The sequence below is a fragment of the Apium graveolens genome, chromosome 5, assembly GCF_009905375.1.
Source record: "Apium graveolens cultivar Ventura chromosome 5, ASM990537v1, whole genome shotgun sequence".
NCBI classification, from domain to species: Eukaryota; Viridiplantae; Streptophyta; class Magnoliopsida; order Apiales; family Apiaceae; genus Apium; species Apium graveolens.
In genome coordinates, this window is record NC_133651.1 from 129,975,650 (window position 1) to 130,047,738 (window position 72,089).

The following is a 72,089-nucleotide window of genomic DNA, read 5'->3' on the forward strand; positions in this document are numbered from 1 at the left end:
ATAACCTTGTGATTTCCTTGGTGAGTAGTGAGTCATGATTATTGATCTAGTGGTGATAGTATGTCTGTTAAGCAATTGCACACACACACGCTTCTGGTTTGTGAATTGATTTATGAGATTTAATTGAACTTGTGTGAATAACTGTATTTGTGGAGATGTTGCTTGTTGGTTGGTTAAGTTATTCTATGGGGATTGTTGCATTCATATAGTTTGCATTCATGCATTTTTATTTCTTGTTCTTTGAGTCTATTTATGCTTGAGGACAAGCATCGGTTCAAGTTTGGGGGTGTGTTAAGTGGCATTTATGTCCACTTAGAATGCTCTATAAAGGCTTGAATTAATGTTTTGTACTTGAGTTATTTGTGTATTTGATGTGTTTTTGCATTTCAGGCTGTTAGGTCACACAACACTGTAGAAGGGGGTTGAATATAGTGTTTATACAATCAAATCGATTTAACACAAGTATGTAACAAAGATCAAGTATATTGAATAAACTCTGTTACAATAAGAACTGTTCTTCTCTCTCAGTGATGAACACATATCACTAAGAGCTGCTAGGTTACAATGTATAATGTTCTCGATAATGATAACACATATGTGTAAACCCAAAGTCTGTGTTTATATAGTACAAAGTTACAAGATAACTTCTAATTGATATGGAATATAATTCTGTCTCCTAAAATATATCAATCAGATATCTTCTACAAGTCTTCCAGTCTTCTAACTCTTTTCATGCATATCTTCTTTTGTTTAAGTCTCGATCTTCTACTGTAAATCAGCTTCCTTCCTTATATGAAAGTCTTCCCGCACTTAAGTTCTGATATGACCTTAAGTTTTGATATTAAGTTCTGACTTCCAGTAAGTCTTGATATGTCCTGTTTGTTAAGATCTGAAAACTAAACATGAATCATATTAGACATGACATCTCAAATATATCTAACAATCTCCCCCAACTTGTAAATTATGCAAAATATACAAGTTAATAGATTTGATGATGTCAAAAACATTTAAGTACAATTGCAAATAAGAGTTTAACTAGATAACTAACTATAACTTACAGTCCTTGTAGTTTTTACCAATCTCACTGAGTCAATCTGAATTATAATGATTCTTGACAAAGCTTGATATCAGCTTTTCTTCTTTAATCCTCAGGACTTGAGATATTGTAGTCTTGACTTACTTCATCTTTTCATTTTGACTTCCAATCTGATAGATTGCAATCCTTAAAGCAGAGATATGGTTTCTTTCTAAACCACCATTCAGTCTTATTACCCTAGGTTGAGAAAAATCTTCATTGTAGCATAAACATTTCTCATTCAGTAACACTTCAAGCTTAGCAGAATCCTTCTTTATTGGAGTTTCACTTCCATCATCTTTAACAATACTAGGAATGAATTCTGTAATTCTTGAACCAGAAATTCTTGCTTTATCTCTGATGGTCTTCAATATGAAGTTTGACCATCTCCTGGTAATATCAGACTTTACCTCTAAAAGGTAATGAAAGAATTGAAGTTCTTTCAGTGATTTGTTTAGCACATCTGATTTTGACATCTGATATGTCCTTCCATCTTCAAGAAATAGAATCAGATTTTCCTTGACATTGTGCTTGTCATGAGCATCCAGTACCACTTGAACAGAGATAACCTTATTAAGGTGTTTCTGTGTAATATCTTCAAGAGGTTTGTCAGTTAATAGAAATGGATATATAGTAGCAACTTCAACTCCTGTCTTAATCTTTGCTTCATCAGAACCTAGTCCAGCCCTGTCTCTTGGTTCTCTAGCATTTAACCCAATAGTCATGAAAGTAGACAAAAATTGGCTTTTTTTTGGATCTGATGGTTTGACATTTTTCCATAGAAGTTTCTTTTTATCAGCTACTTCCATTTTGTCTAAATCAACTTGAGCACTGTCAGAGGTTGACTTGATGACTTTATCAAAACTTGCTGTTTCTTTTGTAGATTGCACTTCTTCACTCTGAACAACTTGAGCCTTGTCAGAGGTTGTCTTGAATTCTTCAGAAATCTTCTTTCTTTTCAGAGTTTGAACATCTTTATCTTCAGCAAGAATATCATCAGTAACTTGAACCATTTTGCACATTGGCTTTATCAGAATTTGAGGAATTTTCATCTCCATTGGCTTGATTGGTTCATCAACTTTTCCTTTCCCTTTGTCTTTGGGATCAATCTCAGATTGTGATCTTGTCTTGGGCTTTGATGCCTCAGTTTGTGACTTATCCTTGATCACAATGCCTTTTACCTTAGACCTTGGAGGTTTCTTTGTAATAGAAGCTTTTGGCTTTAGATTTTTCTTTTCAGCTTTAAATCTAGCTTCTTCCTCCTTGAGATTTTCTAAATCCATTCCTGGATTATGCTTCAAAAATAATCTTCTAGCAATTTCCTCATCAAGTGTCTGAATCTTGGGATCCTTGTAGTAGACTGTTGTGTGCTTCCCCTTGAGCTTCAGAGTTTGCATGAACTTTTGAGAATCTTGACTTCCACCTTGTATCAAAACATCAGGCTTTGTCAGACTTTGCTCATCAGAACTTGATATCAGATTTTGAGTTTAGTACTTGCTATCAGATTTTGAGTTTGAGCAGCTTCAGAACTTGTCTTCTTTTGAGTAGAAGATTTGCTTGCATCAGTAATTAGTTTCCTTGAAAAAACCTTGCTACTCTGCTCTTTTCTTTGAACTTGACCTCTACCCTTGCTAGGGTTTCCCTGGTCATCAGCTTCATCATCTTTCTTTTTTAGTATTTGATCATTAGAGCATTTGGACTTAACTATCTTCTCCCCCTTTTTGGCATCATCTGATAGTAGGAGTGAGAGAAGAAGTTTAACTGAAGATTGGATTTCATCCAATTGAGCCTGTTGAGAAGCTTGATTAGCCAGGACCTCAGAGATTTGGGCCTGTTGCTTCTCTTGAGTTTCCTCAATTGCTTCTACCTTTTCAGAAATAGGTCTGATAAACCTCTTTTTGTCAAGCTTGGTCTCCATATACAGCTTTTTAGCCTTTTCTAGAAGTTTGTCAACCTTTTCTTGAGTAGCATAGTGTATACCTTGAAGAGTTTTGGTAGACAGAGCTGTGACTTTGTGTTGTGTCTTGAAATCAGCATTAGTAAGCAACTCATCAGCTTTACCAAAATGGTTTGTCAGTACTTTGGAGCTTGGAATGAAATCAGTGTCATTCCACTTCTTGGTCCACTCCACACCTCTGCGAGTATCTTCCCAAGGAATAGGAGCATCTTGCTCAACAAATTTCTCAATTAGTGCCTCCTTTCCTAGAATGGGAGCAGGAGTATCAACGGAAACACTGTCTTCTGAACTTGAGGAAGACTCATTATCTTCTGAAAGTACTAGAGTGTGTGAAGCAACTGGAGATTCTGGAACAATCTCATCTAAATTCTGAGCTTCAGAATTTATCTCCAGAATTGGTGTTGTTGGTGTAGATGGTATCTCAGCATCAGCATTTAAGATTGGAGAATGAGTTGGAGATGTCTGAGCTGCTGTAGGAGCTTCCAAATACAGAATAGTAGGAGATGCAGCATGTTGATGTCAATTTCAGGACTTAAGCCTGAATCTTTAACTGTAATATCTTCATGAAGAGGAGAGACTGGAGGTGTAACCACTGTATCATTAGCAGTGTCTTTGGCTTTAGCTGGAGGTGGCAGAGATTCAATCACAATTGGCTCTTTTGAGATCAGAGATTCCTGATCTCCTTCCTCAACTTCTTCAGCATCTTCTGATGGAGGCTTAGCGTTATACCTCTTTGCCCTCATTTTCTTCAATCTCCTTACCAATGAAGGAGTTTCTTTAGCAGCATCAGAACTTACAGTTCTCTTTCTTTTCAAGGAATCAGAGTCTTGAGCTGCAGTTTCTTTCTGAGAAGTAACATTCTCAGCTTCAACTGTCATAGGTTCTGATGCATAAGCCTATGCTTCCTTTTCACTATTAGATTCATCCCTGAGAATCATTTTCCTTATCTTTTGTGGAGGCAGAGGAACAGACTTTGTCTACTTAGGCCTGGAAGGTGAAGGTCTGATGGTATGTGTTGATGGTTGAGGTTGTGATGATTGTGTTGGTTTGAAGTATGTTTTGATAGTAGGTTGTGGTTGTGGTTGAGAAGTGGTTGGTCGTGCAGTGGTTGGAGGTTCTGATGGAGGTTGGGATGGTTGAACATCAGGATATAGAGCAGTGTATGTGGATGGGTCAGAGTTTACCAAAAACTGTTTGACAGATTGTGGAATTTGGAGGGATCTGAAAACAGTTTTCTTATTATCAGCAAATAATAAGTCAGTAAAAGCTCTCTTAGCAAGCTTAAATGGTTCAATTAACTTGCTAATTGGGGTGCATCAGAACAATAAGAACTATAAATAAGCTGACGGAATCTAGCAAAATATATAGTGTATCTTCTGTCATCCTATCCCCAATAAAGCCTAAAACAACATTTGCATAATCAAAATAAGTTTCATTTATGAGAGCATACCCGATTTGTTGACTAGGAATTGGGATTGCATCAAAATTGGAGCACTTGTTTGCAAAAGTCCTGGTGATGCAGTCGAAGAAGAAACTCCATTCCCTCCTTATGTGAAGTCTCTTCAACTGTCCCAGCTTCGCCAGAGTCTTCTCATAGCCCAGATTGGCCATTAGCCGTTGAAGAACTGGCTCTTCAACTGTTGAATATGTGCAGTTTTCTAGCAGATGGGGTGCTTGTCGAACTGTGGCCAAAGTCACCACATGGGCATCCTCCCCTATAGTAAAGACAATACTTGGGGACCCATTGGCACCACCATCATCATACACGCCTGACCTCCAGAACTCCAGCACTTGAGTTCCTGAGAATGTGTCTGGATGGGTCAGTGCATAACCTATCTCAGAGTTAGCGAGAAAATCCTGAACGAAATGAAGATCTGATGGGGCTTCACTCTTGCTAAGAATAGCCAAGTAATTGTTGGGGACAAAATTCGCTCCATTGAAAATAATATCTTTTGGTGCCATTTCTGTAAGAAATAAGTGAGAAAATATATTGTGCACAAGGTGTTTGATAAAAGTCCTGTATGAAAAAGCTTCAGAGAATATTAGAGAGAGAGAGAGAATAAGAGAGATTAAGAATAGAAAAGTAGGTAAAAGATTAGAAAATCTCTTAACTCCCATATATATACTCTCTCCACTGAACAGTCCTTTTTAGAAGTAAAACTGACACTTGTACACCTGTCAGCCAGTAAATAGTTAAAGCAGAGTTAGTGGGTACGAGAAATAAGTAATAATTACTGTGCACATGCAGTTTTTCAAGACAAACACGTTTACCACTAACCCAAATGATTATGACTGTTTTTATCTCACCTAATTATATTCTGATTAATTATGACCGTTTCGGTAATTACCACAAATAAGTCAAGTAAATAATAATGCCACGTAAGCATCAGAGTTTCCATCAGAATTTTGTATTAGAACTTGACTATTATCAGATTTTAATAGTCATTAGAACATGGCTTCTATACTCAAAAAGTGAATGTCTTTTTCTGTGATTCTTCATATAAATACTGACTTGTTTCTTCAAAGTTTAATCATCAGAACTTCCATCAGAACTTGTCCTCAGAATTTATGCAAATGACACTTAACTATTTGTCAAAAACAACTTAATCACCACAATAATTTTCATCATTCATATGGAGTGAGAGTGTGTGCATTAGCAAAATATCAGATAAAGATTAAAGTCTGATAAACTTCAGTACATCTTAGAAATAAGGCATAACTAAGAAAAATGCTTAAAATCTGTCATTAATAATGAAGTCTACTATAGGATAAATTTGTGCATGAGTCCACCTCAACTGTTTGTGCTCATTTTATACATCTTTTAGAATTCTTTTTCACAGTGGCTTCTCAGTGTAAATGAGTCACAACTGCTATTAGAATTTATGCTATTATTAGAGTATTTCTCCAGTAATCAGGGAATGTGAAAAGTCACCAAGAAAAATTTATTTGCTTTTCTAATTCATATAACTTAATACCAGCAATGCACTTGGGTCTTCCCTTCCACATATTTACTCTAGATCTCAAAGGAGTACATGACTTTAATTTTCTTTTCTTTTGATAAGTGAGGCTTATCAGCATTTAGTTTATCCTTAAGATTTACTGACATCAGAATTTGACAGATAAGAAGCAAGAATCTAGTTTGTGACTTATAAGATACACACAGTAAATTTGACTAAGCTCAAAATCATAATTTGCTTGTGTTAATGAATTTCCACATAAACAACTAATTCAAACATGGGATTTCTATTATGTTAAAGACTACTAGGTCAACATCTAGCACATGAATCCTCATTGGATTGAATAGTCACTGAACATTCAAATCACTATCAGAGTATATAGATCCACATCAGATAACAATCAGCATTTAATGTATTTCAATTTAAGTACAGATTACATGAAGATAAGATAATCTGTAAACACTGATCATAAAGTCTGATGCATGAGAACAAAAACTAAGCAGATTTAGAGAAAGAACCTGAAACCATTCCAAGTTCATTTACCAGTCTTGTAAAAGTAGCTTCACATACTGGTTTTGTGAAGTTATCTGCTAGTTGTTGATCTGTTGGAACAAAATGCAATTCCACTTTACCTTCCATCACATGTTCCCTTATGAAATAGTACCTAATGCAAATGTGCTTTATCATTGAGTGTTGAACTGGATTACCTGTCATAGCAATAGAACTTTGATTATCACAGTAAATAGGTATCTTAGAAAATTCTAACCCATAATCCAGCAACTGATTCTTCATCCAAAGAATCTGTGCACAACAACTTCCTGCAACAATATATTCTGCTTCTGTAGTTGATGTGGAAATTGATTTCTGTTTCTTACTAAACCAAGAAACCAATCTGTCTCCAAGAAATTGGAAGCTTCCACTAGTGCTTTTCCTGTCTATTTTGCATCCTGCAAAATCTGCATCTGAGTAACCTATTATCTTAAAATCTGATTCTCTAGGATACCACAATCCTAGATCAGCTGTACCCTTGAGGTACTTGAAAATTCTTTTCACAGCTATTAGATGAGGTTCTCTTGGATCAGCCTGAAATCTTGCACAAAGACAGGTAGCATACATGATATCAGGTCTACTAGCAGTTAAATAGAGTAATGAGCCAATCATACCTCTGTAGTTAGTAATATCTACGGATGAACCAGTATCTTAATCTAACTTGTTTGCAGTGGCCATGAGAGTGGATGTAGTTGAACAGTCTTGCATTCCAAATTTCTTGAGTAAATTTCTGGTGTACTTGGATTGACAGATAAAAGTACCTTCTTCATTTTTCTTGATTGAAGTCCCAGAAAATAACTAAGTTCTCCCATCATACTCATTTGATATCTTGACTGCATTAGCTTTGCAAACCTTTCATAGAGTTTGGCATTTGTAGAACCAAATATGATATCATCAACATATATCTGTACCAAAAGTAAGTCCTTTCCATGGTTGAGGTAGAACAATGTTTTATCAATTGTACCTCTGTGAAATCCACTTTCCAGAAGGAATTGAGCTAAAGTCTCATACCATGCTCTTGGAGCTTGCTTAAGGCCATAAAGTGCTTTGTCAAGCCTGTAGACATGATTTGGAAATTTTAAATCTACAAAGCCTGGAGGTTGTTCAACATATACATCTTCTTCCAATTCTCCATTGAGAAAAGCACTTTTCACATTCATTTGAAAGACTTTAAACTTTTTGTGAGTAGCATAAGCCAAACAGATTCTTATGTCTTCCAATTTAGCAACTGGTGCAAATGTTTCATCATAATCAATACCCTCCGGTTTAGAGTAACCCTTAGCAACCAGCCTTGCTTTGTTCCTTGTAATTATACCATCACTGTCAGTTTTATTTCTGAACACCCATTTTGTGCCAATAATGGATCTGTTCTTTGGTCTTGGCACTAGGGTCCAGACTTTATTTCTTTCAAATTCATTTAACTCTTCCTGCATTGCTTGCACCCAATCAGCATCTTAAAGAGCTTCTTCCACTTTCTTTGGTTCAGTCTGAGATAGAAAGGAATGATAGAGACATTCATTTGAGGTTTTAATCTTAAGAACAAAACACTTACATCCAAATACATGAAAGTATTTCAGATTTGGCTTCTTTTTCTTCAGCATCTCATATGGTATTTTTCCTTGCTTGTTTATGAGTGTTGCATTCTGTGTAAAATAAGCAGTCTATACAGCTTCATCCCAAAAGTAGGTTGGTAACTTTGCTTCGTCAAGCATAGTTCGTGCAGCTTCAATGAGAGTCCCGTTCTTTCTTTCTACAACTCCATTTTGCTGTGGAGTTCCAGGTGCAGAAAATTCCTGTTTGATTCCATGCTCTTTGCAAAACTCTTCCATGATTGAATTATTGAACTCAGTGCCATTATCACTTCTTATAATCTTAACAGAATCTTTGACCAATTTATCCAGCTGTCTGACATGATCAGTTAGAGTAGATGCAGTTTCATTCTTCTTGTGCAAGAAATACACCCAAGTGTACCTTGTGAACTCATCCACTATAACCATAACATATTTCTTCTTTGCAATAGACATGAAATTAATTGGACCAAATAGATCAACATGCAGTAGGTGATAAGGCTCAAGAATTGAAGATTCAGTTTTGCTCTTGAAAGAAGATTTTCTTTGTTTTGCCTTTTGACAAGAATCACAAATGCCATCAGAAGCAAATACTGATTTTGGCAGTCCTCTCACAAGATCTTTCTTTACAAGCTCATTTATGTTGATGAAATTTAAATGAGAGAGTCTTTTGTGCCAATTCCAGCTTTCTTCAATTGATGCTCTACTCAATAGACAGATTGCAGAACCATCATAACTTGATAAAATTTTGGCTTCATAAATGTTACCATGCCTGTAACCTTTCAGAACCACTTTGCATGTAGAATTGCTTGCAACTTCACAGTGTTCTTCAAGGAAATCCACATGATAACCTTTGTCACAGATTTGACTCACACTTAGCAGATTGTGTTTAAGTCCCGAGACAAGAGCTACTGTTTCAGTGATGACATTCCCAAGATTGATATTGCCACATCCCAGAGTTTTTCCCATGTTGCCATCTCTATAAGAAACTCCTAGGCTAGCTTTCTCCACAAAGTCTGATAGCAGGGCTTTATTTCTAGTCATATGTCCCGAACATCCACTGTCCAGGACTAGGATGTTTTTCCTGTTGCCCTGCAATCACAAAGACCACTAATGGTTAGTTTTAAGGACCCAGACTTGCTTGGATCCTTTGGCCTTTTTAAGTTTGTTAGCATTTGTAGCGGATTTAATTTCAGAGTTTATGCTAACTTGCTGTTTATCAGAGTTTATATCAGACTTTGCATCAGACTTTACACTAGAAGGAATTAAAGTAACTTTCTTCAAAGAAGGTTTTATTTGAAAATAATCATAGTACAAACTATGATATTCCTTACAAGTATAAATGAAATTCCATAAACTACCACAATAAAAACAAAGATTTTGTGGCTTAAACCTAACAGACTGACTCTTAACTCCTGAACTAGGAGGTAAAGAGTTTATATCTTTATTCTTCCTGCAAAAAGAAGCAAGATGGTTAGAGTTTCCGCAGTTATAACATTTCTTTCTAGGAGCATTAGGAACAGGCATATAATTATTGCTTTTGTTCACACCTTCCTTTCCATTCCTATTTTTCCTAGCTTCCTTTACCTTGTTGACACTTCTAATCTCTTTCAGCTTATGCTAAAGCTGCTTCTTTATCATTAAGCCTATATTGACTACAGCTGGTTTATCCTGTTTTAATTTGTAAGAAGTTGACTTATCTTTGACTTCTGTCACAGACTCTTTTATCTTTTTAGAATCATACTTTACAGTTTTTGCTACAAACTTAACAGGATTTACCTTTGGCTTAGCAGTCTGTTTAACAACAATTGGCTCAATATGTTCAGTTCCTTTTTCACTTTTATCATCTCCATAACCTAAGCCCTCTTTCCAGTTTCCACTACTTAATAAATTCTGAGTTGATCTACCAGAGTTAGTCCAAGTTCTGATAATCTCTCTTTCCTTTTCTAAGTCAGCTTTTAGAGATTCATTCAATTTTAACACTTCATCTCTAACATATAAGGCATCATCTTTTTCTTTCTTAGTTTGATGAAGGAAAACTAACTTTTTTCTAAATAATCATTTCTCTTTTTATAAGCAAGATTTTCAGATGTTAATCTTTCACATGTTAAAGTCTGATCTCTATAACTAGTAAACATGGTTTTAAGATATAATCTTAACTCAGTAATATCATAAGTATGAAAGGCATAAGTTGTTTGAGGTACCTTCAATTCAGCAGTTTCAGGACTGCTGTCAGCATTTGCCATCAAGGTATAATTCACCTCATGTTCAGAATCTGAAGTGTCTGTCCAGCTTTTCTTCTTTGTGACAAGTGCCTTGCCTTTGTCACTTTTTCCTTTCTTGCAGTCAGGAGATATGTGGCCTTTTTCACCACAGTTGTAGCATTTGACATTTGAGTTGTCTCCTCTGTCAGACTTTCCTTTACCTTCACACTTTCTGAACCCTTTCTTATCAGAACTTCCACTTTTCTTAGAAAACTTCTTGCCTTTTCTGAATTTCCTGTAGGCTATCTTTGTGATACCCTTTACCATAAGAGCACACAATTTCATCATCTCTTCATCAACATCCATCTCAGGTAAACTTTCAGTTTCTGAATCATCATCATCAGAATATGATTACTCTGAATCAGACTTCATGAGGAGAGCCTTTATTTTGCCCCTTTTTAAGGCAGCCATTTTAGGAGATTCCTCCTCAGCCTTAAGAGCAACTGTCCTTGACTTTCTTCCATACCTCTTGCTCCTTTGATCCATCTCAAGTTCATAAGTCTTGAGCATACCATAAATTTCATCAAGAGTAGTTTCAGTAAGGTTATAGTTGTCTCTTATGGTAGTAGACTTCAAATCCCAATTTTCAGGAAGAGCTAAAAGGAATTTTAGATTTGAATCTTGAAGATCATATTCCTTGTCCACCAGTGACAGATCATTCAAGAGTTTGACAAACCTGTCATATAAGTCAGTTAATGACTCATCAACTTTTGAGTCAAAGTGCTCATACTCTTGAGTGAGTATAGTCCTCCTGTTCTTCTTGATTACATCAGTTTCCTGGCATCTTGTCTCCAAAGCATCCCATATCTCCTTTACAGTTTTGCAATTAATTACCCTGTTTGACATGACATTATCAATGGCACTATGCAGCAAATGCCTTACCTTTGCATCCGTGGAAATAGATGAGATGTCTTCAGTTGTGTACTCACCTTTCTCCTTTGGTATGGTCTTTGCTGGTTGATCAGCAACTACATCAGAGAGCTTGGTAGGCTTATGTGGTCCTTCATTAATTCTGTCAAGGTATTCTGGATCGGTAGCTTCCAGAAATATATTCATCTTCACTTTCCATATGGGATACTTAAAAGGTTTCAGTATGAGAACCCTAATAGTCTCATATCGACTGTATGTTTGAGTCTTTTGAGTTTCTTCAGCTTTGGTGGGCTTGGTTGGAGTTTGTGCTTCTTCAGACATGATTGTTTGGATCTTTACTGTATGTGTGTTAACAGATATGCTCCGATACCAATTGTTAGGTCACACAACACTGTAGAAGGGGGTTGAATACAGTGTTTATACAATCAAATTGATTTAACACAAGTATGTAACAAAGATCAAGTATATTGAATAAACTCTGTTACAATAAGAACTGTTGTTCTCTCCCAGTGATGAACAAATATCACTAAGAGCTGCTAGGTTACAATGTATAATCTTCTCGATAATGATAACACATATAGTGTAAACCCAAAGTCTGTGTTTATATAGTACACAGTTACAAGATAACTTCTAATTGATATGGAATATAATTCTGTCTCCTAAAATATATCAATCAGATATCTTCTACAAGTCTTCCAGTCTTCTAACTCTTTCCATGCATATCTTCTTTTGTTTAAGTCTCGATCTTCTACTGTAAATCAGCTTCCTTCCTTATATGAAAGTCTTCCCGCACTTAAGTTCTGATATGACCTTAAGTTCTGATATTAAGTTCTGACTTCCAGTAAGTCCTGATTCCAGTAAGTCCTGATAAGTCCTGTTTGTTAAGATCTGAAAACTAAACATGAATCATATTAGACATGACATCTTAAATATATCTAACACAGGCGTATATAAAAGAATCAGGAGATTTAGCATTGTTTTGGTGCTAAATTGGTGTTAGGATGGTGTTCAAGAAGATTGCTTGAGGATTGTCAACTCAAACCAGCCAAGAAAACAAGAAAATAAAGATTTTCTCGAAAGTCAGCGCGCCCGCGTTGTGGAAGCGCGATCCCACGCCGAATATGCAGAATTGCAGCACGCCCACGCTAATGAAGCGCGCGGCCGCGCCAGGTCGGGATGAAAGAATCCTGATTCTCTTATAATTCTGATTTATGGGCTTCTAATATGCATGGGATGCTATATAATGATAACTTAAGGTCATTTTTCAAAAAGGAGACATAACAGAGCTTAAGGAGAGATCAATGAGAAGACCTATAGCATAATTCACCGAAGGCAAAGAAAACCTAGTTTATTCTTGTGATTCTTTGTTCTAAGTTGTAATCTTGGATGCTCATTTCTTGTTTATTGAACCTATACTCTTGTTACGTACTTGGTTTATTATTTATTCAGTATAAAGACTACATTTATTATACCATGCTTTCATCGGAACCCACGTTAATGATGAGTCCGATTATGGGCTAACGTTATCGTGGGGTTCTAACGGATTTACTTATAGATTTCTTTAATTAATCTTGTTTCGATACCTTAGTGTGTGGTGATTGTATGACAACCTAGTATTAGTTGTGCTTATTCATCTTATGAGCGTCGTGAACTTATAAGATAGCGTGTTAATCTCTAATGAAGCGAAAGTGAATTTAGGAGTTTAGAACTTGCCATGCTAGCATAGGTTCATGTTGTTATGCATGATTCATAGGTAATTTTAAGCATCTTACTTGCCCTATATAATCAGGATAGATAACTTATGCATTAAACCGTTATGTTGTCAAATTCTGTAGACATATAGGGTCTCAATATAATTGGTGTCTATTCAGCTTCTATCTCTTTTGTGGATGTCTGGTAGTAGGATATTTGTACAACGAAAGTTGGCATTTACTAGTTTCGTGTTATCTGATTAGTATCATCACCATTGCATGCTAAGGTTGAGAACAAAAAGGCTATTGAATGAAGTAGTAATGAAGTTAGAATCCCATGTTTAGGTCATATAGTAATCAATCCCTTTTAATCTCTTAGTTAATATTCTTTAGTATAATCTCTTAGTTAATCGTAGTTATAAACAATCTTAATTTGTTAATCATCTTAGCATTGAATAATAACCATACCATTGTTGCATAAGTGAATTGATTGAAATTAACCTAAACCATTCTCTGTGGGAATGAACTAGAAATAATTCTATATTACTTGCGATCGCGTATACTTGCGTGAATATTAGCGCGTGTTTTCATCCTAACACAGCCCCGCCATAAAGATTCTTGCACAACTCTGGATATAACAATGTTGCATTCCTTACAGTACCCATATATGTATTAGCCTGCACACATAATATTATCAACTAAATTAAATGGTCTTAAATTAAATGGTTAATTTTAGTTGATCTAGTATTACGATAAAAAAATGAGAGTGTTGTGTCCCATCTGCATCAGTGAAGTTGAATTTGTTGGTTGCAGGATCATAATGATTCACTGTCTTTGATTTGAATAGACACCAATCACTATATCTGAACTTCAGGTAATCATATTAATTTTGCATTTTCCTAGGGGTAACTTCAAAATTATGTTTATTCTTAAGTATTTCTCCCACTTTGATCCAACACTGCGGTTGTAAACTAATACCTTGTTTACCGTAAATTGTAACTTCATGAATACATGCTTCAGGAAAAGTTTTGTTCAGAAATTCATCTTTCCAGCATGTTCTATTCTTTTTTTTTGAGTTTGAGTTTGAGTTTCAATATCAGTAAATTGAGTTTGAGTATCAACGACTTCATCCATACCTAAATAAACATAGGGATAATAAGTATTATAGACGGAGGAAGAATGACTAAACCATTGTGCCTCGTAATAGTCAGACATGTAATATGTACTCTGAAAATGAGAAAGTCACACTTTGACAGGCTAGTGCAATGAAAATATATCCTATAATATACTCAAGATAAATAAAAAAAGCTTCTCTGAAGTCTAAACTTTAAATTTATGTCTATAAAAATTAAAAATCTACTAATGAGTTTCAGTAAAAAAATTATTATATAACCATCACTTAGTAACAATTATAAAATAGATAATCCATGTATATATAAATTAATATTTTGGTGCAAGTCTTGGTGTTGGATAATATTATCTACAAATTGTAGTTACCCTACGCACCTCTCAAGTGCTAATCTAATATGATATATTGTTACTAATTGTCTCATCATGTCTGTCAAAGTTAAGTACAAATTTTTTTTATTTAAACAGAAAAATAGCAGAGAGACTTGGTGCAGCCAGTGGGGGTGTTTTGAGATTGTAACAATAATGAATGATTGTTATTTTTAAGCATCACAATATATAGTGACATCTTTGTTTCTACTACATGCCAATATATAAGAGAACTATAATATATGATAAATAGATAGAACATCATGCAACAAAAAGAATAGATGATAAAATAAAAAGAAAAGAGTATAATCATGCACCTTATGACATGTTGATTTACACATGATTTAAATCAGAAAAGATCGTACATATTGTAGATAGATAATACCAAAAAGAAAGAATTGTACCTGCTGGTTTTGTTTATCTTTGGCGTTGTAGGTGTTAGGTGTACATATAGGAGAGAGCAGTATATATAAAAAAACCTAGATGTCACCTGTGTCTTAACGTTTCAGCAACCTTTTTTAATTTTAACGATTAAGATATATTTTAATCATTAAGATATTAAAAAAAGCCCAAACAATCTTAAGTGTTAATAAAAGCATAAGAAGGATTAAGGCTCTGTTTGGGAGTGCTGTTGAAAACTGCTGTGCTGTGAGAAAAAGTGCTGGTGGAAAAAGTGCTGTCAGGAAATTTAGATAACTGTTTGGTATTTTTTTTAATTTATGCATATTTTGATATATAATATACAAAAATAATATTTTTGAAAAGGTTTAATTGTGAAACTGATAACTACTTCCGTCAAAAGTTGAAAACAACTTTTTCCAAAAGTACAGAGGGACATGCTTTTGCTAATAACAGCTTTTATACCAAAATCGCTTTTCCCGACATCAGCTTTTAGAATTTACCAAACACCTTTCTGACAGCTTTTCAGCACAAAGCTGCTGTAGTTGTCTGTAACAGCAATACTAAACGGAGCCTAAGAAGGGTTAAGAAGAAAATAAATGATTCATGGGATTAGTTATGCCCGACTATTATCACGGGATTATAATCCCATGAAACAAATATGGCCTTAGGTACAAAGTTTTTAAAAAATAATAACAATAAATACCTTCAGAAAATGACACTTCTAGTGTTTGTATAGTAAATTAATGGAGTGTTCTTGGATTGAATTTTGATTTAAAAACTAATCACCTAAGTTTGAATTAAATTTTTGTAAAATTTAATCTAAATAATGCATTTTCATCAAATTCCCCTTCCTTAGGCAAACAAATTCCCCTTTTTCCTCTACTTTTTTCATCAACTACTCTCTCTCCCTCTACTCTACCGTTTTTCATTCTCTTCATCTCCATCACTCTCTCTCTCTCTCTCTCACCTCGCGTCTCTAAAACTATTACGAACCCTAATTTCTTAAACCTATCCCAAACTTTAATTCCTAATTTTTAAAATCAAGCTTGTAATTGTTCCATTTTTGCTAAGCTCAGATCTTCTTGTTATTCTTATTACTTGCGTTTATGTATATCATGTTTATGTTTTTCATTATTACACTCACTCGAATTTAAGGGTCGATTGAGATTGAACTTTGCCTTTTGATTTATGTCGTTTATTTGATGATGGTGTCGTACCCTTTTTAACTTTTCATTATTTATTGAATTTTAATTGGGTTTTTGTTTAGTGACTGTTATGTGTTTGACAAAAGTCCCCTGATAAATGTTTAGTATGTATGTCATGTACACTTAGGTATTTTTTTATAATTATACTTAAATGTAACCTGGAATGCAAAACTATTGACTTTTAGTTTATGTGTGTACTAATTTTCATTTGTTTTATCTTTGTTGACAGATCTTGAAATCCAATTTTTTTCAATTATGCTTTGATTCTGACTCTTCGATTTGTTGAACTCCATTTCGTTCATTTTATATTAATCCTGGTAAGTGAGCTTTTCCCTCAAATTACGCGTGTTTACAACTTTTTTATATGTAATTATGTGATTGCTAATCCGATGTGTTTGTACAACAACCAAGTCCAAGGATGCCAAGTCACCTATCCCTATTTCTGCTACTTCTCAGAGGTTTTCTCTCTTCCATTACTACTTTTTTTAATTCTATGTTTGTGTTCAGACTAATTTTTACCAGCATTGACATTGACCTGTGTATATATTTTTAGTGAATTATGTGGTTATGTTATAAGTGATGTTTATTTAAATTGTACTATGTGGAGATAAAGATTACGCATATGTGCCTGTGTTTCTTCTTGATGATGTATATGTATTACGTGCAGTACTAATTCAAGATTTAGTTGTGTGTGTGTGTTTATTACATTAGGTATGTTAATTTATAGTGGACACAAAATATGCTAAGACAATCCTTCAGATTTTTACGGCGCGGTATCCTTATGGTTACAGTTTTATTTTCCGTTAAATGTTAAACTACAAAACCATAAGTAAGAAGCAAAAGTCAGTGGCACCATTGACAAAAGGCAATAGTTGTATAAAGAATATCTCTTCTAAAATTGCAATTTGTAATCTAATTAATCGGTTTGTTAGACCTTAATTCTGCATCTTATCGATCTACAAAATAATTGATGTATTTGAGCCTCACATGCTGACATCCCCCCTACGTAGCTGACATATCAGTGACACATGTGTGAGATATACGGACATGTGTCAGTTCAATTTTGTTAGAGCATTACCAATCGCTTTTAGCTGACCAACTTTCGGTCGGTTCGGCAGTCTGGTTATAGAAGAGGACCCTTAGAAAATTTACAAATATATGATTTGTATAACTTTAAGTTCCCTATATATAATGTTCTGAAGCAAACTTTTAAAAATATATTGGATTCTTTCTAGTAAATGCAATTGAACTCCTAAAAAGTGCATTTGATTCATCCCTTTTTACTCGCTCTAATCACCTACAATCGGACTTGTTAAAGATATTGATTGTTGTCTCGATTACACTTATAATAATAGCCTTTCCTTCAAATTTTCTGTTACTTATCTTTGGTTATGAACTTTATTAGCATTTCCTTCTATTTGGCGTATGAATTTTGTATTTGAACTTTTTTAGGCTTATGAAATTGACCATTTGGTGCTCCCAACCAGAGACTATCTTTTTGCTCCAGTAATGACAGATATATCACAAGCTGTGGACTTCATTCATGGTAGGATCTCAACTTTGTGGCTTTTCAGAAAATATCTACACTTGAATACTATGTTTAGTCTGTACTCTTTATATCAATAAGATGTTTTTAGTGTACCGATACTGCTATTTGATATGATGGTTTAGGTTCCATAACTGAAGGTGGATTTATAATTACCGACTACACTACTGTAACATGTGTAGAATCAGATGGACAAGTTATGTAATTATAATGAAGTATTAGTATTGATCTACTGACTACTGGTGTAATTTTCCTTTGTTTCCAACAAATGCATAGGATTTCCTCAAACCACTTAGCCCTCTGGTTTTGAAGAGTAAGAATGAGAGGCATGCATAACTATAAACTAATTAAAGGTTTAAATTGGAGAACTTGCAAACGTTTTTACTATTTAAGGTATTTTGTTTTCAGTGTAAATGTCAACAAATATATTATTGTGGTAAGGGTTGAAAACCATTACATGACCAAGTTACTGATGTTTAGTGCACTACTTATATTTGATATCTTTTCGTTTCCTGTCATGTATTCCTCATAACAAACTTGAGATTTTATTAACTGCCTTTATATTTTTGTTTGGTGCATACTAATTGCCTATATGGTGATGTCTACTATATTGGTACAGTTCTGTCCTAATGATCAATAATCCCTTGGTTTAACTAGAAAACACATTGCAAGGGCGAACCACCTATGTACACTGTAAAGCTGGTCGATGACGTAGTATAACTATTGTAATCTGTTATTTGGTAAGGGCATAGCATTGGGAGAAAATACTCTTCATGTCCACTATTATTGTTAAAATATTTATCACAATTATTTTATAGAGATAACGAAGGATTGTCTCAGAATATTTTATGTCCATTATAAATTAATATTATTTTATCTTTATTGTAACGTTAATATCTTTGCTGTATAAGATATAAAAAGCTCTTTTAAGCTTTAGACGTTCCCCAATAGCTTAGGTAGTTGCTTTAACTAGAAGCAGCCACACAGAAATAGTATTTCAAGCAACTTCAGCTTCCATATGTTATTTGGAAGACTAGTTATTAAACAACAAGACAGATGTCATAGATCTAGATATATTAAATTATTTAATTTGTTTTGTGATGCCAGTGAATATACTGTCTTAAAAATGGCCAGGCATGCATTTCGTGTTTTAAAATACCATGATTAAGAATATAAACTATATTACTTTAAAAGTTTCACTTCTTTATCTTGTGAAAATTTGATTGAGTAATGGAGTTCAGTGCTACTGCTTAATAATAAATCATCTAGACGTGTTTTGATACCTCGTCTTATGGTGTATTCTATTAGTTTATTTTTTCAAGATCACTTAGTTCTTATGTATTTTTTTCTAACATTCGTGATGGTTTTCCTGGAGACAATATGTTAGTGCTGTTTTTTTTTACTCCTGGACTCATGGGGCTATATCTGGTGTTCCTCTGCTGGTCAGCAGTATATGCATATGATGTAGAAACTTAACAAAAATTCTCAAAAAATTCATGTGTTCTAATTCTATTTAGCTTCATCTGCAAATACATTAAAGTTAAAGGTGAATTCGGGAAAAACATATCTCCTCCGATTTATCAATGTTGCACTCAATGATGAACTCTTTTTTGGCATCCCAAACCATAGTCTTACAGTAGTTGATCAGATGCAATTTCTGTGATATTAGAATGAATTTTCATATGTATGTATATGCTTTTTTATTAACAGTAATTATATTACTAGCATTATTAATGACAATATCATTTTTTGATTATTTTTGTTTTAAATGCTTCATTTATCAATGGCTTATATCACTTTCCACTCATGAATCCATGGAATGAAAACAATGTCTAAAATGTTAAAACACATCGACTTGTGCAAGTGAAATCGATGTCAAAAGTAAAAGTTAATATTAAAATAATTGAAATAAACTGATGTCTTTCACTATAATGCACAACGGTACCATTGAAAAATGATATTAAATAAGAACTTTGACATCGCTACATCAAGGAAAATCGATATAATATATTATATATAACATCGTATCTTGGAAGAGAACTGATGTCTAAGGTCCTCTTTAACAACACTTCCATAGACCAAACGATGAACTATAGAATTTAAGACATCATTTTTTTAAGAATCTGATGTCTATTAGTTAAAAGTTCTTCCCTGTTATATGTTTGTAGTGCTTTTTAACCTCCTAAATACCATTTTCACAATCTAGTTTTAACATGTTATTAAAAAAAGGACTAATTATACATCAGTTTGCTCAGAAAATTGATGTCTGTGTTAATCTTTAACATCGACTAAAAATCGATGTTAAAGACCCCTACCTTTCTCTACACATGCGAAGGTATCGGTTTGAAAAAAAGACCTGGGTGAATGTTTTTTAGATTATTTTTAAGATTTTTAGACTGTTATGGAAGTGGTGAACAAAGTAATCTAATTTATAGAGTTAAAACATTTTTAACAGAGATAGTAAAACATGCAAATGAACACACTATCTTCAAAACTCACTTAATTTTATGTTAAAATCAAGCATGTCTTGCTACAAATTTCTGGGTTCTTTGTTGATAAAGAACTCAATTTCTTTCTTGAGAGAGTTACAAGATTTTTAGATCTATTTTTTACACCTAAAACAAAACATCCAGTGTTTACTTTATAGAACTAGTAAACACTGGTTTTACACAACATGCAATAGCATGTACTAAACCCTACTTTAAGTTAACTGAAACTTTCTATTTCTGGCTTAGTGTATATTTTCAAATCGTGTATGTCTGTGACTTTACTTTATCAGTTAATCTTGGCCTTTGATCTTGTACTTTTCAAGCTACTTTTGTAGACTTTTCAAATCAATGATTGATTTGTTTATTGATTAATAATCTTGGATATTTAACTAGTCTGCATTTTATACTTGAGTTTTACATCGAGATCTCCAGTTTTTTATATAGAGAACTCGACATCTCGATAAGTATAATGACTTATCGAGATCTCTTATTACTCTAGTTGTTTTAACTTATCGAAGTCTTTGAGTGCTCTATAAGAGAATTTGGCTTGTCGAGATCTCTGAATTTCTGCATGTAGAAAAGACTTGTCGATATCTCTAAAATCTCTGTAGGCATATTGACTTATCGATATCTCTGAGATTGCTAATGAGAGTTTGACTTGTCGATATCTCCAATCTTCACATCTTCAACTATACTTGTCGATATCTCTGAATTCTCTATTGCAGGAATGACTTATCGATATCTCAGATATCTTTATATACATTTTGACTTATCGATATCTCTGAGATCTCTAATGATAATTTGACTTGCCTATATCTCCAATCTTCATATCTTTATTTGGCTTGTCGATATCTCTGAGACTTCTCTATAAGCTTTTCTTGACTCCTCGATAAGTCATTCTGGAGTTCTCGAATGACTTCTCTATATGACTTGATCCGTGACTTGTAGATTTCTTGACTTAGAATGTTTTTCTTAAAACAGATTTATTCAACTCCAAGCTTCTTTACACTTTCTCTGAGACATGATCTTCATGATCTTCTTCCAGAGTTTATTCTTAGGTTTGAGGCTGTTTACAGGAAAATACTCCAGTCTAATCTATTTACACTTTCACGGACTCAAGTAATACAATACAAATTGCAAACTTAGATTATCATATAACTTACTTAGGGTTGTCAATTTGATTTAGTCTTGTTATAGCACAAGAATGTCTTGCACAACAATCTCCCCCAATTTGTGAGAAGATTGGTTATCAAAAATTCATGCTTGATAATAAGACTAACCCCAAGCTACTATGAACAAATAAACTTTATATACAAATTGACAAAATTACAACTTTTATACATTGAATAATTTCTTGATTTGAAAGTTACATTCATTAGACAAATGTCTCATCTCCAGTTTCTTTTCTAATGAGGTCCATCAACTCTACAAGTACTTCCAGTTCCTCTATGATTGGTGTCCCCCTTAGAGCTTGTACTAGTTTGAGTTTATCATCTAATGGATAACTATATAACAACTTAACCCTGAATCTTGAGAATCCGCGATCTTTGATGTTTAGAAATTATCAATCCTTGGTTAATTTTCTCATCCCCTTTGCCTTGAGTTCTTCAGATCTTTGTATATACATTTCTATCTCCTCATTATACTTTCTTTTCCTATCCTCACTTTTAGCCTTTTCTCTTGCTTTTCTTTCTTCCCTTTTTATTAACCATTCCGCCAGAACAAATCTCCATGCTTTAGTTACAGTATCTTTATCCTTCAGTAAGCTTATCACCCTTTTGATCTCTGTGGGAAAAAATGTGTCCATTAATTTACTGCCAAGGAATGTGAAGGTTCCATATTGATAGTAGATTCTTACTTCCCTAAATGTTACAACCCAAACTCTGACCATTTCTTCAGCTAATTGTTGAAAGTAGTCTTCATCTGAGGTGCACCAGTTTAGAGGTAGAAAATCACTTTGATTGAAACAGTTCCAGATGGCCCTCTCAGTAACTTGCATTTTCTTTGGTTTTATCCCTACAGATTTATAATGAATTTTTGTTGGTGGCTTAACAGAAGGTAGGTTTGAGATTTTATTTAGAGATGTTTGGCTTGAGGTGATTAGTATTTTCAGAAAGGTGTTAGCAGTTTGTTTGTATAAGAATTTGGGCTTTGGGGTTTGAGGTGGTTTGGTATTTGAGTTTGCTGGCTTAGAAAGTTGAGCTTGATTGATTTGGATTTTTAGGGTTTGTTGTTGTGGTTCTGAGGCATCTTCATTTTTCTTCTTTCTTCTTTCATCCCCTTTCTTCTTCTCATCTCCCTTCCTCTTCTCATCTCCTTTCTTCTCATCCTGCTTCTTTTATTTGTTACCAGTTGCTCTAGAGGATTGACTTGGATTGGAGCCAGAAGGTTGTTGATCATCTTGCTTCTGCTCATCATCATCCTTATCATCCTTTAAGTTGTATTTTCAGTTTGGCAACATGGTATCAGCATTCACAAGGTACCTTCCAAGAATTCTGATCATTTATTCATCTTCAGTTTTCTTATGCTTTTTACATTTCAGATCAGATCGAAGAGTCATAATCAACCTCATGTTTCCTCTTACACAATTCCTAGGAACATTGAAGATTTTGCATTTCTTAGACTGAGGAGAAATGTAGGCCACACCTTTGCTTGGACAGAGATAGGCTTCAGGAAAAGAATCTATCTGAGCCATCTTGAGTTCATGTAGAAATTGTGTGTCCTCTGGAATGACTGTATGTACTTTATCAATCACCACATCCAGCTCAGATGCTCTTAGTTTTTAAATATTGGAGAGAGACACCTGTAGACATCTGTCCAGTCCACAATCATTCACATTTGCTATGATCCTTTTCTCCAGAAAGTTATCAACTTTGACAATCACCACTCTAACAAAGGTGATATTATTGGCCAGTGCCCTTTTGTAAGTGATGTAGTTGTTCTGGAGAGACACCATTAAAACTGACAGAAGTTCATTTAATTTTTTTATCCTGACAGGGTCCTTCTGCAGATTTTAGAAGTCTGTCCTTCCCAACATCTCTTGATAATTGAGCTTTAGAAGAGCTTTGACCAGTTTGAGTAGTTGATGTCAATTTTCTAGGCTCCTTTGATTTACCAGCATCCTTGGATTGTTAAATCCTAGCATCTATCTCCCCCTTAGTCTTGGAAACAGGCATGATTAGGGGAGTTGGTATTTCTAGCCTCACAGACTCAGGAAATACAGGCAATGGAATGTTAAGCTTTCCCATGATAGCTCCCAAAGCCACAGAATTTTGCATTTGTAAATGCATGTGGGAGTCCACCAAGGTCTATATATCTGCATGTTGACTCTGCACTAGAGTAGTGAGAGCTTGCACTTGAGCTGTGAGTGAGTCATTGGAGGACTGCAAAGTTGAAACTTGGTCTTGAAGAGCTTGAATTTGTAAATTTTGTGGATGTAGAATTGGGTTGTTGAGAGCTTGAAGCAATTGAGGACACAAAGGTTGCTTCCATAGCTTCCCTTATTCCTTCCATGAGCAATGCAGAAGGCTCATATATACTTTGATGAAGCTGGTTCAATTTGAGCTTTGTATCATTTGATCTCGTAATTTCTTGTTGAACCACCTCATGTAAAGCTATGAAATACTGTCTAAGATTTTTGACATCCTTTTCCACAGAAGTCAGATCAAATCTTGCCATTTGGTCAGCAAAATGTTGAAATTTTAAAGTGATCTTGATTTGAGAAGGTATGATCTCATCCATCTTCTCTCTCACTAGCTTCCTGATCTTGTCTTCATGACCAATCAACTTTAGTTCTAGAGCTTTACCAAATAGGTGAAAAGCTTTAAGTTGAGCTTTGTATACTTCATTGATTGTATCATAGATAGCTTGTAGAGTCAGGACCTTGGCATTGCTTCCCATAATGGTTACATATTCATCTCTAAACCTAGCCAGGACTTGATCCATTTCCAAAGAAAAGTCCTTAGACTACCAAACATCTACATTTCCATCTTGCTCAGCTTCATTAACTATTTTCTGCTTTTACTTTTCAACTTCTTCATTGTATCTTAGCAGAATGGATTGATAGTCTTGATTGCTCATATTTGAGGTAAGAAGATGCTGTGAGATGTTGGCTAGTCCAGAAATTTGCTAAACCAGGAGATCATCTAATGTTGTAGGTTGAGTTTCAGTTGCATGTAGCCATTGGGAGATGATGTGTGGTTGTTGTGGTTGAGAAGTAGAAGGTTGATCTGAAGGGTTAGAACCACCTGTGACTAAGGTCATAGTTGACTCACAGATTGCTCTTTGTTTTTGACAGTTTGTTGTTCCTCACTTATGGTGGAAACCTCCATTTGGATTAGAGGGGAGTTAGCTAGGTTACTATTACGTACTCTAGCCTCAAACCCTTACTCATTTTACAGTGAGCTTGCACTTGAATGTGCTAAAATTGCCTCCCCTATAGCAGGAACATTGGCAATTAAACTCCTAGCTTCAATTGTTAGTGCAATTTCAGCTAGGGTTGTGAGAGGAGTTGTTACTGTAACAGGAACCTCCAACTGAATTAGAGAGGATTTATAAATAGCTCCCCCTTAGGAGTACTACCCTTAAACCTGACAGCCTGTGAAGGATGATTTGCACATAAAGGTGCATTTGTAACTACTATGGGGTCTTCAGTAAGAACTGATGGATACCCCATGTTTGTGATGGTGTCATCAAGGTCTACCCCAGCTAGTAGTCTCTCCCCATCTAGATTTGGTGTCTGGATGGTGAGCACAGTTTCTTGAACCATGTCACTTGAAATTGACAACACTTGAGGATTAGATTCAAATGTTTGACTATAAGATGAAGAAATTTTAGAAATCAGATTTTGAATCTCAGATTGGAGTGTTGGAAGCTCCCCATGAATAGAAGAGAGAGCTTCAAGTGATGTGCTCTCCTTATGTATGCCATCCTTATGTCTCCTTCCATACACTTGAATTGCTTCAAGTGATTGTGCAAACTTATTATAGGGTGCACTAGGGAGAGTGCTCTTTTCAATAGAGACACTCTGTTGAGAGGATGCCCCTAGAGTCTGTGTTTGTCCCTGTTATATAACTACATCCTTTTGAGAGGATGCAAAGGTGGTTTGAGTGGTCAGCTCAGATTGTTTAGCCTTCTTTGTCTTTTTGACCAAGGGTGACTCAGTTTTTGTCTGTTCCTCCCCACTCTCATTTATGATTGTTAGGTTTTCCTGCTTTCTCTTCTTTTTACTCACTTCGCCCTTTTGAGAGGATGAAATGGTTGGTTTCCTAGCTTCTAGTTGTATAGAAGAAGTGGTCTCAGCTTGGGAAGGCCCCTGTTGGTGTTCATGTGTTTGTACTTCCACAGAGACAGGAGCTATAGTTGTACTAGAGTTAGCATTGCTTCTCATATCAGGCATAGGATAAGGGTAAGTCTTAAACCTCTCCATCATAAATGGAGTGATTTTAAGACTTAAAATTACCTTATTCTTTGTAATAAGTGAGACAAATATAATTTTGGATACTTGCTTATAATTGCCTAATTTTGTGATATCTATATCATTAAGTAAATGAATGTCTCACACTTTATGATTTAAAGTAGACATTATAAATCTAGGAAATAAAATTTACTTACCTCTTGCAGCTAGGTGCATTATGAGTCTGGTGGCAAGTTCTACCAGGTTCAATAGACCAATATTCAAGTGTCTATTATGGGCTATGGAGAACACCAGCTTCTGCACCACACTTGATATATTGTCATATCCTATCTTTTTGCAGGTGAAGGCCCTCACTATAGAATCAAACAAGAAAGACCATTCCTTCATCAAGTTTGTTCTGTATAGACTTGCTAGGTTTATTCTTCCACCATAGTTGATGAAATCCATGAACTCAGCTAGCTCATCCTGTGTTGGCACCTACACCAGATTTTCAGTTGGAAGACCCAAAGCTGCATTCACATCTAGCTCATTGAACTCTATTTATTGGCCTCCAATTGAGCATTTCACCACTATAGATGTAGAGTTGTCATTTATAACTGTCCTCACCACAACAGTTGTCCAGAATTCATGCAGAACATCCAGGTACAGGATTGGGTTAGCAGTTAAAGAACCTGCAAGATATGATTCAGACAAAAACTTAACGCCTTGAAAGAATCATGGGCTTGGTTAGCATCAGTAAAAGCAAGGTAGTTAGTTCCATTCTTGGGGATATCAACTCTAACATTGTTGAGTTCCATTATTATTGAGTAAGAGAGAATGGATAAAAAAAATGAGAGCGAAAGAGCTTGAAATGAGAGAGAAATCGGTTTGGATTTGAAAATTAGGTCACTTAGAGTTTTCGAATGATTAACTGGAATAACCACAATAGATATAACACTAGTATTGTCACACATAATTGGAATTTCATGTAACAGTAGGCCATAATCCATTAGCTGATTCCTAAACCAAAGCACTTGAGCACAACAACTTCCAACAGCTATGTATTCAGCCTCAGCTGTGGAAGTTGACACAGATTGTTATTTCTTGCTATAACAGGATACAAGTCTTTGTCCAAGAAACTAACAACTTCCACTAGTGCTCTTTTGGTCAACCCTGCATCCAGAAAAATCTGCATCTGTATATCAAACAGCTTCAAAACCAGTTCCCTTAGGATACCATAATCCTAATTTTGGAGTTCCCTTTAAGTATCTGAAAATCCTCTTAACAACCATCAAATGTGATTTCTTTGGATTGGCTTGAAATCTTACACACAGACATGTAGAAAATATGATGTCTAGTCTACTTGCAGTTAAGTATAGCAAAGATCCAATCATTCCTCTATAGCTTGAGATATCTACACTTTTGCCCTTTTTATCTTCATCCAACTTTGTAGCTGTAGACATAGGTGTAGATGCAGGTGAACAATTAACCATATCAAACTTCTTTAATAAATCCTTTATATGCTTAGTTTGGCTAATGAAGATTCCATCACTTCTTTGACTGACTTGAAGTTCAAGAAAGTAACTCAATTCCCCCATCATATTCATTTCATATTCACTCTGCATAAGCTTAGAGAATCTTTGACAAAGCTTTTCATTTGTAAAACCAAAGATAATATCATCCACATAGATGTGAACTAGGATCATATCATCACAATGCTTCTTGTAGAAGAGAGTTTTGTCAATAGTACATCTAGTAAATCCATGCTCGATCAAAAATTCTGACAGTGTATCATACCAAGCTCTAGGTGCTTTTTTTAGTCCATGGAGAGCCTTGAGTAACTTGTATGCAAAATTTGCAAATTCTGGATCTTCAAAGCCAGGTGGCTGTTGCACATAAACTTCTTCTTCCAACTCACCATTAAGGAATGCACTCTTCACATCCATTTGATAAACCTTGAAATTAAAGTGTATAGAAAATGCAAGAAAGATCCTTATTGATTCAAGTCTTGCAACTGGAGCAAATGTCTCATTATAATCAATTCCTTCCTCCTGTGAGTATCCTTTTGCAACCAACCTTGCTTTGTTTCTGGTGACAATTCTATTTTCATCCATTTTGTTCCTGAACACCCACTTTGTTCCAATTATACTTCTGTTCTTTGGTGCAGGAACCAATTTCCAAACCTTGTTTCTCTCAAACTGATTTAGCTCTTCTTGCATAGCAGATATCCAATCAGGATCAAGAAGGGCTTCCTCAGTTTTCTTAGGCTTAACTTGAGACAGAAAATATGCATAAGACATTCATTTACAGTTGCACTTCTAGTCCTGTAAAGATTGAGAAATTACGCTTGCATTATATCTTAATAATGATAATTTATGTGTTTTATTATGCCATTAAGTGTGTTGAGTCATAAAATCTTAGCTGTTATGTGCTACGTGTATTCTGTTTTGGTCGGAATGTGTTCTGGATAATTACCGGATGTTTTACTATTAGTTAAATGCTTTTAAATCAAAAGTTGTATGGCCCAAACAGTATTTTAATAGCCTATAATTCAAACAAAATCATTGGCCTTATTTTTCCCAATATGGCTTATACTATCGCGATATTCTGAACATCCAGACGTTTTACAAATTTTCTCATTTTGCGAAAAATAACTTTTCCGGGCACCTTCGGGTGTCAAAAGCCCCACAAAAATCACATTTTTATTTTTATAGGGTCATAAAATGATCAAATATCATTTTTCTTTGCATTTTTGTATTATTCACAATTTTTGAGAATTTTTGGCATATATTTTATATTTATTGGATATTTAAAAATTCAAAATTAATACCCAAAAATTATAAAAATTGGGGCCGATTAATTTTATTAGATGTATGATTAGGGCCTTCATTTTATTTAGGGGTATTATTTTTACTAATCTAAATAGCTAATTAATTACTAACTAATTATTAATTAATTATAAAAAAATCAGAAAAATCAAGAAATTGTAGTGTTGGTGAAGAACATCTCAGGATTTCAAACCCAGATTTCATAATGATTCTGTTGTCCAAATCTCACATGTGAGTAACCAAAATGAAGTCTATGATCTCTACTTTCCGTTAACATCATCAATTTCATGTTTTGATGCTTGGATTTTGATTTCGTAATTTAGGGTTCATGAACTGAATTTGGGGGGTTTTTGATTGTGGGGTCATGGGATGAAATTGATTGTTGGGATAGTTTTATATACTTGTTTGTAATCGATTTGCACTATTTACTTCATCAACTGATAACTTGGATTGTTAGTTCTTATTTTAGGGTTTATGCAACTTTTAGTTTAATCATTTTTTAATTTGCAGTAACCTGAGATTATTTTGATGATAGGGGTTAGATTGTAGGAGTTATAAGCTTTATTTTGAACTATAATTTGCAATTTTTCATGTACGAAATCGTTAGTTTGGATTTTGGCCGGAATATCTTTGTGTTTGGTCGTAGAAATCGTTGTAGGGGTTATAAGATTATAATGTTAGCATATTTGAGTTCCTGATTAGATTTTGAATGAAAACCATGTTGAAATCGAACCAAACGATTCCGTTGTGACCTCGAATTGAGCTCCCCGGAAATCGTCGCTGCCGGCGACGTTTCTCCGGTTCCATGCCTCAACGACGGCGAAGGAAGGAGGAGAAAGGGACCCAGGTTGTCGTGGATTGAAAACGCAGAAGAATCGAGCCAGAAATTACGTGTGTTGATCGTGTTTTGCTCGCCGGAACAACCACCGACGCCGGATTCTAGGCTTGGCCGGTGGTGTTCTTCGCGACCAAGGTTCGACCCGGTTCCAACCCGGAAATCGACCCTGGTTTGATCCAATAAACCCCTAATTTGTTTTCTGGATTGTGTTTTTGATTTTTGTAATTTAGTTTAATTTTATAAAAATGAGAAAATCAATTTTTGTTAATTAGAAAATCAAATAAATAATTTGATTAAAAATCTGAATTATTTTGTAAATAATTTCTGAATTATTTTGTAAATAATTTCTGAATTATTTTCTGAATTCAGAATTTCAAAAATTTATTTATTTATCTATTTATTTACTTATTTATTTATTTATTTAATTATTTATTTATTAGTTGAAGATAAATTATTTAGACTGATTAGTTGTTCGATAATTGATCGGTTCAAGTGAACAACTCGTAATAATTCGAGTTGTGTTCTAATTTTTAGAGATTCAGAATGTAACCATTTATTTATTTAATTAATTACTTCCTAAATTACTTATTATCTATTTGAATTGATAAATTAATTATAATTAATCAATTTAACTGCATAATTTGTAATAAATTATATTTAATTCCAAAAATTAGGGAGAAATTATTTTAAAATATGATAATTCCTAAATAATTATTTAAAAATATAATTGAGGGTTAGTTAATTGTGAATAATTAATTATAATTGTTTAATAATTGATTAATTCTTGTTTATTGTGTAATAACTAAACCGTTTATCAGATTTAATCGAAACGAAGACCCTTAGACTCAGAAAAATGACCCGATTCCATTAAAAATAGCTATAAATTATAATTTCTTTCGAGAACGAGTGAGCTTATGATACTTATTCATTTTTAGACCTTGTTATTAATAAATGTGAGTCAAATAAATCCCGAAAAAATAGGAATCGAGTCAGACACTGTTAGTTAATGCAAATATAGGTCTATTATCGATTCTAAAAATAAATATAAGCCTAAATTAATTATGTGCCTTATGTGCTATGTGATTTACGTGATTACTTGAACTCTATTTATTGAATAATTATATATACAAGTTAGATAGTATCGTATGGGTAGACGATAAGGGCTACGTGGTTTCTGTCTGAGATACGCGTACGATGTAAGGTAACTAAACGAGTATCTTTCTTTGATAGATACAACACCGATAAGGAGAATCAAGCCGGAGATAGAGAGTTGTGAATTACCAGAGGCGAAGCGCATACCAGGCAAGTTTTTCCCCTATTCTAAGTTCAGAATAGTGAATGGCTTCCAACTTTCCATGACAACCATACCTTGATAATTATTGTTCACAAATACTAATACACAATCGTTGTTCCTTTATTCCTATTTCATTTCAATTCCTGATTTCTCCTAATTCATTGAATCCTCTATTCATATTCCAATAGTTACGTACACACATATTCACATACTCTGATATATTCCGATATTAGGTTACATCGAAAGCATGCCGATTATTGTGGATGCTAAGCTATGAACTAAATGGTTATGATACGGGCCGAGTATGAACCGGACCCTTGATTATTAGGCCATAGTGCCTGGGTACCCTATATGTTGGTGGGTCTATGCAGTTGGGTATAGATCCACGCTATATCCTGACTGATCAGCAGGTTATAGTGCATATATTGATTTTTATGTCCAGTCTAGTTCAATTGGTACTCGCCAATAATGGCTTTCATTGTCCATTACAGAAATAAATGGTTGTGGTTTGAATAAAAGAAGTTTATTTTAAAATTTATATAGATAACTGGTTTGTAATAAAGAAGATTTGTAAGACAGGTTATTTGAGATATTGTAATAAAGTTGGTAAGTTGTTTTTGTTGTCACACCTTAACCTTAAAAGATCCTGAGTAGTAGTAATAAGGGGTTATTATATATTTATATTATTATTGTATAGGTTCAGTAAGGCAGTTAGTGATAGTAATACTCCAGATCTATACCCCGGATTTGGAGGGTGTTACAGTTGGCATCAGAGCCTAGGTTTTGGCCCCTGAAAATAAGAACATTAGAGTTAAGATAAGATAGGAAGATCACATAAGATAGGAATAATGGTATTAGGGTTTGGTTAGTTTCTTAGATTAGGAAATTGTAAGTTCTAGGAATGGGAATTGACCTTTTCTTGTGTTATGATTATTCTATCAGATGGCATCATCAAGATCTTCAGATAGGACAGTATCCGGACCAACATTACCACCAATGTCAGCACAGGTGTTTCCACCACTTCCACCACCTCAACCACCACCACCACTACCGCAAGAGCTAGCACCACCAACTTCAGAGTAGATACCTGTTGTGAATATGTTGTGCACTTGATGATTTCATTAACAAAACACCTTAGTAGATTTTACTAAGTGAAAAATATAGCACTCAACGGATAAGGATTATAGTCCTGACGGATGACTTCATATAGTCCCGACGGATGATGATTTACTATCCATCGAGTGAGTAGCTTGTGTAACAATAAGTCTGTAGCACATTTCTGAATACACATTGTTTAGATTATGTAAGTAGTAGTCAAGTCATGTTGACTGTAACTAGATATGCAGAATAGGTTGATTAATTGTACATAAATGCTAACCGACGGATAAACAACAATGCTACTCGACGGATGATCAACCAGGCAACCCGACGGATGATCATGTACCCGACGGATAATCAGTTCAAACATCATTTGACAGTGACAACACAGTCACATGCGTCGAGTGTATGCAAATGGAATGTGGAAGCCTATTCAACTGGGTTTTAGAGAACAAAGAAGCATTGCCATTTCCATGCTATTATGAAGATATTCAAAGATGCTGGAAAAGAGTAATGAAGCAGCATAGTATTATTAGACTAGATAGTTTTTTTCTTATTATCTTATCTTATTACTTTGTAATCTTGGTGTTATATAAACCAAGAAGTACAAATAGAATAACAAGAACTAAGAAACAAACATAGAAACATTTGTAAGCTGTATTCTTAGCATTTCTCTGCAATCTTAGTTGTTAAAATTTGTAAGCAGCTGTGAGCTAACTGCTACACAGAGTTCTCTTGATATATATTATATATCTCTGGTGGATACATTCAAATCCACCAGAAAGTTTTTAAAGACTTGTGTTTTTAATTACTTGTGTTTTGATTCATTTCAAGTTATTATTCTGCACTCTGCAAATCAATTCACACTGATATATATATATATATATATATATATATATATATATTCAAGTTAGAACACCTTTATTTGTGAAAAAATTTCAAGAATTCCATTCAACCCCCATTCTGTAATTCTTGTTGCATTGTTAGGGGCTAACAATTGGTATCAGAGCAAGCTCTTGATAAACAAAGAGTTTAAAGATCACAACAAAATAGCAAGATGAACAAGAAGGATGTTGGAGTCAAGATTCCTTTTCTGGATAAAGATAATTACCAGCACTGGAAGGTAAAAATGCATCTTCATTTACTTTCTCAAGATGAGCCCTATGTAGATTGCATAGAAAGGGGCCCTCATGCACCAATGAGAGTTGCAACTAGAAATGAGCCATCTATCCCCAAGCCAAGGCATGAATGGTCTGATCCTGGTATTGAACAAGTCAGAAAGGATAAGAAGGCCATGAATATTCTGTTCAGTGGAGTTGATGGTGACATGTTTGACAACATCATCAATTATAAAACTGCCAAGAAAGTTTGGGATACTATACAGATTATCTGTGATGGCACTGAGCAAGTAAGGGAAAACAAGATGCAACTACTTATTCAGCAATATGAGCATTTACATAGTGAAGAAAGTGAGTCTCTCACTGACATCTTTAGTAGCTTTCAAAAACTACTAAATGCTCTGAAGTTGCATGGAAGGGTCTATCAAACAAAAGACTCCAATCTTAAATTCCTTAGATCTCTTCCAAAGGAATGGAAACCTATGACAGTCTCATTGAGAAACTCTCAAGATTACAAGGACTTTACTTTGGAGAGACTGTATGGCATCCTGAAAACTTATGAGCTTGAAATAGAGCAAGATGAGAGGATGGAGAGAGGAAAGAAGAAATGAGGATCCATTGCACTATTTGCTGAGTTAGAGAAAGAAAAGGAGATGAAGATGGAAGCTGTTGAATCAACTTCAAAGGTCTTTGAAAATAAGGGCAAGGGCTGGTAGCAGAAAATGAAGATTCTTTGAGCCAAGATGACATGGAAGATATTGATAAACATCTAGCATTTCTTTCCAGAAGATTTGCCAAGTTCAAGTTTAAGAAGAACTTTGGAGCAACTAAGCCAAATAGGAACATGGTGGATAAATCAAAATTCAAATGTTTCAAATGTGGCTTAGCAGGGCACTTTGCCAGTGAGTGTAGAAAGTCAGATTCCAGCAAAAGGAAGTTTGAGCCTGTTGATTATAAACAGAAATAGTTTGAGTTGCTCAAACAAAAGGAAAGGGCTTTCATTACACAAGAGAATGATTGGGCAGCTGATGGTCTGGATGAGGATGAGGATGTCAGCTATGTCAATCTAGCCCTAATGGCCAAGTCTGATGAAACAGAGACAAGTTCTTCAAGCAATCAGGTAATCACCACTAACCTTGCACATTTATCTAAAGTTGAGTGTAATGATGCAATAAATGATCTACAGAATTATATCATTTGCGTGTTACACTTAAGTCTCTTACTAAGGAAAATGCTAAAATTAAAGAAAATAATTTGTTTTTAAGTGAGAGGAATAATGTGCTAGAGTCCCAGTTCATTGAATTTGAAAAATTAAGAACTGAGTGTCAATTTAAGAAAATAAGTGTGAGCTATAATGCCTAACATAGTAATGTACAGTATGAAATGACTGTATAATAAACTCAAGTAAAAACGTAATATATGATAATTACATTTTATTCAAAAATAGTTTTCCTTGGTGACATACGCCTTCTTTTGAAAACAATTCTTTAATGGATTTATAATCCTGCAAATACCTTAATGATAAACCCAGCACCTAGGCTTGGGTTATTGTATTGCATCACAATTCCAATTGGAAGAATTTAGGACATTCACTGGAGGCCCCGAGATACGATGATCAGTCGTATGACGGTAATAGTAACCTTTTCTACATGTAGAGGGACGACTTCCTAACATCCTGGTTGTCACCCAAGCCGCATTCGGGCTTTATATGCTTCCCCATTCCACCCGGGTATATTTTGCATACTTCGTATGTTCTTCAGTACACATGGTACCTTCTCATAAGGAAAATAAATATGGCAGTCTCCCCAGTCCATGAAGTACTGGATCTCTACCCCTCCTTGTCCTTTTAATAATCCTATCATATACTTGGAATCATCGAACTATATCGAAGTTCCCCAAGCGTTTTGCTTGTTGATAGGCACAACTTTACCTCATATATATATAAGTACTTCCGAAAGTTTTCGGAGGAAGTACTAAGGATGTGAGTTGACCGTTGTCAACAGATAAGTAAATAAGGGGGATTTTCTTTTGAAACTATATTCAAAATATTTAAAAATAAGTCGAGATAATATTCTCCGACGATCTGAAATTATTCAAATGATTTTCCGAAAATCAGAAAGTATTTTAAATCAGGTTTTATGATTTTTAAATCATAAATAAATCATTTAATAAATAATTAATAATTAAATATTAATCTTTAAATAATTAAACCTCGAATAGTTATACTATAAAAGAATATTAAAATAATATTCCTAACCTTATTTATGTTTAAGTAATTTAATAATCTTTAATATTAAATCGGGTTTGAAATAAATAATCGTTGGAGAATACTTCTCCCATAATAAACGAATAGTTAATTAATATTTATTATTCGAACAATAAAATATAGTTGAGGGAATACGATCTTTGGAAATCGTTTTAATAAAAGTTCGAGGTATTTTATGTTTCGTAAGTGGACGTTGAGTCCCTTGAAACGTAACTACTATGGACTTCAATCGTCCTATAAATATCACCGGAATAATTCCCGTGTTTTTATTTTAAAATCCCGACCGACTCACGGTCTTATAATTATACATAATGCTTGTGGCAAAGTTAAATATTTTACGACATATACGTATCGTACAACATTGCTACATCATGCGAAAACTCAATTACTAAGTATCATGGCAAGCATGGTATTTATGCAATGATAATAAAACAACCTTTTCACAACACAATAGTAAATGGAGTTGGGTTCGTAAACTTGCCTGGGTATCTCGAGGTGGAGGATGTTCTAGGTTCCGCTCGAAAATTTATAACCATAAACACAAATCATTTTGTTAGGTCCTGTTCTAATGTACGGCGATTCACACTCATATGTTACTTATTATGCACCCTCTCAACTTATATTACCCTTATCATTGTCCTTATTCATATTACAGTCGCTTCCTTTTTCGAAGTACCTTATGTCCGTCTTCATTTTCATCGTCGGCTCCGCTTATGGATTTTACGGTTTTCTAATCGCGCGGTCTCGACTCCGATATTTTTCTAAAATTGAAAAATCATTATTTTCACTTAAATTTTTTATAGAAGTTAAGGAACTCTATTTCATACTCTTTTTAAAAATTCCATGATTTATGAACATTTTTAAGTTGATCCTTTTTATTTCCAAAATTCGTAATTCGTAGCAGTTTTTGTCGCGTAAATCACTTTTAGTAAAACGGCCATAACTTTTGATCCGTAAATCGGAATCAAGAGATTCAAGCGCCTAAACGATCTTTATAATATTTTCTATCATAATCAAGTGTTATTTTTAGGAAACTACAGTTTATATCTTCGGGACTTTCTGCAGAAACTTAATGTTACATTTTGTTTGTTTTAGCGAGATTACGGTTACGATCCGAGTTCCGTTTACGCCTTAAATCTTTATACTACCACCAACAATCATCATATCATAATCACCACCACACTAACTCCTCTCAAGAAAATCATGTTCTTGAGGCAACAATCATCAACCTTAAATCTACTTAATTAAACATCAAGATTACCACAATACATTCACCAAGACTAGGTTTACAACTATGTTCTAAAAGATTCTTGACCTTAAATCTTAAGTAAGGATGTGTTAGATATATTTACAATGTCATGTCTAATCTGTTGTGTTTAGTTTCAGAACTTAATATCAGGACTTACTGGAAATCAGAAATTACTGAAGTCAGAATTTATATCAGAACTTAAGGCCGTCAGGATTTATATCAGGACTTAAGTGCTGGTACTTCAGATAAGGAATGCGGCTGATTTACAGGAGATGATCTGGACTAATACAAACGAAGATATGCATGAAGAGTTGTACAACTAGAAGACTTATAGAAGGTAATATCTGATTGATATATTTTAGGAGACAGAATTATATTCCATATCAATTAGAAGATATCTTGTAACTGTGTACTATATAAGCACAGCTTAGGGTTTACACTATAAGTGTTATCATTAACGAGAACATTATACATTGTAACCTAGCAGCTCTTAGTGATATTCATCAATGAGAGAATAGTTTAACCTACTTTGTAACAGAGCTTATTATATTGAATAAACTTGATTACTGTTATATACTTGTGGTCTTAATCGATTTGATTGTATAAACACTTTATTCAACCCCCTTCTATAGTGTTGTGTGTCCTAATAAGTGGTATCAGAGCCTCTCTGTTGATATACAAATAGTAAGATCCAATTTACAATTATGTCTGAAGAAACACAAACTCCACCTAAGCCCACCAATACTCAAGATACTCAAAACAATCAAACCCACAATCGATATGAGAGTATTAGGGTTCCCATACTGAGAGCATCTGAGTATCCTACATGGAAGGTAAATATGGCTATATTTCTGAAAGCCACAGATCCAGAAAACCTTGATAGAATTAATGATGGACCATATAAGCCTACCAAGCTTTCTGTTGCAGTTGCTGATCAACCAGCAAAGATGATACCAAAGGAGAAAGGTGATTACACAACTGAAGACATCTCATCTATTGCCAAGGATGCAAGGGTAAGACATCTGTTGCATAGTGCAATTGACAATGTCATGTCAAACAGGGTAATTAGATGCAAGACTGCAAATGAGATATGGGATGCTTTGGAGACAAAATGCCAGGGAACTAAAGCAATCGAAAAGAACAGGAAGACTATACTCACTCAAGAGTATGAGCACTTTGACTTAAAAGCTGATGAGTCACTAACTGATTTATATGACAGGTTTGCCAAACTCTTGAATGATCTATCACTGGTGGACAATGAATATGATCTTGAAGATTCAAATCTAAAATTCCTTTTAACTCTTCCTGAAAATTGGGATTTGAAGTCTACTACCATAAGAGACAACTATGACCTTGCTGAAACTACTCTTGATAAAATTTATGGTATGCTCAAGACTCATAAACTTGAGATGGATCAAAGGAGAAAAAGGCACGGAAGAAAGTCAAAGACAGTTGCTCTAAAAGCTGAGGAGGAATCTCCTAAAGTGGTTGTCTCAAAGAGGGGCAAAGGAAAGGCTCTCATAATACAGTCTGATTCAGAGTCATCATATTCTGATGATGATGATTCAGAATCTGAAAATCTATCTGAAGTGTTGATGCAGAGATGATGCAACTGTGTGCTCTTATGGTGAAGGGTATCACAAAGATAGCCTACAAGAAATTCAGAAAGGGCAAGAAGTTTTCCAGGAAAGGTGGAAGTTCTGAAAAGAGAGGGTTCAGAAAGTCTGAAGGCAAAGGAGGAAAGTCTGACAGATGAGACAACTCAAATGTCAAATGCTACAATTATGGTGAAAAAGGCCACATCTCTCCTAACTGCAAGAAAGGAAAAAGTGATAAAGGCCAGGCACTTATCACAAAGAAGAAAAACTGGGCAGACACTTCAGATTCTGAAGAAGAGGTGAATTATGCCTTGATGGCAAATGCTGAGAGCAGTTCTGAAACTGCTGAATTGAAGGTACCTCATTCAACTCTTGCTTTTCATACTGATGATATTTCTGAGCTATGATTATATCTTAAAATAATGTTCAGTAGTTTTAGAGATCAGACTTTAACAAATGAAAGATTAACATCTGAAAGTCTTGCTCTTAGAAAAGAAACGACTACTTAGAAAAAGAGTTAGTTATATTCCATCAAACTCAGAAAGAAAGAGATGAGGCTTTGTATGTTTGAGATGAAATGCTAAAATTGAATAAATCTCTTAAATCTGAATTGGAAAAGGAAAATGAGATAATCAAAACTTGGACTAACTCTGGAAGAACAACTCAGAAAATCTTGAAAAATGGAAATTGGAAAGAAGGACTAGGTTACCTAGATGATAAAGAAGAAAAGGAAACTTTATCATCTAAACCAAACTTTACCAAGAAAGCCGAAAAGCCTAAAGTTAATCCTGTCAAGTTTGTGTTAAATTCTGACAAGTCAAAATCTGAAAAGATGAAAGACTCTAAAACAGAAGTCAAAGAAAAGTCAACTTCTGAAAAATTAAAATAGGATAAACCAGCTGAAGTAAATATATGTTTAATGACCAAGAAGCAGCTTAAGCATAAGCCGAAAGAGATTAAAAATGTAAACAAGGTCAAGGAAGCTAGGAAAAATAGGAATGGAAAGGAAGGTGTGAATAAAAGCAATAATTTTATGCATGTTCCTATGCTCCTACAAAGAAATGCTATAATTATGGAAACTCTAACCATCTTGCTTCTATTTGCAGGAAAAATAAAGATGTAAACTCTTTACCTCCTAAATCAGGAGTTAAGAGTCAGTCTGTTAGATTTAAACCATAAAATCCTTGTTTTCATTGTGGTAGTTTATGGCATTCTATTTATACTTGTAAGGAATATCATAGATTGTACTATGATTATTATCAAATAAAACCTTCTTTAAAGAAAGTTAGTGTAATTCCTTCTAGTGTAAATTCTGATGCAAAGTCTGATATAATGTCTGATAAAAAGCATGTTAGCATAAACTCTGAAAATAAATCTGCTGTAAATGCTAACAAACCTAAAAAGGCCAAAGGATCCAAGCAAGTATGGGTCCTTAAAACTAACCAATAGTGGTCTTTGTGATTGCAGGGCAACAGGAAAAACATCCTAGTTCTGGACAGTGGATGTTCAGGACATATGACTGGAAATAAAGCCCTGCTATCAGACTTGGTGGAGAAAGCTAGCCCAAGAGTTTCTCTGGGATATGGCAACATGGGAAAGACTCTGGGATATAGAAATATCAATCTTGGGAATGTCATAATTGAAACAGTAGCTTTTGTCTCAGGAATTAAACACAATCTGTTAAGTGTAAGTCAAATATGTGACAAATGTTATCATGTGGATTTCTTTGAAGAACACTGTGAAGTTGTAAGTATTCTACAGGCAAAGTAGTTCTGAAAGGTTACAGACATGGTAACATATATTTAGCCAGACTTTTAACAAACTCTGATGGTTCTGCAATCTGCCTGTTAAGCAGAGCATCAATTGAAGAAAGCTGGAATTGACACAAGAAACTCTCTCATTTAAATTTCAACAATATAAATGAGCTAGTAAAGTAAGATCTTTTGAGAGGACTTCCAAAATCAGTATTTGCTCCTGATGGTCTTTGTGACTCATGTCAAAAGGCAAAACAAAGAAAATCTTCATTCAAGAGAAAAACTGAATCCTCAATTCTTGAGCCTTATCACTTACTGCATGTTGATCTATTTGGTCCAGTCAATGTCATGTCCATTGCAAAGAAGAAATATGCTATGGTTATAGTGGATGAGTTCACAAGATACACTTGGGTGTATTTCTTGCACAAGAAGAATGAAACTGCATCTAATCTAACTGATCAAGTCAGACAGCTGGATAAGTTCGTCAAAGATTCTGTTAAAATAATAAGAAGTGATAATGGCACTGAGTTCAAGAATTCAATCATGGAAGAGTTCTGCAAAGAATATGGAATAAAGCAAGAATTTTCTGTACTTGGAACTCCACAACAAGATGGAGTTGTAGAAAGAAAGAACATGACTCTTATTGAAGCTGCACGAACTATGCTTAATGAAGCAAAGCTACCAACCTATTTTTGGGTTGAAGCTATGTAGACCGCTTATTTTACACAGAATGCTACACTCATAAACAAGCATGGAAAAACACCATATGAGATGGTGAAGAAAAAAAAGCCAAATATGAAATACTTTCATGTATTTGGATGCAAGTGTTTTGTTATTAAGACTCATCCTGAACAGCTGTCAAAATTTGATCTAAAAGCTGATGAAGGAATTTTTGTTGGATATCCACTTTCCACAAAAGCCTTCAGAGCCTTCAGATTCTGTAAATTCTGATGACCAAAGTCCTGATCCTGTAAGTTCTGACGGGTTAAATTTTGATGTCATTGAAACTATGGTAACTGCTCCAAAGGAATATGCACCTATTTAGGGGGAGCAAGCTGATGATCATACCACATCTCAAGACTGTCAAGAAACATCAGAACCTGTCACTGGCTCTTCAAGTTCTGATTCATCAAGTTTTGATGAGCCAAATTCTGATAATTCTGGAAACTCTAATTCTTCAATTCCTAAAGGATCCAACTCAAATTCTGAAATTTCAGAGAGCATAAGTTCAGGGGGAGCATCAGAAAATGCTGATGGAGACAACATGGATCATGGGGGAGGATCCAGTTCTAGAGATCAACTTCCATCTACAAGGAAGTGGACTAAATCACACACACCTGACTTAATAATTGGAGATCCTGTAGCAGGTGTCAGAACTAGAACTGCAATATCAAATGAATGTCTCTATCATTCCTTTCTATCTTAGACTGAACCAAAGAAAGTGGAAGAAGCTCTTCAAGATGTTGATTGGGTACAAGCAATGCAGGAAGAGTTAAATGAATTTGAAAGAAATAAAGTCTAGACCCTTGTGCCAAGACCAAAGAACAAATCCATTGTTGGCACAAAATGGGTGTTCAGAAATAAAACTGACAGTGATGGCATAATTACAAGAAACAAAGCAAGGCTGGTTGCTAACGGTTACTCTCAACAGGAGGGTATTGACTATGATAAATTTTTTGCTCCAGTTGCTAGATTGGAAGCCATAAGGATCTTTTTGGCTTATGATGCTCACAAGAAGTTTAAAGTCTTTCAAATGGATGTGAAAAGTGCTTTTCTCAATGGAGAATTGGAAGAAGAGGTATATGTTGAACAACCTCCAGGCTTTATAGATCCAAAACTTCCAAATCATGTCTACAGGCTTGACAAAGCACTTTATGGCCTTATGCAAGCTCCAAGAGCATGGTATGAGACTTTAGCTCAATTCCTTTTGGAAAGTGGATTTACCAGAGGCACAATTGATAAAACTATGTTCTACCTCAACCATGGAAAGGACTTACTTTTGGTACAGATATATGTTGATGATATCATCTTTGGTTCTACAAATGCCAAACTCTATGAAAGGTTTGCAAATCTAATGCAGTCAAGATATCAAATGAGTATGGGGAGAACTTAGCTATTTTATGGACTTCAAGTCAAGCAAAATGAAGAAGGTACTTTCATAAATCAATCCAAGTACACCAGAAATTTACTCAAGAAATTTGGAATGCAAGACAGTTCAACTGCATCCACTCCTACGACCAATACAACCAAGTTCGATAAAGATACTGGAGTATCAATAGATATTACTAACTATAGAGGTATGATTGGCTCTTTACTCTATTTAACTGCATGTAGACCTATTATCATGTATGCTACCTGTCTTTGTGCAAGATTTCAGGCTGATCCAAGAGAATCTCATCTAATAGCTGTGAAAAGAATTTTCAAGTACCTCAATGGTATAGCTGATTTGGGATTGTGGTATCCTAGGGAATCAGATTTTAAGCTAATAGGTTACTCAGATGCAGATTTTGCAGGATGCAAAATTGACAGGAAAAGCACTAGTGGAAGCTGCCAATTTCTTGGAGGCAGATTGGTTTCTTGGTTTAGCAAGAAACATAAATCAATTTCCACATCAACTGCATAAGCAGAATATATTGCTGCAGGAAGCTGTTGTGCACAGATTCTTTGGATGAAGAATCAGTTACTGGACTATGGGTTAGAATTTTCTAAAATACCCATTTACTGTGATAATCAAAGTGCTATTTCTATGACAGGTGATCCAGTTCAACACTCAATAACAAAGTACATAAGCATTAAGTACCATTTCATAAGGGAACATATGATGGAAGGTATAGTGGAATTGCATTTTGTCCCAACAGATCAACAACTAGCAGATATCTTCATAAAACCACTATGTGAAGCTACTTTTACAAGACTGGTAAATGAACTTGGAATGGTTTCAGGTTCTTTCTCAAAATCTGCTTAGTTTTTTTTCTCATGCATCAGACTTTATGATCCGTGTTTACAGATTGTCTTATCTCAATGTAATCTGTACTTAAATTGTTATATATTAAATACTGATTGTTATCTAATGTGATTCTATATACTCTGATAGTATTTTGAATGTTCTGCGACTATTCAATCCAATGAGGATTATCTTGTTAGATGCTGACTTAGTAGTCTTTAGCAAACTATATATCCCATGTTTGAATTAGTTGTTTATGTGGAAATCAATAACACAAGCAAAGTCTGATTTTGATATTAGTCAAATTTACTTTGTGTATCTTATTACTAAGTCAAAAACTAGATTATTGCTTCTCATGTGTCAAATTCTGATGTCAGTAAATCTTAAGGATGAACTACATGCTTGATAAGCCTCACTTATCTGAAGAAAACAAAATAACAGAAAAATTGAAATCAGGTACTCCTTTGAGATCTAGAGTAAATATGTGACAGAGAAGACCCAAGTGCATTGCTGGTATTAAGTAATATGCATTAGAAAAGCAATTTCTTGGTGACTTTTCACATTCTCTGATTACTGGAGAAATATTTTGATAATAGCATAAATTCTGATAGCAGTTGTGACTCATTACACTGAGAAGCCACTGTAAAAATAATGTCAAAAGATGCATAAAATGAGCACAAACGGTTGAGGTGGACTCTTGCATAAATTTATTCTATAATAGACTTCATAATTAAAGACAGATTTTAAGCATTTTTCTTAGTTATGCCTTATTTCTAAGATACACTGAAGTTTATCAGACTTTAATCTTTATCTGATCATTTGCACATACACACACTCTCACTCCATATGAATGATGAAAATTACTGTGGTGGTTAAGTTGTTTCAGATAAACAGTTAAGTATTATTTGCATAAATTCTAAGGACAAGTTCTGATGATTAAACTCTCTTACAGGTATTTTATCAAACACCTTTCGTACACACAACTTTTCACTTAATTTTTTACGGAAATGGCACCCAAGGACATCATCTTTAATGGAGCCAAGTTCATCCCCAATAACTACATGGCTATTCTCAGCAAAGATGATGCTCCATCAGATCTTCACTTCATCCAAGACTTTCTTACTAACAGTGAGATTGGGTATGCTTTGACCCAACCGTAATTACTCTCAGGAACACAGATTCTAGAGTTTTGGAGGACTAGTATTTATGATGATGGTGGTAAAGCTGGGTCCCCTAGTATTATTTTCACAACAAGGGAAGATGAGCATCTGGTTACCTTGTCTACTGTTCGACAAGCTCTACACTTACCAGAAAATTGCACTTTTAATGCTCAGATTGAGGAGTCACTTCTACAGGGTATGATGGCCAATCTTTGCTATGAGAAAAGTCTGTCCAAGCTGGGACAGCTGAAGAGGCCATACATCAGAAGGGAGTGGAGCTACTTCTTTGACTGCATCACCAGATCTTTTGCCAACAAATGCTCCAACTTTGATGCCATTCCCATTCTGAGTCAGCAAATAGGGTATGCACTTTTGAATCAAACTCACTTTGATTATGCTACTGCTATTTTGGGTTTTATTAGGGATAGGCTGAATGAGGACCCAAATACTAATTACTTTGCTAGATTTTGTCAACTCATTTACAGTTTTTATTGTCCTGATAAGTCTCAAAACTTTAGTGAGACAATTCAACCTTTTAAACTTGCTAAAAGGGCTTTCACAGACATGTTATCTACTGATAATAAGACAGAGATACTAAGACCCCTTCAAATTCCTACTTCAGTAAAACAGTTCTTAGTAAACTCTGACCCCAACACATACACACCCAAATTTCCTGAAATTGCATACTCTCAACCTGCATCAGCACCTACAACCAATACTCAACCAGCTCAATCCTCTCAACCACAACCACAGCCTACCATCAGAACTTATTTCCAACCAGCACAATCTTCTCAACCTCAACCATCAGCACCTACTACCAAACCAACCTCTGGTACTTCCCAAAAAGTGCCAGTTGTAAAATCTTCAAGGGCAAAATCTGTTCCTAAATCTCCACCAAGGAGAAGAAGGATGATTTGATGGATGAATCAGATGAAGATAAGCAAGTCCAGGTTCATGCATCGAAACCTGTGACAATAGAAGTTGAAAAGGAAATTTTTCAGAAAGAAGTAACTCCTCAGAAACAGACTGAAGCTGAGGATTCTGGAATTTTAAAAAGGAAAAGAACTTCAAGATCTGATGCTGCTCAAGCAACTCCTCCATCATCTAAAAGATCAAAGAAGATGAGAGCATGTAGACATATGGCACAACCTCATTCTGAGGATGCTAAAGAAGCTGAGGAAGGGGATCAGGAATCTCTGATCTCATCAGGACCAATAGTGATGGAAGCTTTGCCACCTCCACCTCAAGCTGAAGACACTGTTCCAGACACAGTGATCACACCTCCTGTCTCTCCAATATGAGAAACAACTGCAGTAGAAGATTCAGGATTAAGTCCTAAAATTGATATTCATAGGCTGAACATTCCATCTGTCTTGTTTCTGAAAGCACCATAAGGACAAGTGACCACTCCACCTGTTTCTCCATTAAATGCTGAAATACCAACTACTCCAATTCTGGATGTGGAAACAGATGAAGTTCTACCAGAATCTCCTACAACCACATACACTCTTGTGTTGTCAGAAGATGATGAGTTTCTAGAATGTTCTGGAGAGTCAGCTCCAGTAAACACTCCAGCTCAAATTCTTGGAAAGGAGGCACTGCTTAAAAAGTTTGTTGAAGAAGATGCTCATGTTCCTTGGGAAGAAACTCACAGAGGGGTTGAGTGGACCAAGAAGTGGAATGAATCTGACTTCATTCCTAGCTCTCATGTTCTGTCAGAGCATATTACAAAAGCTGATGGGTTGTTGACAAATTCTGACTTCAAAGCTTAACTTAAAGTCACAGCTCTCAGTACTAAATCTCTTCAGGGTCAACACTCCATTACTCATGAAAAGGTTGATAAGCTTCTGGAAAAAGCTGATAAGCTGGATATGGAGATCAAGCTAGACAAAAAAAGGTTTATCAGACCTATTCAAGAGAAAGTTGAAGCTATTGAGAAAGTTCAAGAAGAGCAGCAGGCCCAACTGGCTGAGGTCCTAAAAAATCAAGCTACTCAACAGACTCAACTGAATGAAATCCAATCTTCAGTGGAACTTCTTCTCTCTCTACTCTTATCAGATGATGCCAAAAAGGGGGAGAAGGTAGTTAAGTCTAAATGCTCAACTATTCAAGTACTGAAGAAGAAGGATGATAAAGGAGATGACTAGGGAAACCCTAGCAAGGGCAAAGGTCAAGGTCAAGGGTAAAGCAACAAAGTTTCTTCACAGAAACTAATTTCTGGTTCTAGAAAATCTTCTACACAGAAGAATACAAGTTCTGAAGCTGTGAATACTCAAACTCTGATAGCAAGTTCTGATAATCAAAATCTGATATCAAGTTCTGATATTCTGATTCAAGCTGAAAGTCAAGACTCTCAGAAGTTTTTACAAACTCTGAAGCTTAAAGGAAGGGAGACTACTGTCTACTATAAAGATCCCAAGATTCAGACACTTGATGAAGAAATTGCTAGAAGATTATTTCTCAAGCATAATCCTGGAATGAATTTAGAGACTCTAAAGGAGGAAGAAGCTAGATTTGCAGCTGAGAAGACAAATCTTAAATCTAAAGCTTCTAATGCAAAGAAACCTCCAAGGCCTAAGGCAAAAGGCATTGTGATCAAGGAAAGGTCAACTTCTGAGGCTTCAAAGCCCAAGACAAGATCACAAGTTGAAATTGATCCCAAGGCAAAATGGAAAGGAAAGATTGATGAACCAACAAAGAAATATGAGATGAAGATTTCTCAAATCCTGATGAAACCTGTGTGCAAAATGGTTCAGGTTTTTGATGATACAGCTGCAGAAGATGAAATTGTCGAAACTATGAAAAGAAGAAAGATAACAGAAGAATCTAAGACAACCTCTGACATAGCTCAAGTTGTTCAGAGTGAAGAACAGCAAGCTACAGAAGAATTTGCAAATCCTAAACAAGTCATCAAAACATCAACCTCTGACAGAGCTCAAGTTGATTTGAACAAGATGACAGTTATTGATAAGAAGAAACTCCTATGGAAGAATGTTAAACCATCAGATCCTAAGAAAAGTCAACAACTATCTGATTTCATGACTATTGGATTGAAAGCCAGAGAAGCAAGAAACATAGCTGGATTAGGTTCTGAAGAAGCCAAGATCAAAACAGAAGTTGAAGTACTTACTAGAGATCCATTCTTATTAACTCACAAACCACTTGAGGAAGTTACACAGAAACATCTTGACAAGGTTATATCTGTTCAAGTGCTACTGGATGCTCATGATAAGAGTAATGTCAAAGAAAAGCTGATTCTTTTTTTGAAGATGGAAGCACATATAGAATGTCAGAATCAGATGTGCAGAACAAATCTCTGAAAGAACTTCAATTCTTTCATTATCATTTGGAGATAAAGTCTGAGATTACCAGAAGATGGTCAAATTTCATAATGAAGACCATAAGGGATAAAGCCAGAATCTCTGTATCAAGGGTTGCAGAATTTATTCCAAATATAGTTGAAGATGATGGAAGTGAAATTCCAATAAAGAAGGATTTTGCTAAACTTGAGGTTATTTTTAAAGAGAAATGTATGTGCTATAATGAAGACTCATCTCATCCAAGGGTAATCAGACTTGGTGATGGATTGAAAAGAAATCACATCTTAGCACTTATGAATGCAATCTACCAGATTGGAAGTCAAGATGAAGAATTGAAGCAAGTCAAGGCTACATTAGCTCAATCCCTGAGGAATGCAGAAGAGAAACTGATATCAAACTTTGTCAAATATCATTTTGGATTCAGATTGACTTAGTAAAATTGGTAAAAGCTGCAAGGACAGTAAGTTGTAGTTAGTTGTTTAAATAAACTCTCATTGCATTTGTACTTAAATACGTTTGACATCATCAAATCTATTAACTTGTATATTTTTCATAATTTACAAGTTGGGGGAGATTGTTAGATATATTTGTGATGTCATGTCTAATCTGTTGTGTTTAGTTTCAAAACTTAGTATCAGGACTTACTGGAAATCAGAACTTACTGAAGTTAGAACTTATATCAGAACTTAAGGCCGTCAGGATTTATATAAAGACTTAAGTGTGGGTACTTCAGATAAGGAATGCCGTTGATTTACAGGAGAGGATCTGGACTAATACAAACGAAGATATGCATGAAGAGTTGCACAACTAGAAGACTTGTAGAAGATAATATCTGATTGATATATTTTAGGAGACAGAATTATACTATATAAACACAGCTTAGGGTTTACACTATAAATGTTATCATTAACGAGAACATTATACATTGTAACCTATCAGCTCTTAGTGATATTATTCATCACTGAGAGAGTAGTTTAACCTACTTTATAACATAGCTTATTATATTGAATAAACTTGATTAATGTTACATACTTGTGTTCTAAATCGATTTGATTGTATAAACACTATATTCAACCCCCTTCTATAGTGTTGTGTGTCCTAACAAGTGATATCAGAGCCTCTCTGTTGATATACAAACAGTAAGATCCAGTTTACAATCATGTCTGAAGTAACACAAACTCCACCTATGTAACACCCCCAAATCCGGGGTCGGGGATCCGAGTCGTCACGAGTTCCATTTCCCTTAATAACACCATCTTAATAATTAATTAACTACTCTGTACTATGACCCCATAATAAACACACACACCACACGTTATAGTCTCAGAGATGAACATCCAAAAATAATCACAAGTCATTTTATTCCATAATTATCTGCCAATACACCTTAAAAGGTTTTCTGAATAAATTTACATTTTCTTTGCCATTATTACAATTCATAAGTATACATAAATCTGGTACATTATTAGTTGAAAACTTAGCCTATTGGTAATTTCTACCTCAGCTACAGCGGCCTCAACGCTTCCAGAAAGCTGCGGAACGTTTCCTATCCGCTTGCGAATTGGGAGCTTGGTCCTGTTGATCTTATCTATCTGATGTTGTGTGATGAAAGAAGAAGCAAGGGTGAGCAGCAAGCCCACCAAAATAATATGTATAATGATTAACAATATATGAGCCTTCTCATAGTACTCATGAAAGTCTTGGTCAAAAGAAATGAACCAAGTTGATATCTTAATGCGATGAAGTCGCAAAATATTCAGTATATATATACATATATACTTTTCAAAATATGGGAAGTCCTCTTCCATGCATAATACACACAGAGTTTCAGTGTATAACTGTATAAAAATATCGTTGCAAGGTGATCTCATATATCTAACCTTGTCTCAACGTTTTTCTGAAAATCTTTGTCATGCATAAGATAATCATTTACTAGATATAAGTTTAAAAGATGAAGTTACAAGATACTCCAATATACTTATATCTTTTCCAAATACTACTTGAAATACCACCGTTCAAGTTATAATTAGTTTCAAAACTTCATCACACTGATGAGACTACAAGATAAGACTTGAATAGATTCAATCTTTGAAATATTTTGAAGGAAATGAAGTTATGATATACTTCATTTAAGTCCCGATATATATATACACCTATATATATACATACGTTTCCTGAAAACCTCTGTCATGTAAAGTATGAACAGAATTGCAATATCCAATAAAATTGGAAAGGAAAAGAATTTTGGCATAAACCCGATATCTTGCTGATCAAGCAAAGATACCAGTAAGTAACCTTTTCTACTAGTAGATGGATGAATCCCCCACCGGTCATCACCCTGGCCACATAAGGACCTTGTGCTGGACCGCCACCCGGCCTCTTACGCGTTGATGGACTGCCACCCAGCCACTTACACTTTGATAGACCGTACCCCGGCCTGTCGCTTATGCCGACTCAATTAGATGGGCATACTTCCCGAACGTTGGGTAAGTAATCAATTCATTTGTTTTCTCAAAACAGCAACCACGTTGCGAATGTAAAATGCACCACAGAGCTGGATCCCCCAGGTTTTGAGCGAGTATTTAAATCCCATTTGAAAGGAAGATCTTAAATATAAAAAAATGAGTTTTGGGGTCCACTCTAACTTTAAAAATCATTTTGAAGACTCGAAAACATTTTTAAGAATGTTTGGAGTACTGCTGATTTATTAAAATAAATCAGTCCCGATATATTAGAAAATATCTGAATATTATTATTTAAATAATATTCTCATAAAGATAATCCTTATAAAAATAATCGAAGTAGAAGTTTTAAAACTTATACTTGAAATGGATATTAAATAACCAAAGATATACTTATATGAAAGTACTATCTTTATTTGAATAATCGAAAATAAGTTTGATTATTGACACCTTATTCTTTAATAAAATAAAGAATGTATTTCAGTAACAAGCGGAGTCATAATACCTCGAATGAATATTATAAATAATATTCATTAAATAAAATAAAGGAGTCATACATCCTCAAATGAATATCCAAGTAATATTCAATAAATAATATAAAGGAGTCATAAGTCCTCGAATGAATATTCAAGATAATATTCATTAATAAAATAAAGTTATCGAATAAACCTTATTCGATTAATAGTTTTGAAAACTATAACCATATATATATATATATATATATATATACATATAATCTACTCGGGATCCTCGACTCCCGGTTTTAGAAAATGTTTTCACCTTTGGGTCCCTATACTAAGGGTATATACAAATTACCGTTATTCTCTAGCATAGGTATTATCAATTGAACCAACAGATATATATGGCAAGAATACGAAACAGGCATGCATATGTACCATATCACATGCTACAATATATCGCAAGAATTTGCTAATAACAAATATGCATTTATCGCAAGATCATGCATATACACATATACATCACAACAACAGTTATAACAGGTAGAAAACTTGCATGAATGACTGGGGGTGATAAAAGGCTCGGGACGAGTCTGGTAACCTATAAACAACAAGTAAGTTGGAATTAAACCAAAGTCACTTGTAAATCTACACTCTAACTATCTTAGACTCTAACGCTCGCTTTGCGCTTACTGATTCTCTTAAGTCACTCGAGTACCCTCGGCTCCACCATTTTTTATAATTTAACCATTACAAGTTTTAAGGCGATTCCTTCGCGAGTGTCTTACCAACTGCCTAACACTCTTACCATAATTGTTTCATACATTAATTAACCCTTTTTGGTCTTTAACCTATGTTTCATAGTAAGGCGAGGGAAAAAGTTTCGTTCGCGAAACGCCGTTACTTAAAACAGTCGTTTCTCCTAAACCGTACATCGGAATCAAACGAACTACATATCAAAACGAAGCTCGTAACATGAAATATCTAAACATGGAAATGGTCATAATCTAGCAGGGAGTTCTCGGGTCCAAATGTTATGAACAAAAGCAGTCTAAAGTAAATCGGACATTACGACGGCTATGTTTACGCGATTACCAATGTTTAAACTACTCCAATTAACCACCAACCAACTCATAACCATCAATACAACAAAACTTCACCTAAACCATACCACATCAGTCCATAATCTCCAAGGTTTTAAACTCAAACAACCACAATCAAGACCTATGAACTATAATCATGCTTCAATTACCAAAATACTTCCAAATCAAACCAAACTACTAATAATCACAATCCATGCTTCTCATTTCACAAAACCAACCATTAAACTTACTAACAAATAAAGTAAAGGCTAGGGTTTGAAGTTTATACCTTCCTTGGGAGGTGTTAAGTTGCTAGGAAGCCTTAGGGAGCCTCCTACAAGCTTGATCTTTCCAAAGAAATCAAGAACACAAAGTTAGGCTTTGAAGTTTCTAAAAGTCCGATTTAAAGAACTGTAAAAATGAGGGTCTTACCATGATTATTTGGACGAGACTTGTGAACAAGAGTTGTAGGCCATCTCAATACATTTCCAATGAGCTATAGAACACAATATTTGAGTGAGAAATGAAGGAGATACAGCAGTTTTAGTGTGCTGGTTCTGTTTTGGCCGAGAGCAATGGAAATGGGGGAGGAAATGCTTTTGCTTTCTTGTGTTAGTGGAATAATGTGGTGGATAATGATGGGTTGTCTTGATATTTTGCTAGGTTAATAATAAAAAAAGGAGTTAGTAGAAGATGATCTCACCATTTGCCATGTGTTGGTGATTTGTGGTGAGATGAGATCATCCCTAGTTAACTATATAATTAACTAGCCATTCCTTCCTAACTATCACTTGGTTTCTTGTTTGATCAACCATCCACTTGCCTTGCCACTTGCAAAGGTATTTACAAGAGTCGTTATTCATTTCTTTGTCCGGTTATCACCCAATCTCGTTGATCGTTTGGTTAAATACCTTAATGGTTTTATTGATAAAATCTTCTTGGTATTTTTAATACCTAAATTAATTCTCCTTTATAATCCTTGAATTTAAAATCCTTCATCTTAATATTAATTCCTTAAATCCCTTAATGTCTGGTGGAAATCTCGGGGAAAAATAAAAGTGCTCGTTTTTAAAATCCGACAGCTTTTACATACACTTATTTTCTTTATGGAATACTAATACGATCTTAGAATTTCCATAACAGTACTCCTATATATCGTGGTCTGATAATTTTTCTTAATCAGCATTGTCAGCAAAAGTTACTATTCATCCGGGTTTCAAAAATCTCCAAAAATTGGGGTTATTACAGTCTCCCCTCCTTAAAAGGATTCCGTCCCGGAATCAGATAGAAAACAGTTGGGGATGGTTTTCTAGCATTGTGCCTTCTAACTCTCTAGTCAATTTTCCACATTATGGTTCTACCACCAAACTCTGACTAGTTTGATATCCCTTCTCCTAAGCACTTGTCCCTTTTCGATCTATAACCCTTCCTGGTTGCTCCATATAGGTTACGTCTGGTTGCATGTCTATGCACTCATATGCCCCTATTTATCTGGAATCCGAATTACATTTTCTTAACATTGATGCGTGGAACACGTTATGAACTTGCTACATATTCGGGGGTAGGGCTAGCTCATATGCTATCTTCCCAATATGTCTTAATATATCCAAGGGTCCAACAATTCATGGACTTAGCTTCCCTTTCTTTCTGAACCTCATCCTTCCTTTCCAAGGGAATACCTATAACAACACTAGGTCCCCTATTTCATACTCTTTGTCCTTTCGTGTCAAATCAACATACTCATCATGTCCATATTGGGCTACTACCAGCCGTCCTCTGATTAGATCTATCATATCCTTGGTCCTTTGGACCACTGCTGGTCCGAGCATCTTGCGCTCTACAACTTCATCCTAACATAAGGGAGATCGACATTGTCTTCCCTCAAGGATCTCATAAGGCGATACCTCAATACTGACATATGATCTATTGTCGTAAGAAAACTCAATCCGTGTTAAGTGATCATTCCAATTTCTTTCAAGTCTATTGCACAGACCCTCATTATAGCTTTTAACATTAGAGCTTTTGCTTCTCAATACCCATTCTTTTCCAGTTCGTAATCGCTACTACCTTCCGTTCCTAATATTATACTGGTTATACTTTTGCTCGTTAGCGTTCTATAACCTTTTAATAACCATGCCAATCTTAGTATCACGAATGTGTTTCCATTCCGAATACTACCACAACTTTATTACTCCTTTTTCAGCTATTTCTATTTTCGAAAGCTTAATCCTTCATATAGAAGTAAAAGAATTTATTGAGAGATCACTATGATCATGAACACTTGTTATATCGCATAGTTAGTACAGAAGGTGGCCAGCCTTTAGTACTTGACAAGCAATTAAACAATAGATGGTATCCTACTAGGCTTCTATCACACAGATAGATAGTCATTCGGCAATACCTCCCCTTTCTGGAAGGGTTGTTCTTCTCAGCTTACATGAAATGAAAAGAAGAGAAAAGAACGAATTGAAGAGAATTGTATATATGAAAAAATATACTGCACAAAATATCTGGCTTGGAACCTACCTCTGAACTATAGAGGTTTGTCATAGGAGAACAAAACATATATGTATTTATATCAACATCAAGTATTATAGCATCGCATTTCACATGCCTAAATATTTTCGCCATTCCGTCCATCATTCTATGGACCCATGCTCTTCCTCGAGCTTATACACAATCACCTTTGAAACTCCCTCGATATCGAAAATCGAATCTGGGATCTCATTCTAGACCTCATCGTTACTAGAATCCATTTCTATACCGCAACCTTCTTCGTATGGGTAATACTACTCTTTATCGATAAGAAGGAATAAATATATCATAGGTAGATAATCGACTTAATTAGTCTATCAATGATAACTTATACACCACCACGACTCGATTAGTGGTACTTACTCTCAACATCCATTCCAATACAACTCTCACGGTTGTAAGTAATCAGCTCATTACTCTCAGAATCATTCCTGCATTACTATGGCCCACCGTTGACCTACTGTAGTCATTCGTTTTCCATGAAGTTTTAATAGCTAACCATACGGAGTCCATTCATATCATATCGAATTCTTCTAAGGAGGTAACATGATCACCGTTCTTGATTCATGAAGAACACTCCTGATCCTGACGTACATTCATGACGTGAAGCAGATAAAATTGCAGAAGAGTTTCAATGAAAGCAATGATAGCAGGTTAATACCATTCTTAATCATATGCCTTCAATAGAAGACTTAACTCAAAGGTTTGTTTAGTCCCTTTTTTTTTTGAAACATGGTCCAGGCTCATTCTCAAGATAGTATCTCCTGAGATAGATAGCCCGCTCATGGCGATTACACGAATTAAACCTTTACCAACTACTATTACGATTGGGTATTGCACAATCATCAGAAGGAATGTCAATCTTCCAAACCATAATACAACCTTCATAGCTTTAACCATCATCACTGTATTCCTTTGGCACAAGTGCCTATAATTATCCTCTTACCTTTAAAGTGTCGGCCACCTCTTTGGCCTTTCCTGATAGTAAAATTTCCTTACAGTCAATGTCATTTTAACCACCTCCAAATAAATTTTCTACCTTATTTCAATCACAGCTTATGTGAAAATGCTTTTCTTTAATATCTGATGAGTAAATAAAAAAAAATATCACCATTTTTCCATAATTTATTGCCTCAATCTTTAGAGGTTAATCACTGTCACGACTGACTCTCAATCATACTTAAAACATCTTTTATCTTAGGTCCTAATTGCCCTGAACAATTTCGACCTTTACTGGTTCGATCCATACTTTCTCGTGGTTTAACACGTGCCCCACTTGGCATCATTATAATTATGTCATATTTCCTTTATCAACATTTTTATTCTTGAGAATTTCGAATATTTCCTTTCTCCTTGTAAAACCTCTAAGGTTATCCTTCAATCGTTCCTCCTGTATTCCCTATATACAGGGCATATCAAAATACCATTTACTAATACTAGAACCATTGTCTATATACTTCTGAAAAATTTCTCCACTAATCCTTACAGGTTATTATTACCTTAATCCTTTCCAATTCATACTATCAAAACTCATACTATCCCTATTAAGGGTGAAATGCCAACCTTTATGCATTCCCCTAGGATTCGTTTTAAGTTACCGATATTCTATCCTTAAGTCCACCTTTAAAAAGGTACAAGCATCCTTCCATGGATAAATAAAGTCATATATCCCTGATAAGGGTATCTTATTCAATCATTTCCACCTCGATAGTCTATACCGAATTTCACAATAGCATCCTTATTCAAGTTAAGGTCAATCCACATGGCCTCCAAAAGATAAAAATGGTTATCTACTTTTCTTTCCTGATTTGGTAATGATCACATGGATGATCTGGAAGATATTGGTCGTGTTCAACATGAACTTCTTCTTAATAAATCCTTATTTACTTTTGTTGTTTATCTCAACAGTCATCTCAATGTTGGGATATCTTTCATACCTGGCGTCTCCCTTCCTGGGTATCAAGCCACCGGTCTTACACTTCACATTCTTGAAGGTCACTTCCTTCATCCAATTTTCCTAATTTCTTACTTCCTTGTCTCCTCAGTCTATCCGCGTCTCAATATTTATCCTTCGAACTATCTCAAGGTTTCCTCAAATCCTCCCAACTTACAGGGGATAAAATATATTTATCTCTTATGCCTTCAACCATCAATTTAACTCATGGTGAATCACCCTCATCCTGACGATTACATACTTTTCTATTTCTATTGCTACGAGTCTTTAGGGTTTCCTCATACCCAACTTCCTTATCATTCCTCAAACTCTATTGCCTTTATATTCCTTTCCACTTCAGTTTCTTTTTTATTTTCCTTTCTCTTATCATTATTTCATGAACCAACACAACATAAGCATTGATTTCAAATATCCCGTCATTCTGGATTCGTGTCCTCAGAACGAATCTTGATAACTTTTACAACTTAGATTCATAATTCATCATACTCATCCGCTTTTGTTCTAGCTCCAAAGCTTTTACACTACCTCCATAACCTTGGGAAGTACTTTCCCGAAAATAATTGTCTGAACTTAAATCAGTTTATTATAATCTCTTGCTCCGTGCCTTCCTTGGCCTTTCACCAGCGGGTGGCCTCTTTCTTAGGAGGGTAAGTGACAAAAACATACTTTTGTGATTCGTCCATCATTTAGAATCTCAAATGATTCCTATATTTTCTTTAGCCAGGCTCTCGCCTCTACTGGGTTCGCTTGTTCCTTGGAACTCTGAGAGCTTAGCGACTTAAAGGTCCTGAAAGAATTTCTCACCGCATTGTTTCCTCAGGGTGGTGGTTGGGGATAATAGTCTAAGTTCTGTCTAGACTGGTCCATAAATTGTCGTATAGGAGTACCATCTCGGGTCTCCTTTCCTTACTCGACTTTCTGTTTCCTTAGTATGAAATGTTTCAACCTTCTCCCATAATCGGGGTTATCTTATACATTAAAAACCTTGTTTTCCACTCTATTATGTTATGGGTTCTTTCTTTCTTGATGGCAACCTCCCTGACTATCACATTCAGGGTTTACCCTAAATCTTATTCCTCAAACTATGGCTCTCATCTAAGTTCTCATCCTTAAGCTCTTGAACTTTTGGAACCCAATTTCTGTAGGAACACCTCACTATCCCCTTATCATCTTTCTCGGTGTGGATCTCTTCTCCAGTCATTGACTCTCTGCCTTCATTCATCACTTTTTCTGGCACAATATGTTCTTTTCCAAAAATTCGGTCTGTATTGTAATCTCAAACAACTTTTCGGTACCGGCTCCGGTTACCTTCACTTCTATTTCCATTTTCTCAAAATCTCTTATAAACTGTCCCAAAGACATTATCATCTTGGGTCTCTCCTTTTTACTAAGGGCATCAGCCACCACATTGGCTTTCCCCGAATGATAAAGAATCTCCCAATCATAATTCTTGATTAGCTCTAATCGCCTCCTCTGGCGTATGTTGAGCTCTTTCTACGTAAAAATGTACTAGAGCTCCTATGGTTTGTGTAAATCTTGCACTTCTCTCCATACAAGTAGTGCCTCCAATCTTTAGGGAAAAACTATTGCCACGAGCCCAAGCTCATGGGTGGGGATATCAAATTTTATATTCCCTTAATTGTCTTGACGCGTACGCGATTACCTTGCTGTGCTGTATATGAAGCACCCTAATTCCTTATGCGAAGCGTCACTACACATCATAAAATCTCATTTTCCATCCGGCAACGCCAACATAGGGAACGTCACCAACCTTTGCTTCGGTTCTTAAAAGTTGTTCTCGCATTTCTCTGTCCATTCGAACTTCTAAGTCTTACGAGTATGCCGCGTTAAATGGGCTACTATCTTTACAAACTTGAATGAACCTCCGGTAGTGACCGGCCAATCCTACCTCTGGTAGTTTCCCTAACCATGGTCATCAATTCCTCAGTGGTCCTTTATTCATTCTTGTCAGGATCCTCCACGGGATCCTCCTCAGCAACAATCCCTTCTAGGACAACATCCTCAACCACTACATCCTCAATATGAACATCATTCGGTCCTGCGTTAGGACGCTCTATCGGATCCACAATCCGATCTCCAATTAGTAATAAAACATCATCGCGTTGTTGCTCCTCAACCTCAGGGTTCGAAGTCCCGCTACCATATACGATAACGAACTACTCTTCTATCACGATATTTATAAGGGTTCCCATAAGGGTTTTAACTGTCAGTACTACGTTAGGTAGCCCGACTATGAACTTGGCAAGAGTTCTTATTATCTTAGTTATTATCTTAACGTCACATCATCTCTGAGGTTTATAACGCTTAGCTCTGATACCACTTCTGTAACACCCCCAAATCCGGGGTCGGGGATCCGAGTTGTCACGAGTTCCATTTCCCTTAATAACACCCAATCTTAATAATTAATCAACTACTCTGTACTGTGACCCCATAATAAACACACACACCACACGTTATAGTCTCAGAGATGAACATCCAAAAATAATCACAAGTCATTTTATTCCACAATTATCTGCCAATACACCTTAAAAGGTTTTCTGAATAAATTTACATTTTCTTTGCCATTATTACAATTCATAAGTATACATAAATCTGGTACATTATTAGTTGAAAACTTAGCCTATTGGTAATTTCTACCTCAGCTACAGCGGTCTCAACGCTTCCAGAAAGCTGCGGAACGTTTCCTATGCGCTTGCGAATTGGGAGCTTGGTCCTGTTCATCTTATCTATCTGATGTTGTGTGATGAAAGAAGAAGCAAGGGTGAGCAGCAAGCCCACCAAAATAATATGTATAATGATTAACAATATATGAGCCTTCTCATAGTACTCATGAAAGTCTTGGTCAAAAGAAATGAACCAAGTTGATATCTTAATGCGATGAAGTCGCAAAATATTCAGTATATATATACATATATACTTTTCAAAATATGGGAAGTCCTCTTCCATGTATAATACACACAGAGTTCCAGTGTATAACTGTATAAAAATATCGTTGCAAGGTGATCTCATATATCTAACCTTGTCTCAACGTTTTTCTGAAAATCTTTGTCATGCATAAGATAATCATTTACTAGATATAAGTTTAAAAGATGAAGTTACAAGATACTCCAATATACTTATATCTTTTCCAAATACTACTTGAACTACCACCGTTCAAGTTGTAATTAGTTTCAAAAGTTCATCACACTGATGAGACTACAAGATAAGACTTGAATAGATTCAATCTTTGAAATATTTTGAAGGAAATGAAGTTATGATATACTTCATTTAAGTCCCGATATATATATACACCTATATATACATACGTTTCCTGAAAACCTCTGTCATGTAAAGTATGAACAGAATTGCAATATCCAATAAATTTGGAAAGGAAAAGAATTTTGGCATAAACCCGATATCTTGCTGATCAGGCAAAGATACCAATAAGTAACCTTTTCTACTAGTAGATGGATGAATCCCCCACCGGTCATCACCCTGGCCACATAAGGACCTTGTGCTGGACCGCCACCCGGCCTCTTACGCATTGATGGACTGCCACCCAGCCACTTACACTTTGATAGACCGTACCCCGGCCTATCGCTTATGCCGACTGAATTAGATGGGCTTACTTCCCGAACGTTGGGTAAGTAATCAATTCATTTGTTTTCTCAAAACAGCAACCACGTTGCGAATGTAAAATGCACCACAGAGCTGGATCCCTCAGGTTTTGAGCGAGTATTTAAATCCCCTTTGAAAGGAAGATCTTAAATATCAAAAAATGAGTTTTGGGGTCCACTCTAACTTTAAAAATCATTTTGAAGACTCGAAAACATTTTTAAGAATGTTTGGAGTACTGCTGATTTATTAAAATAAATCAATCCCGATATATTAGAAAATATCTGAATATTATTATTTAAATAATATTCTCATAAAGATAATCCTTATAAAAATAATTGAAGTAGAAGTTTTAAAACTTATACTTGAAATGGATATTAAATAACCAAAGATATACTTATATGAAAGTACTATCTTTATTTGAATAATCGAAAATAAGTTTGATTATTGACACCTTATTCTTTAATAAAATAAAGAATATATTTCAGTAACAAGCGGAGTCATAATACCTCGAATGAATATTATAAATAATATTCATTAAATAAAATAAAGGAGTCATACATCCTCAAATGAATATCCAAGTAATATTCAATAAATAATATAAAGGAGTCATAAGTCCTCGAATGAATATTCAAGATAATATTCATTAATAAAATAAAGTTATCGAATAAACCTTATTCGATTAATAGTTTTGAAAACTATAACCATATATATATATATATAAAATCTACTCGGGATCCTCGACTCCCTGTTTTAGAAAATGTTTTCACCTTTGGGTCCCTATACTAAGGGTATATACAAATTACCGTTATTCTCTAGCATAGGTATTATCAATTGAACCAACAAATATATATGGCAAGAATACGAAACAGGCATGCATATGTACCATATCACATGCTACAATATATCGCAAGAATTTGCTAATAACAAATATGCATTTATCGCAAGATCATGCATATACACATATACATCACAACAACAGTTATAACAGGTAGAAAACTTGCCTGAGCGACTGGGGGTGATAAAAGGCTCGGGACGAGTCTGGTAACCTATAAACAACAAGTAAGTTGGAATTAAACCAAAGTCACTTGTAAATCTATACTCTAACTACCTTAGACTCTAACGCTCGCTTTGCGTTTACTGATTCTCTTAAGTCACTCGAGTACCCTCGGCTCCACCATTTTTTATAATTTAACCATTACAAGTTTTAAGGCGATTCCTTCGCGAGTGTCTTACCAACTGCCTAACACTCTTACCATAATTGTTTCATACACTAATTAACCCTTTTTTGTCTTTAACCTATGTTTCATAGTAAGGCGAGGGAAAAAGTTTCGTTCGCGAAACGCCGTTACTTAAAACAGTCGTTTCTCCTAAACCGTACATCGGAATCAAACGAACTACATATCAAAACGAAGCTCGTAACATGAAATATCTAAACATAGAAATGGTCATAATCTAGCAGGGAGTTCTCGGGTCCAAATGTTATGAACAAAAGCAGTCTAAAGTAAATCGGACATTACGACGGCTATGTTTACGCGATTACCAATGTTTAAACTACTCCAATTAACCACCAACCAACTCATAACCATCAATACAACAAAACTTCACCTAAACCATACCACATCAGTCCATAATCTCCAAGGTTTTAAACTCAAACAACCACAATCAAGACCTATGAACTATAATCAAGCTTCAATTACCAAAATACTTCCAAATCAAACCAAACTACTAATAATCACAATCCATGCTTCTCATTTCACAAAACCAACCATTAAACTTACTAACAAATAAAGTAAAGGCTAGGGTTTGAAGTTTATACCTTCCTTGGGAGGTGTTAAGTTGCTAGGAAGCCTTAGGGAGCCTACTACAAGCTTGATCTTTCCAAAGAAATCAAGAACACAAAGTTAGGCTTTGAAGTTTCTAAAAGTCCGATTTAAAGAACTGTAAAAATGAGGGTCTTACCATGATTATTTGGACGAGACTTGTGAACAAGAGTTGTAGGCCATCTCAGTACATTTCCAATGAGATATAGAACACAATATTTGAGTGAGAAATGAAGGAGATACAGCAGTTTTAGTGTGCTGGTTCTGTTTTGGCCGAGAGCAATGGAAATGGGGGAGGAAATGCTTTTGCTTTCTTGTGTTAGTGGAATAATGTGGTGGATAATGATGGGTTGTCTTGATATTTTGCTAGGTTAATAATAAAAAAAGGAGTTAGTGGAAGATGATCTCACCATTTGCCATGTGTTGGTGATTTGTGGTGAGATGAGATCATCCCTAGTTAACTATATAATTAACTAGCCATTCCTTCCTAACTATCACTTGGTTTCTTGTTTGATCAACCATCCACTTGCCTTGCCACTTGCAAAGGTATTTACAAGAGTCGTTATTCATTTCTTTGTCCGGTTATCACTCAATCTCGTTGATCGTTTGGTTAAATACCTTAATAGTTTTATTGATAAAATCTTCTTGGTATTTTTAATACCTAAATTAATTCTCCTTTATAATCCTTGAATTTAAAATCCTTCATCTTAATATTAATTCCTTAAATCCCTTAATGTCTGGTGGAAATCTCGGGGAAAAATAAAAGTGCTCGTTTTTAAAATCCGACAGCTTTTACATACACTTATTTTCTTTATGGAATACTAATACGATCTTAGAATTTCCATAACAGTACTCCTATATATCGTGGTCTGATAATTTTTCTTAATCAGCATTGTCAGCAAAAGTTACTATTCATCCGGGTTTCAAAAATCTCCAAAAATTGGGGTTATTACAACCTAAGCCCACCAAAACTCACTTTGCTCTATAGCTTTTTATGTCATAGCTTACTTTGCTCTATAGATGCCTTGGTGTAGAAGCAATAAATTCCATCCTCATTTGCTGAGTCCAAGTCTGCAACAAATAAGCTTCCCTTTCTTGCTCCTTTCAGAGAAACTTCACCAGTCTTTTTGCTGATAGAAGTACATTCTCCTTTGTCAAATGAGACCTTGAATCCTTTGTCTGCAAATTGACTAACACTAAGAAGATTCACTTCAAAACCACCTACCAGTGCTACATCTTCAATGACAACATTTCCAGAAATCAATTTGCCATATACCATTATGAAACCTTTGCTGTTATCTCCAAAAGTCACCAATGGGCCAGCCTTCTCCTCAAACTGTGATAGCAGGGCCATATCACCTGTCATATATCTTGAGCATCCACTATCTATGATCCATATGACTTTCTTCTTTTTCCCTTATACATAATGAGGATTAAGTGTATTTTGCAACCCAAGCAGTGTTGGGCACTTTTTCTTGTTAACAGAATGAGCGGAATCATAATGAATTGTTTCAGAAAGAATAGTGTTCATTGACTGTTGTGCCTTTTCCATTTTTGATGCAGACCCAATTTTTACTTTTTTGAGGTCTACTCTCAGCTTATGGAAACTGTTGTGCATATGTTGTGTACTTGATGATTACATAAACAAAACATCTAAGTAGAATTTACTTACTGAAATTATGTAGCACTCGACGGATAAGAATTATAGTCCCGATGGATAACTCATTATAGTCCCGACGGATGATAAACTTATTATCCATCGAGTGAGTAGCTTATGTAATAATAAGTTTGTAGCATAGTTATGTATGCACCTTTGTATAGAATCTGTAGTAGCATATAAGTCATGTTGACTTTAACTAGATATGCAGAATAGGTTGATTAATTGTACATAAATGATGTCTTGTAATTCTGCTAAGTGAAATAGAGTCAAGTGCCAAAATAGCTACCGACGGATATTTAACAAAGCCATCGACGGATGATCAAATGACTATAAACGAATGTTTAATATAGCAGTCGACGGATGATCAATTAAACCATCAACGAATATTCTGAAAGTCGACGGATGATCATATGAAGAATTCAAACAGCAGTTGAACAGTGAAAGCTGACACACAGCCGTCGAGATGTATACAAACACACTGTGGAAGCCCATTAACTAGGTAATAGAGGACGAAAAGCAGCAAAGCTTAAGACTGATAGTTTTTATATTTGTTCAGTCTTTTTGACTTTGTAATCTTGGTATTATATAAACCAAGAGTGTAGCAAATAGAAATATAACTAAAATAGCTGAGAAACACAAAAACAGAGAAATCTTTGTAAGCAGAATCATTAGCATTTCCTGTATTCTCAGTAGTTCCTTTTGTAAGCAGCTGTGAGCATTCTTGCAAATAGAGTCCTCTCGATATATTATATATATCTCTGGTAAAATTGTTTAAATCCACCAAAAAGTTTTTAAAGACTCTTGTTTTTAATTACTTATATTTTGATTCAATTAAGTTTCTATTCCGCATTGTGCTAATCAAAACATTATATCTATATTCGAGTTGAACATTTTTATTTCGAGAAAAAGTTTCAAGAATTCCATTCAACCCCCCTTATGTAATTCTTGCTATATTGTTAAGGGACTAACAGAAACTTTTCATCACTTTCATGTTGCAAGGAATGCAATCAAACTTGTCACAGAATGAGTAGGGATCATTTGCATTTACTTCATTACACTTGCATGCTCCTTCTACTGGCTTGCTAATAACCTTTTTACAAAGGTGAGTTAGATGATTCACGGAGCCACATCTTTGACATTATTTCCTTGGAGCATCTGCAACAAATGCAAAGTTGATGTTTTTTTATCCCAATCTTCCCATTTCTATTCTTCTTCTTCTTTCTTGCATCTTCAGTCTTTACTTCCTTGCAGGTATTTTGGAATCTTGGTTGACCATGGTTTTTTTTTCAACTTTAGAAGTTTGAGTTGTTTCTGCATTTTTCTTTTCATTATCTTCATCAACAATTTCTTGCTTTATGATCAACTCTTCTTCACTGAAATCTACTTCACATGCTTTGAACATAGGTGAACCAACCTTTCTCAGCATAGCTGGGACATCTTCATTTTCAGTTGCTTTTCCTTTACTACCTATAGCTTTCTTGTTTCTATTCAAGGCATGATAATCAAGACCAATAGCTATGTTAGCACATGGCTTGTTCTTCTCATGGTACTGACCAACCAACTCAGATGCATTCCTGAAAGACTTCAACTTCATTCTTTTCCAGCTTCTCCCTCAACACAGCTTCAATTTCAGCAGCACACTTCAGTTTTTTTTTTCAAATATTCATTTTCTTGCTTGACTGACTCAAGCTCCATAAGCAGCAGATCCAGCTTTTGCTTCTCACTCTCAAGCTTCTCATTGGATTTTGTTAGCCTACTGACTTCCTCAGTAGCTTCTACCAAGCTAGTGTGTATATGAAATATCTTCACACTCATCTTTTCTATAGTCTCCTTATATTGACTAGCATTTAAATCAATAGTGGTTAGAATTGGTACCTTTGATTTTGAATTGGATGATTCTCCATGCTCAAAGGCCATTAGTGCATAGTTTCCAACTTCTTCATCCTCATCATCAACATCAGTATCATCCCAACTCTTTCCTTCTGCAATATAAGCTTTTCCAGACTGTTTCTTCAATAGAGATTCATATTTTGCTTCCAGTTCCAAGTAAGCTTTATCCTTCTTCACCTTTCTAGGCTTTCTGAATTCAGTAGCAAAGTGACCCAACTCATCACAGTTGAAGCACCTTATCTTTGATCTGTCCACAGATCCAGTTTTATAGCCACATTTGCCAACTGAATTAAACTGAGCTTTTGGTTTCCAATTATTGCTGTTGGAAGATTTTCCCTTGCCTCTGAAAAATCTTGGCTTCTTGACTCTTATGTTGGAAAATTTCCTAGCATAGTAAGCCATGGATTGATCCATTTCATCTAGCTCATCCAAGGTGTAATATTCATCTTCCTCTAGCTCCAATACAACTTGCTTCCGAGGTCCTTTTCTATTTTATTCCATAGCTTGAATAACTGAAAGTTGATCATCATGCTCATCTTCACTTTCTTCTCTGTCATGTACAATCAAAGCATTGGAACCATCAACAACATGTCCAAGGTGTGCTTTCAATGACTTTCTTTGCAGCATCTCAAGTTCATAAGTTTTCAAGATTCCATATAGAACTTCCAGAGTCATTCTGCTTAGATCTGTTCCTCCTCCAATGGCTGATATCTTCTGTTCAAGATGGTCAGGAAGGGCTAGTAAAAACTTTAGGTTAACCTCCTTAGCTTCATAATATTTATCATGTAGCTGCAAGTCATTTATCAATTTATTGAACCTTTCAAAAACTTCATTGATTCCTTCTTTTGGTTTAGCCATAAACCCCTCATACTGAGAAACCAGAATCCTCCTTTGGTTTGACCTAACTTCCTCTGTTCCTTCACATAGAATCTCTATCTTCTCTCAGATCTGTTTGGTTGTGTCATAGTTGACAATGTTATTGTACATTACATTGTCAAGTGACTCTATTAAAATCAACTGCAAGCCACTATCCAGAAAGAATTTTTTTTTCAGGTTCAGTATATTCTGAAGGATCTTTAGGAGCATAGTGTGCTGAAATGACCATGTCTCCATCTGTAGATTCCTAAACTCTTACCATGGGGGTAAAAGGCCCATTCTTGAGGATCTGAATATATAATAGGTTAGCCATCCTTATGAACAACATTATTTTCTCTTTCCATAGAGTGTAGTTAGATCTGTCAAAGGTAGGGATTTTGATACTGCTTAGCTTCTGTGTATTAATTCTTCCAAGATCTTTAATCTATTTGCTTTCAAATTTTGCTATGATACCACTTGTTAGGTAATGAATACAACACGGGGGGGGGGGGTGAATGTGTTTTAAATTATTTTTAAGCTTTTTGAACTATTATTGAAGTGGTGAACAAAGTAATCTAATTTATAGAGATAAAATGTTTTTAACAGAGATAGTAAAACATGCACATGAACACACTTACTTAATTTTATATTAAAATAAAGTATGTCTTGCTACAAATTTATGGGTTCTTTTTTGATAAAGAACTCAGCTTCTTTCTTGAGAGAGTTATAAGATTTTTAGATCTATTTGTTACACCTAAAATAAAGCATCCAGTGTTTACTTTATAGAACAGTAAATACTAGTTTTACACAGCATGCAATAGCTAACTGAAACTTTCTATTTCTGGCTTAGTGTATCTTTGCAAGTCGAGCATTTCAGTAACTTTACTTTGTCAGTTAATCTTGGCCTTTGATCTTGTACTTTTCAAGCTGCTTTTGTAGACTTTTCAAATCGGAGATTGATTTGTTTGTTGATTAATTATCTTGGATATTTAACTGGTCTGCATTTTGTACTTGAGTTTTACATTGAGATCTCCAGTTTGTTATATAGAGAACTCGACAACTCGATAAGTATAATGAATTATCGAGATCTATTATTACTCTAGTTGTTTTAACTTATCGAAGTCTCTGAGTTCTCTATAAGAGAATTTGGGCTTGTCGAGATCTCTGAATTTCTGCATGTAGAAAAGACTTATCGATATCTCTAAAATATCTATAGGCATATTGACTTATGAGTTTGACTTGTCGATATCTCCAATCTTCACATATGCAATTAGACTTGTCGATATCTCTGAATTCTCCATTGTAGGAATGACTTGTTGATATCTCAGAGATCTTTATATACATTTTGACTTATCGATATCTCTGAGATCTCTAATGATAATTTGACTTGTCGATATCTCCAATCTTCATATCTTTATTTAGCTTGTTGATATCTCTGAGACTTCTCTGTAAGCTTTTCTTGACTTCTCGATAAGTCATTCTGCAGTTCTCGAATGACTTCTCTATATGACTTGATATGTGACTTGTAGATTTCTTGACTTAGAATGTTTTTCTTAAAACAGATTTATTCAACTCCAAGCTTCTTTACACTTTCTCTGAGGCATGATCTTCTTCCAGAGTTTATTCTTAGGCTTGAGTCTGTTTACAGAAAAATACTCCAGTCTAATCTATTTACACTTTTACAGACTCAAGTAATACAATACAAATTACAAACTTAGATTATCATACAACTTACTTAGGGCTGTCAATTTGACTTAGTCATTTTATAGCACATGCATGTCTTGCACAACACCTTAAGTAAGAAAGAAGGTTGGATTAGTATATACCGATACTAAACCAAGATATAATTCAATATCTTAAATAATATGCAAAGCATAAAATACAACGGGGACGTTTAAATACAAGCACTATGAAAATATTAAATATTAGGCCAAATATACATCAAGGTCGAATATTAATTACTTAAATAAAATTCAAGTGTATCTCGACTGTTATTTAAAAGTGATGGGAGAAATATAACAATAAGTGTTAGATATTGAGTACAACACAGGGGGTGAATGTGTTTCTTTTGATTTTCAGCCTTTTATAAAGTTTGGATATTATATGTGAACAAAGCAGTTTAATTGCAGAGATATTGTGTTAGCAGAATTAAAACAACAAGCATAATATTTCAAAACTCACTGAATTTGTATTAATTAAGTTTGTCCTGCTACAAATTCTGTGTTCTTAAATATATAAGAACTCAGCTTCTTTCTTGAGAGAATACAAGAAAATATAAATCTCTTTGTTACTACTAAACCGAAGAGCAGTGCATGCTTTATACACTAGCAGCACGGGGTTACAAAACTTGCACTAAAATATACTTAACTCTTTTCTAAAGCAACCTTTTTCTATTTCTATTTCTAGCTTATCAAATCAGTGCAGAATCTTGCAGGTGTATAACCATCCTTTGTCTAGTTAATCTTGGCCCTTGATCTTGTATTCTCTCCAGCTACTTTGTAGACTTTTTAATCTAGTTGATAGATTGTTTGTTGACTATTAATCTTGAATCTTGAATTTGTTTACATTCTGTATTTGAGATGCATATCGAGATCTCCAGTTTGTTCTATAGAGAAGTGACATCTCGGTAAGTATAATGACATATCGAGATCTCTGAGTTCTTTATAGGTATATTTTACTTGTGGAGACCTCTTGATCTTTGCATGTTAAATGACTTGTCGATATGTCTGAGATCTTTACATGTAGAATTGACTTGTCGATATCTCATAGATCTCTATATACATTTTGACTTGTCGATATCTCTGAGATCACTAATGAGAAATTGACTTGTCAATATCTCCAATCTTCACATCTTCATTTGACTTGTCGATATCTATGATTTCTCTACATGCAGAAATGACTTGTCGATATCTACAATCTTAACATCTTCATTTGACTTGTTGATATCTCTGAGACTTCTCTATAAGCCATTTTAGACTTCTCGATAATTTATTACGGACTTCTCGAATGACTTCTCTATATTGCTTGATCTGTGACTTGTCGATATCTTGACTTAGAACATTTTTCATACAACAGTTTTATTCAACTCCAAACTTCTTCACTTTTCTCCGAGGCATGATCATGGCTTGATCTTCTTCCAGAGTTTATTCCTTAGCTTGAATCTGTTTATAGAAAAATACTCCAGTCTAATCTTCTAACCTTTTTTACAGAATCAAGAAATACAATATAAAACACTAAGTAGATTATCAAACAACTAAATTTTAGGATTGACAATGTGACTTAGTCTTGTTATTATATAGGCATGTCTTGCTCAACAATCTTCCCAATTTGTGAGAAGATTGCTTAACACAAATTTATGCCTGATAACAAGACTAACCCTAAGCTACAAACAATTACATAAAAACTGACAGATTAACAAATATAACTTTTATACATTAGATGATTACATAAATTCAATAATTACAGTCATCAAATGAATTTCTCATAGCTTGGTCGTTTTCTTATAAGGTCCTTTAGATTTACTAGCAGTTGGAGTTCCTCTATTATTTAAGTCCCTCTTAGAGCTTCTACAAGCTTGAGTCAATCATCCAATGAGTAACCATTTAGGTAACCAACTTTGAATCTTGAGAATCCCAACTTGTATGTTCAGAAAATGTCCATCCTTTTATATTCAACTCAACCCCTTGTCTTGAGCTCATTTGATCTCTTCTCAAACATCTCTATCTCTGTTGCATATTTTTCAGCCTTCAATCTTGCATGTCTTTCATTCCTTTACCTCAACCTTTCAGACACCAAAGCCTTCCACATTCTTGTACTTGTGTCCTTATCCTTCATCAAGTTGATCACCCCCTTCAGTTCTATAGTTGAAAATGTTTCCATTACTGTCCTTCTAAGAAAAATGAAGGAGCCGCCCATGTAGTAGATTCCGACTTCTACTAAAGATACAACACAAACTTTGACAATTTCTTCAGATAGTTGTTGGACAAAGTCATCATCTGTGATGCACATGTTTAGAGGCAGAAAGTCAGTTTGATTGAAACAGTTCCAGATGATCCAGCACCAGCTTGTATTTTCCTTGGTTTTCTTCCAACAGTCTTGAAGTGAGTTATGGTTGGAGGCTTGAATGAAGGTAGGTTTATGATTTTCTTTAGTGTGACAATGCTGTATCTAATTGGTATTTTGAGTAGAGTGTTTGTAGTTTGTTTATACAAGAATTTTGGCTTTTGAGGTAGGTTTTGTTGAGATGGTGTTTGGTTAGGTTTGGTGGTTTGAGTTTGTGAGATTTGGATTTGTAGGACATTTTTCTTGATACCTTCTTCTCCACCCTTTTTCTTTCTTCTACTTTCATCTCCCCTTTTTCTATCATCCCTATTCTTTTCATCTTTCTTCTTCTCATCTACTTTACTGCCAGTTGCCTTAGTAGATTGACTTGGATTTGATCCAGAAAGTTTTTGCTCATCATTCTTCTTCTCATCATCATCAAAATCATTTTTGGTATTGAATTGAGTAGTTGGAAACATGGTTTCAGCATTTTGTAGATATCTTCCCAACATCCTAATCATCTCCTCATCTTCATTTATTTTTTCTTCTTTGTCTTGAGCTCAGTCTCCAATTTCATGATTAATCTTAGATTAGTCCTTACACAGTTCTTGGGGATTGTAAATTATTTGCACTTCCTGGTTTGTGGAAAGATGTAGGCCACCCATTTACTTGGATGGAGATAGGCTTCAGAAAAAGCAGCTATCTGAGCCTTATTGAGTTCAGTAAGCTATTGGGTGTCGTATGGAATAACTGGATTAACTCTATCAATTATTATATCCAGCTCAGAGGCTCTCATGGATTGAAGATTTGAGAGAGACACCTGTAGACACCTGTCCAAACCACAATCATTGACATTTGCAATTATCCTCTTCTACAAAAAGTTTCCAACCTTTACAATTACCACTCTCAGAAAGTTGATGTTGTTGACCAAAGCTCTCTTGTAAGTGATGTAGTTGTTGTGAAGAGAGACTCTTAGAACTGTTAGTAGCTCATTGAACTCCTTGTCTCCTTGTCTTGACAGGGTCTTTCTGCAGCTTTTCGGAGTCTGTCTTTACCAACATCTTGAGAAATTTTGACTTGAGTAGAGCTTTGGCCAGAGTGTGTTGATTTTCCAGCTTCTTTTGATTGCAGTCCAACTTCTTTAGATGGTTGAATTCTAGCTTCTATCTCCCCCTTAGTCTTGGTAGCAGGCAAGCGTAGAGGATTTGGAATTTTTGGCCTTACAGCTTCAGGTAGGGCAGGTAGTGGAACATTCAGGGCACCCATAATATCTCTCAAATAGACACAATTCTGCATTTGGAGATGTTTGTGGGAGTCTACTAGGGTCCTTTTGTAATTTTTTTGACTTTTCACTTGAGTAGTGAGAGCTGTGACCCGAGCTGTGAGTGAATCATTTGAGGCTTAAAGATTGGAGAATTGTTATTGTAGAGACTGGATTTGGAGATTTGTTAAGGTGGAAGTTGGTTATTGTGAGCTTGTTGAGAGAGGAGCACCAAATGTGGCTTGAATAGATTCCTTGATTCCCTCCATCAATAATGCCTAGGGTTCATATCTGGCTTGGTGAAGTTGGTCCAACTTGACTCTTGTGTCATTGTTACTTGTGATTTGATTTTGGACAACTTCATGAAGAGCCATAAATGATTGCTTTAAGTTTTTGATGATGTGCTCCATACTAGTCACATCAAACCTGGCCATTTGCTCAGCAAATTTATTGAATTTATTTTTTATTTTTACCTGAGTTGGCAAAAGATCATCCAATTTATCTTTCACCAATCTCCTGATTGTTTCTTGATGACTATTCAGAGTCTGTTCCAATGCTTTACCAATGAGGTGAAAAGCTTTGAGTTGTGCCTTATAGACCTCTGTGATAACATCATATACTTCCTATAGACTGAGAGTCTTGGCATTGCTTCCTAGGATAATGACATACTCTTCTCTAAACCTAGCCAAAACCTCATCCATTTCCAAGCTTAGATAGCCAAGCATCCAAATTCCCATCCTGCTCAGCTTCATCGACAGTCTTCTATTGCTATTTTTTAACATCTTCTTTATAGGATAGCAAGTTAGTCTGATAATCCTGATTGGATATATCAGTTGTGAGTAACTGTTTGGGTAATATTGGCAAGGCCACTTAATTGGTCTACAAGAAGATCACTCATTATGATTGGCTGAGATTGAGCTTCCTGCTGCCAGTGTGAAATAAGGTGTGAAGGTTGTTGAGTGGGGTTGGATGTAGAAAAAATGTATGTTTGGTTTGAGGTGGAGGGTTATGAGGTGGTAGGTAACCCTGTGATTGGAATCACAGTTGAACTCACAATGGAAACTGTGGTTGTGACAGTGTATTGTTCACCAACAGTGGGAACCTCCATTTGAATTGGAGGGGATTTGACCAGGTTGCTATCATGTACCATGGCCTCTAGCCCTTGTTCTTCTTGCAAAGAACTGGAACCTAAATGTGCTTGACTTGTCTCCCTAATGATTGGATCATTGACAATTTTACTCCCAGCTTCTATTGACAAAGCAATTTCAGCCAGGGTTTTGAGGGGAGTTGTCCCTACATGGGGAACCTCCATTTGAATTGGAGAGGATTTAGATAGCTCCTCCTCAGGAGTACTACCCTCAAACCTTTCAACATGTGAATATTAGTTTGCACATGAAGGTGCATTTGGTAATACCACGGGGTCTTCAGTGAAAACTTATGAAATCCCCTGTGTTTTTGTTGGTGTCATCAAGGTCTACCCCAGAATGTATCCTCTCCCCCACTGAATGTGGTTCCTGGGTG